We start from the raw sequence: 72,089 nt of genomic DNA on the forward strand, positions 1-72,089 counted from the left end.
TGGATTACTTTTGATTAAAATATTGAATGGCATGCAAGACTACTTTTCACTTTTTCCACAATCTAGACAACTCACTTCACTCTCCCAATTCATCCTCTTGGCCGAAATTTTTTGTTCCTTTTCTCTCAAAATTTTGTTCTTCAATTATTGGAGAAACAATTATCTTCTCAAAGAAAAATCCTCATATTTTTCTAGTGCAAAATTTGAGGGGATCTACCTAGTTGGTGGTGGGCCTAATTTTGAAGGTAGGAGGAAGCTTGTAGATTTTTTCTTGCCATACAAGAGCTAAGGTGTTTACACCTTAGTTGGAGCCATCATCAACCTCAAGAGGTTGATAGGTAAAACTTCTAAACACCCTATGAATGTCATAGTTTAGTGTTTTTGTATATGTTGCACACTAGTACTAAGGTGCTCGATTTTTCTCATGTAAAAACCGAAAATTTTAAGCTTCCGTTGCGATTTCGAGCACCTAAAATCGATCCCTTTCAGAACGTAATGGAATTCATTCTAATATACATATCAGTATTAAACAAGGTACAAGTCCTGTACAGCATACATTCATTCATCTAAGGTTTAACAGCTAAATATCAAGTGTCTAAACCCTATCTCTAATCAAGGTCCGTAGTCTCCACTCTAATCACGATCTCTCTTCATCTCCTTGACCCTGAACCTGTCCCACCTGTTGCCATGCACACATACAAACACGACAACATCCGGATAACTCCAGTGAGAAATATATCCAGTATAAATCAACGAACATGCAATCATATAATCGATATAAAGCATGAAGCAGATATCAGTAATACGTATAAAAATCTGAAAACATAATCAATATAAAACTGTCAATCAGAATCGTGACTCCACGTCTCAGACTAGACTCAATCCTATTCTAGGGATCTCGGTTTCCAGATGTTGGCAATCCATATCGACCAACACTAATAGAAGAAACTCCGATTCTATCCACGTCGATATAACCAAGCATCCAGTGTCTTGACCTATCCGACACAGACTTTGGCAATATCGCCAATTCACTATCCTGTAACATCATGCAATGTGTCAGTGATGATTCCACCACTATGAGGCACTTCTGTCACAAGATCACTCGTCTAATACTCGTCTAATACATGCTTTCTATAAATCAATAGAACAAGGCATATCAAATCAAATCAAATCAAGGCATATAATAATAATAAGTATGTGATTTAGGGAAACTCAAGTATATCATACTCGAGTCGTTCTTCCGGTACCACATTGACTTATACCTTTCTTTTATTGCAGTTCTGACGACGTTCCCGTCTGGAATTCAAAGTCTGTCAATACACAATCTGGAAATGACAATATCACGTAATCCCATATCAATATACTGCTCAAATTGACACCAATCTGATCAATCTGGATTTAACTCAAAATCAACGACATAACGGAACAATCTCAATATCCCCGTCAATACAATCTCAACTGATATCAATTACAAATCATAACCCATATCTGATACAATCCATAATCAATCAATAATCCAAATCTGTCCAATATCAATCAATATATTCTGAAAAATCATAACAATTCCATAATCGATATGTTTCTTAATCTGACTTCAATTATACGATGTCTAATATATCAAGAACATCATATATGAATCCTATCCGATTCTAGCAATATCATATTTCCAAGACATATCAAAACGTAGTAAAACTTACGTCCAGTTGTAGCCTGCGTCGATAGGAATACAATACTGAAGTCGAATTCAAAATTGAACGGACAGATCTTATGAAATCAGAATTCTACGATCAAGAATTTAAAACTCTCGCTCTGGCCTCGATTCTTTCTTCTGAGGAAATGAATTGCCTGTATATATATACATATACATATATATATATATAAATATATATATATATATATATATATATATATATATATATATATATATATATATATATATATATATATATATATATATACATCTCGTGCATGCCCAAGCCAAGTGGCTTACTTTTCAAACTGCACGTCTCGCGCTCGGACGGACATAAAGTTCCGCCCGGGCGCGGAACTCTCGGCCCTTGCATTATATACAATCGCGCTCGGACGGACAAAGGCTTCCGCCCGGGCGCGAGATGCTCGGGTTTCTTGCATTATTCAATGGCGCTCGGGCAGTCAAAAACTTCCGCTCGGGCGCCAAGCCTTCGGTCCCAAAATTATACCATTCAAATATTTTGTCCAAATCTGATCTCGGAATGGCCCTGCTATAATTACATCAATTCATAGTCAATAATTAATATCAGATTACAATAATCGAATTCTCGGGCATTACAATGTTTGTTAAATACATATTACCAAAGTTTTGATAATACACAATTTGACATAACAATTACACAACACAAAAATCTATTCTAGATATTTTCTATCCCTTCTCTCCCTCACAAATCACTAGGCCACTTCATTCGAGAAAGAATCATGTTGTCAACCACCTCCACAGCTCCACCGTTCGTCGTCGTTGCCCCACCACCGCGGTCGCTGCTCCGATGCTGAAATTTCAAGATTTCGACGATTGAATCGCAAAGATAAATTTCTCCTAGTTTTCTAGTGCAATCTAGGAGCGAAACAAAGTCTCTGATTGTAGACCTGATTCAAAAATTTAAGAAAGAAGAAAGACCAGTGGATCCGTTTTTTGGAATTTACAAGAAGGGCTAACTCCGCTAATCCTAAACTAACTTGGTGACTAGCGACAAATACAAAATGGTAAATCAAATCTAAACATCATATGGATAAAATAAAATATACGACACCCAAAAACGTTTTGAACATCAAAACAGAAATTTTAAACTTTCGCTGCATCTTGGATGAGAAAAACGATACTTTAACAGCGATATCAAAGATAAGTTTCTCAATCATATGATTTATATTGTTTGTTGTTTCAATTATGTTCAGTAATTTTTTTTCTAACTGCTTCAGAAAATCTTTCAAAAAATCGCAGCACCACGAAATTGAAATTTCAAAAAAAAATTTTGCGAGCTGCCTGAAACTAAAAATTTATGCATGCTGCTTGGAATAGTTCCAGCGCACGTGTACAGCGGCTGCCCAATGCACATCTAGATAACGGAGACTGCCCATAAGTTTTTAAAATAATTTTTTCTACGCAGGACATCATATTTCTCTGCCAATAGTTGCTCGAATGATCAGGGCAGCTTCCTACCAACAGTTGCTCGAATGATCAGGTAGTTGTTCCTTACAGGCTCGAGTTGAATTGGGCTCGGGGCGATTTTTGAATTTTTTCAATGTTTTTGGCTAAATTGATATTTCATGAAATAATTGTCAAATTTATCCTTAGAATAACTTTTTGATAAAATAATTGGTTTTTTTTAAAATAAAATAGATAATAAATAATTAGATTTTAATTATTATGGTAAAAAAATGTTTACAAAAAAATTTAATTATTAATGAATAAAATGAAGTAAAATAAAGCTGTTTATTTAATTTGTTAATTTATTTCTAATTATGGAGATTAGTGATAACTTTACAAGATACATAATTTGTTGATAAGATATGACATTGTGTTTTTAATATGACACAAGATACATATGGAAAAAAAATGATCGAGAGCCACGATCAACTTTCTTGGTGTATGTTATGATATTTTACATTGTTGTATTTTTAATTTTATAATAATTATTAAAGTGGGTCTATCTGTAGCCCGTAATCGCCTCTTAAATTTGTATTTCAATGTGTCATGAAAATTTAATGTAATTATTAGATTTAGTGGTATATCAAAATTTGAAAATAGTAAGCCTAGATTCTCAAGTACTTTGTAGATCGAAGACATGTAAAATATTTAAAGATAATAGTTTAGGGTTTAGGTTTTTTTTTTGGGTTGAGGGTTTTAGGGTATCGGGTCTTTGGTTTAGAGTTTAGTTTTTTTTTTTTTTTTGAAGAAACACTGCCAGTGTGGCGGGGGGTTTTGGCAGACCCCTATCTTAAAATAAATAAAGCAAAAACAAATGTCAACCATACAATAAAAATAAAACCTAAGTGATGAGCGGACTAGACTAAGACTCTTCATAAGGCTAAATATAAATGAATGCAAATATAAAGAAATCAAAGTAAACAGATAATAATAGGATCTCTCTATGCAAATAACACCAAGGCCCTCATAGCGGAACGAAGCATATGACCATAATGTGAGCATCTTCAGAAGCCAGTGAAAGCATTGGACTACCCAGAGTCTTGGAGGAAGAAGTGTTCAAAGTCAAAGTAGATTAATACAAGGAGGACGTCTGTGCTTGCCAGGGCTCCCAGAAAAATTGATGGTGAAAGTGGCTAGGCAAAAGGACCGATAGCCAGCGCCCGACGCTCCAATACTCATGAGTACAAGTAACTGACTCACCTATACCCTAAAGATGTGATCTTGGACATTTGATTCCGCATAGGTGGCATATCTAGTTCCTCACAGGATGCGTCAGGCGTCTGAGGCTCGCCAGAATGAGACACACAATATAAGTAGCGGAAGAGTGTCTCAGGCATCTAAATTCCACCCAAAGTCAACGACTGAGAAACATAAACCGAGATGGCAAACGTCAAACTCTGCCCAAGGAGGAGTCACATAGGAGAATAATCATGACACCGAGAAGACAAACACACATGCTCACACTCACACACTCAAAGGCACACAAACGCACACCCACACACACCCATATAGGGACCCAAGCCCCCCTAAACACACACACAAACGCCCACATCCACAATCACAAAAACTCACACACACCACAACACTTACTCACACAGCCTCAAATGAAAGAAAATGACTAAATTTTTTTTGGCCATTCTTTTGGCCGAATTATTATTATTATTATTAATTTTTTTTCAAGAATTCTCGATGCAAAGGTACGGGAGCTCGGAAATTTCTGAACAAGCAAGGATCGTGAGACGTCTACTCGTTTAAAAGTGCGTAATTTTTTTAAAAGCTCGCAATTACCAAATAAAATTTGAAATCATCGTATTTATTTGGCAATAAAAATAGCGCAGTTTAAACTAACCAACGTCCAAAAAAATCGTAAACGTGTCAAAATCGAAATACCCTCAACGTATATAAAATGTTTAACCCCTCTCAAATCTCATAAATAACTATGCGAAAAAATCATGCGGTCCTCGGGCCGTGTCACCGCACCAGTGCTGCCAACTCAGAGTCCAGCACCTGCCGTCTCCTCAGAATCTAGCTCACCTGCATCACATATGCCTAGTCAGTCTATAGACTTAACACACATGTACCAGAAATAAAAAGTACATATACAGGCACAAAACAATGAAAAATATCATACTCAACATAACGTTCATGAACTTAAAAGCGTACATAAACGTGTTGTGTAAAATCATGTCGTGTCAAATCATGTCATCTCGTATCATCATATTCATGTCAAAACAGCTCATCGTGTCATCATAAACTTAACATTTTATTTTTAATTGAATTTAGTTCATTAGTTGTGACTTTCGTATCAGCTCTATCGATGGATCCATCTATAAAAAGTGGTACCCGGCGGCGGGGACATCAACGACAGTATTACCCATCCACTGAGACTTGGCCTCAGCTCATCATCTCATATCATCGTATACATATACTTCGTCAGTCACAACCAATTTCCATCCTTCATAATTTTCAATCACTTTCACCACTTAGTAAAAACATGCAAAAATGCAAATTTTTCTTTAAACCAAGCATGCAGCGTATTAATCGTAATTGCATAAAAATCATGAATATGGTGCATAAACTTTTAAAATATCATAAATTTGTGACATTTTCTTGACATATTAATCCAAAATTAATGTTTGGCCCCTAGACGTAAAAGTCCACGTTTTTGACATTTTCTTAATTCCATTAAGTCTAACATGTCCCAAATTATTATTTAAGCCTACAAGAATTTTTCCATATTTCTATTTGGCTTAAATCGATGAATTTAAATTAATCTTTAAATATAACTTATTAATGTGTTTTAATCCCGAATTAAACAAACCTTAGCATAAAATTCCCAAATTAAAACTTAGACTTCTAATAATTATTTGAGCTTAAATAAAATTTTCTATAATTTTATTAATTTTAAATCTAGGCGTTCCAACTAATTCTTTAATTAACATTTCGTGCGTCGATTAAATTCCGGATAAATCCAAACTCATTATTTTGATCCGAAACTTACCAAACTCTTAAAAACATCCCAAAACATATTTAGAAATATTCTTAGAGGTAAACTTGAGTCCATTTCATGTGAGAACCTGATATTCCAGCAGCAACTCATATTTCAGAAGCTGGTATTTTTCCAGCAGATATGTATTTTCAAGCAAACAGAATCCAGCAGCAGAAGAGCGAGAAAGCAGCAGACAGTTACTCATTCAGCTTAAACTTGTAACTGAAGCATTAACATAGAATAAATGTTGTTAATGTCAGATTATGGTCATTAATTGGGAGGTTAACAGTCAGAATTTTGCCTATAAATAACACTCTCAAACCTCTGAATTGGGTTACACAAATCTTGAGACTATCACTTGAATTTTCGAGCTAAAGGAGTACTTATTTTCGATCAGTAGAATCCAGTAGGAAGAGCAACCAGAATTCCAGTAGACTTCAACCGAAATTATAGCAAATTACGGTAAGTGGGCTTATGTATAAATATCTTGAAATCCGTTTGATAATTCTGTTTTAAAGTTCATTTTCTGTATGTTTGATTTCTGATATATGATTTTGAAGCACTGAAACTCCCTAGTGAACTAATGGTAGGAATATATATTCTGAACATTTCTGAATTCTGATTCTGATTCTGGCCTCACCCCTTAGAGGAGAGAACATATAGGAGACTGATATCAGTTTAGCTATGAAATTCACTAACGTGTTCAGTGCTTACTAGTTCTGATTTCTGTTCTGAAACATGTGATCTCTGAATTCTGATTACTGTTCTGAAAATAAGAATTTTTATGTACATCATTGTATTACTGTTTCTGTAAAAATGTTTTTGATCACTGGGAGTTATTCCCGCCCCTGCTTACTGAGTGACAACCATATCACTCACCCACTAAACCCATCTCAGATAAAAGCGAGGAGGAAAAGTTAGAGGAAGAAGAGCAGATTCAATTCTGGGACTGGTGAAAAAGACAGTTGTTTATTAGTTCTAGTTTATATTTACTCCGCTGTATCTGTTAAGATACTATAATATTTGGTTTTACATTTCTGCTGTAAAACATTAGTGATTCGAGTTGTATCAGACAATGAATTATTTCGTATTATGAATAAACGACTGGTTTCTGAATTTTGTACTTCTGAGGCTTGTTGTTTTCGAATGTAAATTTGAGAGCAACGTTCGTGTCAACCAACCCCCGTCTCGGGGCGTGACATTGAAGTGGTATCAGAGCGAAACCGGGTTTCATAATCTGGGGAGAAGGAACTAGAAATAATAAGTTCTAATAGACTTCCGAAAATAATTTTTGAAAGTTACTGAAATAGACTACTGAAAATAAACTACTGTAATTGACTATTGAAAATAAGCTACTGTAATGAACTACTGAAACGAGAAAAAAAATAAGTTCTAATTGACTAGCACCACCGATGAAACCCAAAATCCTTCGTTAAGATAGGGATATCATCATTTCCGTAAAGTTTTCCAAAATTTTGAAACTTTGAGGAATTTTCATTTTCAAACGGCTTAATATTTTTGCACCAAACTTGGTACACCATCCATGTTCTTGATGTGAAGTATTTTTAGAAAAAATTTCACGCTATTCTGAGACCGAAAATTTTGAGCCATTTTCTTCTACTAAGTGTTATAGGCATACTGATTCTATTCATTCCAGTAATTGTCTATAGTTCGACTTGTATTCTTGATATCGTTTTTGAACCTTCACTTTCATGATTTGGATGTAGGATATGGCTGACCAGAGTAGCTACATTAAGAGCTTAGAGAAGAAGCTAGAGAAACTTAAGGAGCGTAACTATTGTCTAGAGCTGGACAAAGACGAGTTAGAGCGTCGAGCAGAACACTTGAGGTGTGATGTTAAACGATATGCTCACTATCTGCATGAAGCAGAAGAGAGGAATAAGAAGACTCAAAAAGAGTTTGAGGCCTCTCAAGAGACTGTTGCCGAGTTCATCGAGTTACGTGATACATTAGTTGAGAAGATCCAAATACTTAAAGATCAAAATCACCAACTCGTACACCAGCATAATCAGTATAGTGAACAGATTGATGCTCAGATTCAAGAGATGCAGGACACTGTTGAAGTTCTTAGCGATCCAGAATGCGGTTCTGCATGGTCATATTGAACATCTGGAAGCAGTAGTAGCCAATCATGAAGAAGAACCCGAGGAGGATCCCGAAGAAGAAGAAGAAGTTGAAGAGGATCCTATGGATTTGGGATTAGGAGAAGTGTAGATTAGACATTCAGTAGTAGTCCTTTGTAATACCACGTGTTCCATTTGCATTTATGTTCTCATTTTCGATATTTCGTTGTAATTGCACTTTCTTGAGGAATCAATAAAAATTTATTTCTATCCATTGGTTCATATTTAATTTTTGGAGCAATTACTCAATCATTGTGATTCCTTTGTTTAGTCTCTATTCTATCATCAACCTTAGAACTTTCATAATTGTAGGAAATGGACAGAAGACCAGTGAGAAACAACCGCAACCCTCGTTACAACAATCGTAACAACAACCGTAATGACGAAGATGCACAACAACCCCAACAGCAACCACCAACAGTTGGCCTCAGTCAAGTGGATTTGATGGCTATAGCCACGATTGTGGCAACCACGCTACAAGGGTTGGTGAACCCTAATGCTAATCAGCCACCACCACCACCTCCAGCTCAAAATGGGACGAAACAGCACTATGAGTCTCTCCGAAGAGCAAGAGTCCCAAACTTTGATGGAAGTTCCGATCCCGAGGTCGGACAAAATTGGATGAAAGAGGTGGAGAATCATCTTCGATTACTTGAGGTTCCACAAGGGATCAGAGTATATGTGATTACACCTTTTCTTGTGGATAAAGCTGCCAAATGGTGGGAAGGAGTCTCACCAGCTATATTAGAGGCGGGACCTATCATTTGGCAAAGGTTCCGATAGGCATTCCTGAGGCAGTACTTTCCAACAGCTGTTCGAGTGCAGAAGCTGTCAGAATTCAAAAGCTTGGTTCAAGAACCAAACATGACAGTGGTGGAGTATTCATCCAAGTTCCACTCATTGGTAACTTACTCTCCAACCATCATGGGAGACGAAGCCTTGAAGATGCATCGCTTCAAGAAGGGATTGAACAGCCGTATTCAATCTGCCCTTGCCGTTATCGAGCCCAATAGTTTTGATGAATTGATGGGAGCCGCCATCAGGGCTGAGAATGACATCAAGAGGCGTGAAGGCGAAAACAAACTCAAACGTCCTCAGCCAAGCCAGTACCAATCGGGCCAGCAATTCAAGAGGCCTAGGTTTTCAAGCAACCAATTTACCAGTGCTCCATCCAAAGGAACCACTTCTTCTCAATCAAACAAAGAAGGAGTCAAGTGCCAAACTTGCGGATTCACACACACTGGTGAATGTCGTAGGAATTCTGGAGCTTGTTCCCGTTGTGGAAAGATGGACCATCGCATTGCTCAACGTCCTCTTCCAGATCCAAGGAACGGACCAGCAGGTGGAACAACTCCAAACAAGCCTAAGGAGAACAAGCCAAATGCTCGAGTTTATGCTATCACCCAAGAGGAGGCAACAAGCCTAAGGAGAACAAGCCAAATGCTCGAGTTTATGCTATCACCCAAGAGGAGGCTGACAACTTGAATGATGTCGTAGCTGGTACCATTCTAATCAATAATATACCTGCTTATGTGTTATTTGATTGTGGTGCTACGCATTCATTCATGTCTAAGAGATTTTCCAAGAAGTTAGGAGCTAAGCCTGATAACTTAGAAGAACCATATAGAGTAGCAACTCCTGCTAATCAAATTTTAGAAACTCGCACTCTATATCGGAATATGGGTGTTCTCATAGAAGATCATAATTTCAAGGCAAACCTGATTCAACTAAACATGGTGGAATTCGACGTAATTCTTTGAATGGATTGGTTAGCCAAGAATCATGCATTAATAGACTGTTATGGAAAGACGGTAACCATCCAAACTCCACACCAAGAGAAACTTTTATTTCATGGCAAGACCAAAGAACGAAAGACTCTTCTTTCTGCTTCTCAAACTTGGAAAGCCATGAAAAGTGGAGAAGAAGTTTACCTAGCTATGTTAAGCGAGGTAAAGAAAGAAACCACACTTACGCTATAAGAGATTCCGGTAGTACAAGATTTCACGGATGTCTTTCCTGAAGAACTCCCTGGCGAACTTCCCGACCGCGAGGTGGAATTTGAGATTAATTTAGTGTCCAATGCTGCACCAATCTCAAAAGCACCATACCGAAAGGCTCCGGCAGAGTTGAAAGAACTCAAAGAGCAACTTCAAGAATTGTTGGATAAGAAGCAAATCCGACCAAGCACATCTCCGTGGGGAGCTCCTGTCCTATTTGTAAAGAAAAATGACGGAAGCATGAGGATGTGTAATGATTACAGAGAGCTGAATAAGATTACAATAAAAAAAAAGTATCCGCTTCCAAGGATAGATGACTTGTTTGACCAACTCAAAGGAGCTTCAGTCTTTTCAAAGCTCGACTTAAGGTCAGGCTACAACAAATTGAAGGTCAAGACAGATGATATTCCGAAGACAGCTTTCAGAACAAGATATGGACACTATGAGTTTATGGTAATGCCATTCGGATTAACCAACACTCCAGCAGTATTCATGTATCTCATGAACAGGGTGTTCAAGCCATTTCTTGACAAGTTTGTTGTGGTATTTATCGACGATATTCTGGTATATTCGTCAAGTGAGGAAGACCACAAAGAACATTTTCGTCTCACCCTCCAGAAGCTGAGAGAAAAGAACTATACGCCAAGTTCAAGAAATGCGAATTCTGGCTAGAGAGCGTCACATTCTTGGGACACATAATATCAGCAGCAGGAGTATCTGTGGACCCTAAGAAAGTCGAAGCAATCTCAGATTGGCCTAGACCAAAGACTGTGACAGAAATTAGAAGTTTCTTGGGATTAGTAGGCTATTATCGAAAATTTGTTGAAGGATTCTCTTCAATAGCAATACCTCCACCAAACTCACACAGAAGAACTCTAAATTTCAATGGAGTGAAGATTGTGAGAAAAGCTTCGAGACTTTGAAGAAGAAGCTTACATCCACGCCAGTGTTGGTATTGCCAACTAAAGGCAAAAACTTCACCATCTACACTGATGCATCTAAAGGAGGTTTAGGATGTGTACTCATGCAAGAGAGAAGGGTGATTGCATACGCGTCAAGACAGTTGAAGCCGTATGAACAGAATTACCCAACGCATGACCTCGAATTAGCTGCAGTAGTGTTCGCACTAAAGATTTGGAGACACTATTTATATGGTGCTAAGTGTGAGATTTTCAATGATCACCAAAGCTTCAAGTACTTGTTCACTTAGAAAGAGTTAAACATGAGGCAGAGACGATGGATTGAACTCTTGAAAGACTACGACTTGACGATAAGCTACCACCCAGGCAAAGCAAACAAGGTAGCCGATGCTTTGAGTCGGAAGGATATGAACAAAGTAATCCTGACATCACTTTCAGCACAACCATGTCTTCGAGAGACAATCAAGATAAGTCAAGATAGAGATTCCGCTTTGGTGAAACTAAAAGAGCAAGTTAAAGAAGGGAAATCACCAGATTTTGAGATCGATAACAAATGAATCTTGTGGATGAAAGGACGATTGTGTGTACCAGACATCGATAACCTTCGACAAGAAGTAATGTCTGAAGCACATAAGTCAAAATTTTCAGTTCATCCTGGCAGTACCAAGATGTATAGAGATTTGAAGAAAAATTTTTGGTGGAGTGGAATGAAGAAAGACGTAGCAATGTATGTTTCTAAGTGTCACGTGTGCCAGCAAGTCAAGGCAGAGCACCAAAGACTTGGAGGACTTCTGCAACCTCTAGAAATTCTAGAATGGAAATGAGAACATATCTCCATGACTTTGTTGTCGGGTTACCAAAGTCTAGACAAATTCATGACGACATCTGGGTAATCGTAGATAGACTTACAAAATCTGCACATTTCTTACCTGTCCGCATGAACTATAATTTGGACAAGCTAGCCACATTGTACATGAATGAGATCGTACGATTGCATGGAGTTCCAGCTAGCATACTATCAGACAGAGATCCGAGGTTTACATCCCGCTTTTGGAAGAGCTTACAACAAGCTATGGGGACTAAGGTTACTCTTAGTACGGCATATCACCCTCAGACCGATGGCCAAACAGAGAGGATAATTCATACTCTAGAAGATATGCTGAGAGCATGTGCTCTAGACTTCAGTGGTAATTGAACCGAACATCTGCCCTTAATCGAATTCGCGTACAATAATAGTTACCACAATAGTATTGGAATGACACCATACGAAGCTCTGTATGGACGAAAGTGTCGATCACCACTTTATTGGGATGAGGTAGGGGAAAAGCCATTGTTGGACCCGAAATGATCCAAAAAACAGTGGATAAAGTCACTTTGATCAAAGATAGATTAAAAGCTGCACAAGATCGACAGAAAAGCTGGGCTGACCTGAAAAAAAGACCTGTGGAATTCGAAGTTGGAAAGAAGGCATATGTGAAAGTGTCACCCAGGAAAGGTGTAATCCGATTCAATAAGGCTGAGAAACTGAATCCCAGATACGTCGGACCATTTGAGATTCTTGATAAAGTGGGAAGCACTTGCTTACAGATTAGCACTTCCACCTGATATGTCAAGAATCCATAATGTGTTCCACGTCTCACAACTTAGAAGATATATTTCCGATCCTAATCATATTCATGAAGCTGGACCACTATTGGTTGAGGAAAATTTAAGTGAAGGGCTAAAATATGAAGAGATTCCAATTCGAATTGTGGATAACAAAGACCAAGTACTGAGGAGATGAACTATTCCATATGTCAAAGTACAATGGTTCAACCACACTGAAAGAGAAGCTACTTGGGAGTTGGAAGAAAAGATGCGAGATCAATACCCTTCTCTTTGAGGAGCATGTTCAACCAAGTTTCGAGGACGAAACTTCTCATAAGGAGGGAGGGATGTGAGAACCTGAAATTCCAGCAGCAACTCATATTTCAGAAGCTGGTATTTTTCCAACAGACATGTATTTTCCAGCAGACAGAATCCAGCAGCAGAAGAGCGAGAAAGCAGCAGACAATTACTGATTCAGCTTAGACTTGTAACTGAAGCATTAACATGGAATAAAGGTTGTTAATGTCAGATTATGGTCATTAATTGAGAGGCTAACAGTCAGAATTTGGCCTAAAAATAACATTCTCAAACTTCTGAATTAGGTTACACAAATCTTGAGACTATCACTTGAATTTTCGAGCTAAAGGAGTACTTATTTTCGAGCAGTAGAATCCAGTAGGAAGAGCAACCATAATTCCAGTAGACTTCAACCGAAATTCTAGCACATTACGGTAAGTGAGCTTATGTATAAATATCTTGAAATCCGTTTGATAATTCTGTTTTAAAGTTCAGTTTCTATATGTTTGATTTCTGATATATGATTTTGAAGCACTGAAACTTCCTAGTGAACTAATAGGTAGGAATATATATTCCGAACATTTCTGAATTCTGATTCTGATTCTGGCCTCACCCCTTAGAGGAGAGAACATATAGGGGACTGATATCAGTTTAGCTATGAAATTCACTAACGTGTTCAGTGCTTACTAATTCTGATTTCTGTTCTGAAACCTGTGATATCTGAATTCTGATTACTGTTCTGAAAATAAGAATTTTTCTGTACATCATTGTATTACTGTTTCTGTAAAAGTTTTTGATCACTGGGAGTTATTCCCGCCCCTGCTTACTGAGTGACAACCATATCACTCACCCACGAAACCCATCTCAGATAAAAGCGAGGAGGAAAAGTTAGAGGAAGAAGAGCAGATTCAATTCTGGGGCTGGTGAAAAAGACAATTGTTTATTAGTTCTAGTTTATGTTTATTCCGCTGCATCTGTTAAGATACTATAATATTTGGTTTTACATTTCCGCTGTAAAACATTAGTGATTCGAGTTGTATCAGACAATGAATTATTTCGTATTATGAATAAAAGACTGTTTCTGAATTTTGTACTTCTGAGGCTTGTTGTTTTCGAATGTAAATTTGAGAGCAACGTCGGTGTCAACAACCCCCGTTTCGGGGAGTGACATTTCAGAACTTAACCAATTCGTTTTAAAACATGGATCGAGGTCCCGGTTTTAACCCGAATCGATCCGAAACTTAACCAAATTCTTCCCAACTTTTACCCATAACTTATGAACAATTAAAAGTCCTAAAACCCAACAATTCCAGCCCCGAAACTCACGAGACCAGACTCTTACAGCTGCTGGAAAATGTAGTCGCTAACTCGGCTGTCACACATGGTATGGCCATGAAGAGGGCAATGTCGTGATATTACTCTATGAATAGGCATTTAAGAAGTTAAACTAGTTAAAATGATGCAACATATTATTTTCTTTATCAGCAGACAACTTAAATACATAAAATATCTCTATTTGAGCGTGTTGAGAAAATGAATCCAGAAGTCCCTGAATAGTTAAGATGCAACTATATTTGCACAGGATAGATTAAATCAGATTGAACTAATAACCAGTACTACCTGCTGCTGCAAATACTTCGCAACCAACATGCTTAGCATATTGAAGAGCCATTATGCCAATATCCCCTCCAGCCCCATGTATCTTCAATTGATCTCAAAATTAACATTTTTAGAGTTTCAATATTTTATAGAGCATCAAAATTAGTTCAAAAATTGACAATACCATGATTATTTTTCCCGGGATGATCTTCGTCAATATTGAAAGAGTATAGAAAGTTAAGCATGATGCTTGTGGCAAAGCTACAGCGTAAGTAAGGGAAACTCTTGAAGGAATTCGCATAACATGAGCTTGGGGAACCACTACAAACTCCGCATACCCACCCCCACCATCAAGAATCGCACAAACCTTGTATAAACCAAAAACGCAAAAGAAAATGCGTGGACATAACAAACGTAATTATTTAAATGTGAGGGGAAAAAACATATAAACTACTCAATCAGTAATAAATTAATACTGACCTCATCACCCTCGTTGAAATCAGATACAGCTGAGCCAACATCGACAACTTTCCCTGAACATACATATCCAAGAAATGGACTACGATCATAAAAATAAATGGGGATACCCTGTCGGCGCCAAGTGTCATAAATATTTAGTCCAATCGCTGCAACTTTTATCATTATTTTCCCACTGCCGACAGTGGGTTTTGGAACCTCTTTTACTTGTGGGTGCTGATGAATAAAATTTATCGATAAGGACAGCCAGATTGAACTGAAAATCTTTAGGTGGAGCGATCTGTAAATAGTTATCTTGCCTTTGTGGTTGTCATGTCAATTTAGAAGTTCAAGAGTAAAGGCATTGCCATAGTTATTATGTATGAACCTACAATGCGATAGATGATTGACAAAAATTTCTAGGTTGCTGGTGGACCTGTGAAAATGATGCACAGACTATATTTATCTAATATTGTGTCGATTGGAGCATATCTATGCGGTCACATCACAATTCATGATATGATAATATGCAGATATGAGCAGCAGGTTTTCCCTATGAGAAATAAAAAGTAATGGGAAGAAATATGCGTACATTTTTATAAGTTTGTAAAGAGAAGTGTGAATTCCAAGAACATGTACCTTTTGAGTATATGGTGTTATAACTTGCAGTATTATTGCACGTGCACTTTTGTTGAAATATTATGTATCCGTGTATTATGATATGCATATTTCTGTAAACGGGACGAATTTTGGTAGATTCATTGTATTGTATTTTACTAACTCGTATTTTTGGTAAATATGCCTGATGTGATATTTCATCTTAATTTGTCACCTATCCTGTGAGACCATTGATTCATTTTTAAATCTAACTAATTAATCTTTTTTAGAGGTAAACATTATACTATATGCAATGGAAGAGATCATTTTCAAAAGAACTTGGATTGTCTGACTATTGGCAGTTCTCTTGTCGTTGTCGGATTCAAGATTGGAAGTCTGGTGGATATTGACCTTTCGGTCCTCATGAAGAAGGATATTAATATCATAGGTAGAATTACTACCCAGTAGTATTATTACTTTTCATTGAGATGATTTTTTCCCTTGATATATTTCTTCTCCCGATGATATCACTATTATTTTTTATGGTGTTCCGTTGGATTAATGATGTTTAATATATATAGGGGCGGATTTGGAGAATCTATGCTATAAAGGAATAGAGTCAATTCTTTTTGAAGTTCCAGAAAAATTTTGGCCACTAATAGAAGCTGAACATATAAAGCCAATAACTGGTAAAGTTTTTAGCTCCTCTGAAGCCGCGGAGGCACATAGAGCTTTGGAGCAGTGTCGTATTGCAGGAAAAATATTATTAGTTCCACAATGACGGTGAGATTTATTCATAAATAATCCTGAGACAAATAAAGCATTTTAGGGCAGTGCAAACTGCAAAGAAAAGAATAAAAACTGCTACATACATTTCACCTAGAAAATTTCATCAAATCGTGGTCTGGATAAAGTGGAATTGCACACCACTTCTTTAAAGGTTTTTTGTGAAAAAAAAAAAAAGAATTGCGTTACAAGTTAGTGACGATAAGATTATCAATTATATATACAATGTATAAATACTTTAGATGCTAAATTTTATGCGACGATAAGACAATCAATTATGAATACGATGTATAAATACTTGAGTAACAACTACATTTTTAGGGGTGTCAATTCGGGTAGGTCGGATTGGTGTATAGTGCTATTTAGAAATTGCTCAACCCGAACCGTGACACAATATGAACATGAACCCGATTAATCCGATCAACTTGCTCAACCCGATTAATCCGATTTTTTTTATTTTTTTAAAATTAAATAAAATTCAAAATAATAATAATAATATTTTATTTAAACACATAATAAAAAAATATCTCTTATATATATGATTTAAATTTAAAAGTCTAATGGTAGGAAAATAAAGTATATTTATTAAATTAAATAAATAATTGTTTAAAAAAATGTACAAAATAAATATTAAATTATGAAAATTTATGATATGAATATTCAATAAATATTTATTCAGACATACAATATATAAAAATAGACAATATGTATTAATTATATTTTAAAAAAAAAAATTAAAATTTTCGAGTCAACCTGGGTTGACCCAAACCCGATCAATTTTTTCGGGTCAGCTATCGGGTCCAACCCGATCTGACCCGAACCCGAAAACCTCAACCCAAACATTATTTTTTCGGGTTGAACCGTGTCGGATTGATGGGTCGGGTATGATTTTTGCACAGTATTTTAGGGTGTATAATTGTTACAAATTGACTAAAATAAGTTTTTATTATATTTTTATTAAATAAAGAGCAATATTTAGTAATTTGAGAGGAGGGGGTATCAAATGATTATTTTAATGGCTTTTATTCAATTTATTTTTTTAAAAAAGAAATATTTTAATTGTAAAATTTTCCTATTAATTAGAGATGGCAATCGCGTCGGTTGGGTCGGGTTTCGGGTCAGTCCGTGAATTTTTTTTTCAACCCGAACCCAATCCCGAACTCGAAGCAACCCGAAGACCCCTAACCCAAACACGAACCCGACTCAACCCGCTAACTCGCCTAACCCGAATGTTATTTATTTATTTTTAATTTTTTTAAAAAAAATTAATGAAAAAAGTTGAAAAAATAAAAAAATAATATTAATATTTTAATTTAAACACACAATAACAAAATTTCTGATTTAAATTTGAAAGTTTAATTGTAGAAAATTAAAAATTTATTTACTAAATCAAATAAACAATTGTTAAAAAAATAAAAAATAGACAAAATAAATATTAAATGATGAAAATTTATCATATAAATATACAATAAATTTTGTTCAAACATACAATATATAAAAATATGAGTAATATTTTCAAAAAAAAAGTTTTCGGATCAACCTGCGACCCAATCCGACCCTACCCGAAACCCGTCTAACCTAGCACTAACCCGAACACACCCAACCCGAACCCGAAAAACACCAACCCGAACCTGATTTTTTTCGTGTTGGGTCGTGTCGGATTGACGGGTCGTGTCGCACTTTTATCACCCCTACTATTAATGATTCTTAGAAATTTAAATGTATATTCTTTTATTTTATTTGAATCAAATTTAGTTGTTGCATCTATATAAATAAAAATAAATATTTTTTATTCATAGAAAATATCTTTCGTGTTCTTTTTTTGCTCCCTTAAAAGTTGAGATAATTACCCTTTTTTTTCTAGTGTATAGGTTAAATGAATATGTTGATTTCCAAAAAATTTCATATCATTTTGTTAAAAATATACAGAGATTGTTGTCGAATTTTAAAGTAGTATCAAAGGACGACATCATATAATTTCTTTCAAATCGAGATTGTGATTAATTTGAAAGTAGTATCAAATATACATAAATAATTATTGAGGACAATGATATAAAAAATGAAGATCTTGCATTAAGTAACCCTGTTTCATGTAATAAACTAGTCTAAAATTAAAGTGATATGACATATGCTCATAATGGGCAAAAACTCGTGACTGATAGAGATAAAGTTGTGATGGTGATATAAAAACCAAGAAACATTTGTTTACAATAAAGTCAAAAATCTACATCAAAAAGATCGAGTCAGTTGATATGTGCTTCTTAATCTTCAACATTGTGTCCGTACATATGTCCGCAAATCATCCAAATAGAGGATTGTCTTGGTGTCATCCAGGTGTTGTCCCAACGTATCTATAAGTCTTTCACACTTGCGCCTATGATACCACCTCAACCATTATTTGGAAAGAAATATAGACAATCTACACAAATAGCAAATACATGCATCAATGTAAATATCATTTCCAAATACAGATAAGATTGACAGAAAGATGGATTCAACCGCGTCACGCAAACTAAAGTCGTCAAACTCCAACCAAGCATAAGATAGAAGCAAGACTGACTACATTAGGATTGCACATGACGCGACTTTATTTTTCTTTGGAATTTTGCCATACAGTGCAACAGAAGCAACATGCACGAGTGTTGCTGTCACCATGTAGAGGACTTCAACTGCCAGCCTATGGAAGAAAGTTTTTAAACTTTGACCTTGTGTATCACTTCTTCTGGCACTTTCCTTCAGCCAACGTCTCACTAGATATAAAAGTCTAAGAATCACAACATAGACTATCCAAGAACCCACGACACATCTGCCTACCTTATATAGTAAAAATGAGAAGTTGAATTTTAAAAATGGACAATTGAAATTTCAATAAATTTTGTTAAAATGCATACCTGCAAAATGGCTGTTTCTAAGATAGCAAATCCATCACTCAAACGACCCTGGACAAATAAGAAAAGAGCTCAGTTAATCTAATCACCAAGATTTGAGATCAAAAATTCATTCCTGTGTGACTAGAAATGCATACTTGCAAATAAAGAACCACATTCAATATATACTTAAAACTAAAGCAAGATTCATATGCTATGATGTAGAAGAACTGCTCACTTTTCAAATATTTCTTCTTCAAGACAACTCCATCTGGTTATATGCAAAATCAACGAATTAAACACAAGAAATCATGAACAACACACAAGAAATTAAATACAGAAACGAACAGCGCTAAAACCTCATGCGAAAAAACAAGCATTCGGGCACCATCGGCCCCCAAAACAGGAGCGATAGGCTGAAACTCAACTCCGATTTTTTGGGCGACAAATGTGTAAAAAGAAGTTTATGAAATGGCCAAACAAAGCACTTACTCAATTTCGAAATCTGGTCGCGGACGGCGGCAGTTCGCTGGGGGGTGATTTTGGGAGAGGAATTAGGTTTCTGCGCGATAAGATGACAAAAACCAATTATATTTTTATTTATGTGCTACATTTCTAAAAAACTCTTATTTGATATAGCTTTGTATTGTTTAAAAATCCTAAACGCCTTTTTTTAATACCATTTTCAGGTCCCAATTAGTTATGATTAATTTTTAAAATTATTGAAAAAAACCTATTTTATAATGTAAAAAAATTGTTGAAATATATTTTTCATAATTTTCGTTTTAGGCGGATTTACACTATTTTCATAATTTTTTTTATGAAAATAGTTTAATAAAAAAATTATGAAAATAGTGTAAATCCGCATAAACCGAAAATTATGAAAAATATATTTCAACAATTTTTTATATTATGAAATAGGTTTTTTTCAATTATTTTAAAAAATTAATCATAATTAATTCGGACCTGAAAATGGTATTAAAAAAAAGACGTTTAAGATTTTTAAACAATACAAAGCTATATCAAATAAGATTTTTGTTAGAAATATAGCACATAAATAAAAATATAATTGGTTTTTGTCATCTTCTCGCGCAGTAACCTAATTCCTCTCTCAAAATCATCCTCCAGCGAACTGCCGCCGTCCGCGACCAGATTTCGAAATTGAGTAAGTGGTTTGTTTGGCCATTTCATAAGTTTCGTTTTTACACATTTGTCGCCCAAAAAATCGGAGTTGAGCTTCAGCCTATCGCTCCTGTTTTGGGGGCGGACGGTGCTCGAATGCTTCTTTCTTCGCATGAGGTTTTAGCGTTGTTCGTTTCTGTATTTAATTTCTTGTGTGTTGTTCATGATTTCTTGTGTTTAATTCGTTGATTTTGCATATAACCGGATGGAGTTGTCTTCAAGCATAAATATTTGAAAAGTGAGCAGTTCTTCTACATCATAGCATATGAATCTTGCTTTAGTTTTAAGTATATATTGAATGTGATTCTTTATTTGCAAGTATGCATTTCTAGTCATACACGAATGAATTTTTGAACTCAAATCTTGGTGATTAGATTAACTGAGCTCTATTCTTATTTATCCAGGGTCATTTGAGTGGTGGATTTGCTATCTTGGAAACGGCCATTTTGCAGGTATGCATTTTAACAAAATTTCATTATTACAGGTGTCCATTTTAAAAATTCACCTGCTCATTTTTACTATACAAGGTAGGAAGCTGTGTCGTGCGTGGGTTCTTGGATAGTCTACGTTGTGATTCTTCGACTTTTATATCTGGTGAGACGTTGGTTGACGGAAAGTGCCAGAAGAAGTGATACGCAAGGTCAAAGTTTAAAAGCTTTCTTCCATAGGCTGGTCGTTGAAGTCCTCTACATGGTGATAGCAACACTCGTGCTTGTTGCTTCTGTTGCACTGTATGGCAAAATTCCAAAGCAAAATAAAGTCGCGTCATGTGAAATCCTAATGTAGTCAGTCTTGCTTCTATCTTATGCTTGGTTGGAGTTTGACGACTTTGGTTTGCGTGACACGGTTGAATCCATCTTTCTGTCTACCTTATCTGTATTTGGAAAAGATATTTACATTGCTACAGGTATTTGATCTTTGTGGAGATTGTCTATATTTCTTTCCAAAGAATGGTTGAGGTGGTATCATAGGCGCAAGTGTGAAAGACTTATAGATACGTTGAGACAACACCTAGATGACCCCGAGACCATCCTCTATTTGGATGATTTGCGGACATATGTACGGACACAATGTTGAAGATTAAGAAGCACATATTAACTGACTCAATCTTTTTGATGTAGATGTTTGACTTTATAGTAAACAAATGTTTCTTGGTTTTTATATCACCATCACAACTTTATCTCTATCAGTCACGAGTTTTTGCCCATTATGAGCAGATGTCATATCACTTTAATTTTGGACTAGTTTAATACATGAAACAATGTTACTTAATGCAAGATCTTCATTTTTTATATTATTGTCCTCAATAATTATTTATGTATATTTGATATTACTTTCAAATTAATCACAATCTCGATTTGAAAGAAATTATATGACTGTCATCCTTTGATACTACTTTAAAATGCGACAACAATCTCAGTATATTTTTAACAAAATGATATGAATTTTTTTTGGAAATCAACTTATTCATTTGACTTATACACTAGCAATAAAAGAATAATTATCTCAACTTTTAAGGGGGCAAAAAAAGAACACGGGGTTTAGGGTTGGGGGTTTGGGGTTCGGGGTTTCGGGAACGATGATCAAGCGAGATCATTGGCTCCAAGACGGCCAGGATTTTGACACGGTGTTGTTTGACATAGGCATGGAGCTTTTGTTGGGATGTCGGGTTCCCAAGACCCTTAACATTCCAAATGAGGCAATTCATGGGGAACAGCCACGAGAGGAGTGCCGTTTCTTAGCTGCATTGTCAGAAACCCGGGGCAGCGGACGTTTTTGCTGGGGTCAGCCATGTCGGAGTCCCTATCAAGATCAACAGAGTCCCTACCATCACAAGATGCAGATCCGCGAGGTAAATTGATGGCATGATCCCACTCGGATTCATAAACCAAGAGATTTATCTCTAAGGAGACTAATCCCTGCTGGGCAATTTAATCCTCGAGAAGTTTGGAGGAGACATCATCCTGATCAGATGGACTATTAGGGATGGAATGGCTGCTATGATTTTCAACACAAAGCGGAATGCGATCTACACCCAAGGGAACGCCGACCTGCGGGGAGTCGAGGTCCTCCGCACAGTCAGCAAAGAGAACACCATCCTCCTCCTCCGCCTCCTTGGACCATGGCAGAGCTAGAGGGGCACGTTTAATCGAGAGGGATGACTGGGCGGGGCTATGAAGCGAATTCTCACTGACAGCAAGAGGAGGGATGACAATAGGAGTCGGAAGTGGCGTCGGGGTTGAAATCAGGAGACTCCTTAGCGACTTCCTGGGGAGCCTTTGCATGGGGATGATAATCTCGGGAGTTACCTTCGTCCAAGTTCCTAAGAACCTCGAAGGCATTTCCAGTTGGGGGGGTTTGGGTGTAAGGCATCTTGCAGTCAGTACAGTATGCAGGAATATTTTCATAAACAACATCTATGTCAATAGTATGTTCTCCCCAACCCACCCAGATCTGTTTGATTGGAGGATCCAAAACGTTTATTTCAACGCAGAGCAAAGGCACCTCGAGAGACATCAGCAGTGAAATCATCAATTTTAACTGGATTCCATAGAAGTTTTGCTAACGCAAAGAAACTAGTCTTATCAAATAGGTGAAGAGGGAGTTCAGGGAAGCGGACCCAGACTGGTGCAATGGGAGATTCCGCTTGGAACTGGAATTCAGGGGTCCATTTGGAGAATCGAACATTGAGAAGACCTATGTGCATGGATCCATGTGATCATATGCGCGCATAATCTTCCTCAGAAGATAGAATAATGACAAGGAAGCCACGAGGGATGAATTTTAAATCATAAGTTCTCGAAAATCCGATGGTCGCCAAGGACGCAGAGATAGAGGAGTTAGGGACAATCGACCAATTCCCATTGATTTTACCAACAAGGGCAAACTTGTAGGGAGCGGCCAGTGATTAAATAACTGAATCGGGAAACCGAATCCCTGGTTTCCCGTTGACGTAAATGGGTTCCGGCATATCAGACATACCATGTCGAACATCGTCAAAACTTTTTTTAATAGTGCGAGGCGAGGGAGGTGTTAAAGCATCCTTAAAAGAGACGGTAGGTATAAGAAAAGCACCTGTATTGCCGGCAGACGTCGCACGAGAAGTAGGGGGAATGTGCTGCCGGGTTGACTCGATAACTCGGCTTAGTTGACTCGACGACGACCGGTCGGAGCTGAGGCATAGGCCGGCGAAAGTGGTAGGATCACGAAACCGGTGGTGAAACGGAAAGAATCGGTCGGAAAAAGGCCGAAATCAACGGAAAAATCGCTCAAAATCGGTTGACTCACTTGAATTTGGGCGTTTTTGATTGGCAACGATTTTGGTGAAATTGAAGTTGTAGAAATGTTACCCATGACATGTAGACCACACTGTAAAGAGGAATTGAAATTTGAATCAACGAATCTGGCGTAATTTGAGATTAACTCCGACGCCGCTAGGGTTTGAGGGTGCCGATCCTTAGATCTGAAATTCTGGCTCCGTCCGAATACTTCTGATAACGGGATGTGGACCAATGGAAGCGCCTATCCATGGGCATTCCAGATCGGGTTTGGGATCGGAGAACAAACGTCGGAGCCGACCGGAATTGAAGAAATCGTGGACGGCGACTGCGTGAACAGTGCCGTCGGCACTTTGACCGTGAACCATCAGTTGTCACCTCATCAACCTTCACTGGATTACCTAAAATCTTGGCGATCCGGGTACAAACTTTTTTTATCATAAAGGTGAAGAGGCAAATCAGGAAATCTAACCCAAATCGGGGCAATAGAAGAGTCCTCCTCGTACTTGAACTCCGCGGTCCATTTAGAAAATCTAAATACCACAGACCTAATGGATACCTCAGGCCGCTACCAAAACTTCAAATAATCCTCCTCACAAGAAAGAGTAAGAACCATATACCCACGAGGAAGAAATCTAACAGTGTCGGACCCCAGTAAACCAGTGCAAGAAAGAGCAGATAAAATATCTTTATTTGGGGTCAGGCCCCGGTTCCCAGAAATGCGTCCTATCAAAAAAATCTAAAAGGAGCCGAGAGAGAAGAGATTACCTGATCCAGAAATAAAATACAGGGAATCCCATCACGATCGGCCAGAGTGGACACCTCATGCATCGAATCAACATCAGCAAAACTCTGAGCCTGGAAAAGTGGAGAGAAACAACGCAAAATATCCCGAAATAATACCGTAGGAGGTACAGAACGCGTAAGAACAACCGTAGGTAGAACCGAAGCAGCAGAACACGAAGGGCCAACACCCGAGTTAACAAGGCTGAGTTGACTCGGTAATCCGACCGAGTTCACCGCAGAGTTGCCGGGATGGACACCACCGAAAACCGGCGACGAGGAGCTGAGAGTGGAACCGGCCATGAAACCTATAGAACCGGCCGGAAAGCAATCGCTCTGAGACAAAACCGATGAAGAACTCGCCCTCAACCCATCAAATTGGGCGTTTCCGTTTGACGTGGAATTTCCAGAAATTGGTTGCACCATCTTTTGACCCATACCTTGATTAATGTTAGGTATAAAGGAATTAAAAATCGGAGCAGCGATGCCGGAGAAATTGGATAAAGAAGTCGGCGCAGCGAGGGTATGAGCCACCGAATTTGTAGATCTGAAATTCCGTCCAGAACCATCAGTTGTTTGGAACGGGCCTTGGTTCAATAGAATCGAATTCTCATGGGTATTCAGGATCTGGTCCCCGATCGGATTTTCATGGCCGGAATCCACCGGAATTGAAGAATCAATCGGCGGCGGCGCGTTGACCTAAACCGGCGAAACATTCGCCGTGAAATTTGACGGCAAATCAGATTCCGAATGACTTAATTTTGACAGTAGCATCGTCTGGAGGAGACGAATCCATTGGTATATTTTTTTACCCCGAACGGAGTTGAACTCGCCGGAGCTGTAGAAATGGCCGGAAATTTCGGATTTGCGATCGGGAAATCGGAGGAGCAAACGAAGTCCGATGAAGCTGATTTTTGGATATGTTGGTCGCCTTGACGAGGCGGTTCTGGTAGTCCGGCGCGTCGACCGGCAGGCGGCGGCAATCGGGCGGCAGTACTTGTGGCGATTTTGGGGAGAATTTTTTTCTTTTTTGGCACTATTCACTCTTGACAGAAAAAATATTGGGAAATTTAGGAAAAGGAAGTCACCCAGGACTTATTTAAAAAAAAGGATTGAGATGTCAATTTACGTAAATGTCCCTATTTTGTTAATTTTAAAATGGATTACTTTTTCTTCTTCATCCATTTACTTCAGCAGAAACCCTCCTCCTATTCCATTCCGAACCCTAAACCCTTCGTTCCCTGAAAAACGTCTCCGTCGAGTCTTCAAAATCCCCACGGAAAGAATGGCAGACGAAAATGTGGTAATTTTCGCGTTTATTTCGATTTGTTTCTTCTGAATTTTAGTCGTATTTTTAGTATGCTTGTTGCGTGTGTGTGCGCGTAATCGACACTGGTTTTCCACCATGGTCGACCATACAAATGGTACGTTGTTTGTGGTCGACCATAAAACAACGAGTTTATGGTCGACCATGTTTTATTTGGCCGATTACGTTTTATGGTCGACCATAAGACGAAGTCGACCATAAAACATGATTTGTATGGTCGACCATGTTTTATTTGGCCGATTACGTTTTATGGTCGACCATAAGACGAAGTCGGCCATAAACCTTATTTGTTTGTATGGTCGACCAAATGTGGTTTTATGGTCGACGACATGTGGTTTAATGGTCGACCACAAAATTTTTCCTAACCTTACTAATACTGTTTTTTTGTTACAGGTCTATTTACCGAGAAAATTAGGCAGGGATGCCATTTCCCGATGTAAGTTGACAATTCAATCGAGATATAACGAGATTTCTGAGAAGATTCATTTTTATTTGAACAACGAGGAGAGAACCCATTTTTTCGAGCATTCGCCTTTTGGTAATTTAGTTATGTAATATAGAGATTTTAAAATTTCCAGCCAAATTCTATGGTACTTAATGAGTAACCAGATACTTGATAGCAGTAGTGATGATCTGTGGATGGTGGTGCGCAAAAGGCCTGTTAGATTTTCTTTGTTAGAGTATTGTTTAATAACGGGTCTCGATTGCGCTATAGAGCCCGAAGATTTACCAGGTAGAGGTGTATTTGCCACCACACACTCTCCCGGTAAGGCTGATATTGTTTTGGGTGATTTGGAGAGAAAGATTATGGTCCAAGAGCATAACGAGACTGGTCTAGACATGGAGAAGATAAAGATGGCTAGTCTATACTTTTGTTGTGCCGTATTCGGTGAGGCGACGAGGAAAAAGACGACGAAGATCGATCATAAATACTTGAGCCTTGTAGATGATTTGGATAGGTTCAACCGTTATCCCTGGGGTAGAGTAGCCTATCGGGATGCGGTCCGATGTCTGAAGAAGGATCTTTTAGGACGATATAATTACCTCGCCGAGGCACAGGGCCGGACAGAAGTTGAGGGCAGCTTCCTTGTCGGTGGTTTTGTTCTCCCTCTGTAGGTATTTATTTTTTTGAATGATATAGTGAATTTGTTATCTCTATTTGTACCAGTAACACTGTTTGAAATTTTTTTTACAGATCTTCGCTTATGAGTGTTATCCGAGCGTGGCACAGAAGTTAGCAAGGAGAAGAGATGTGGACGGTTTGATGTTGCCCAGGATGTTTCAGTGGGTGACTAAGACGTGGGCGACAAACCGTGCCCCAACTGGTGTTGAAATCGCTGCAGCCTTCGGTGATTGTGCTATAGATGTAAGTAATATGAATTGATTTGGTAAAATAACCGTGGACATTATTTTTAATTAATTTGCTCTTTTATTAATTATATGCAACTGGGATTTTTGACTCCTACTCCTGAGGAGCTAGTTGCACCGTATTATACCACCGGGCATTTTGTTGATTCTGCGCCTGATGCGGTGATCATTCGGGTACTCGAGCTCTGGAGGCAGGGTCAGACAGTCATATGTAGCGAGCACCCTGTGGAGTCTCCCTCAGTCCAGCCCACGCATTCTGCACATTCACCTCCCTCTGACCAGCCCAGGCATTTTGGACATTCACCTCCCTCTGTCCAGCACACGCCTCCTGCACATGCATCTCCTGACGTTTCCGGCATCCGTCGTGGTGATCTCGATAGATCCAGCTCTAGGACCAGTTCTCCTATGCGTACGGGTCCTAGAGTCTACTTTGGACTCAATCCCCCCCCACCGCCCATCACCCTTGGAGCATCGTTTCGAGCGGCGATTGACTGAGTTGGAGGATTCCGTTAGGTCCTTGCATGTGAAGATTGCAGCAGAATTTATTGATACCAGAGTGTTTATGAGGAGTGTAAATCAAGCTCTAGCTGACATGAAATCTAGTTTGACTGAACAGATTAGAGCTGGTTTTGCTGAGATGAGGTCTAACATGCCAGTGCAGGAGGACAGAGATTATAGCATAGTCTATACCAGAGGGCGGAAGAGGAAAGCATCTGAGGCAGATTTTGGTGAGTTAATTTTATTTATTATATTTATGTTTATGTAGTATAATGATTTAGTACAATTCTCATAATTATTTTAATTTGTTTGATGTGCGCTTTTAGGTGTGGATGATAATCTGGCTAGGAAAATTGCGAGTACTAGCCAAACACTACATATGTTTGAGCCTAACCTTCCGGTGATTGTAGAGGAGTCCTCAGAAGGTGAGTTAATGCACTTTTTTGATTTGATATTTATGTATAGTATATTAAACAACAAAGTCTTTATTTTTAGATATTCAAGTGACTCCGGTTCCGCGTAAGTCAGGTGGTGAGGCGACCACGTCTAGAGGTTATTACAGTAAACCTCGTCTATTCATATTTGCATTAAAGTTGTTATTATTTTAATTTGTTGAATGTACGCTGTTAGGTGTGGCTGATAATTTGGGTTGGGAAATTGGCAGTGGTAGCCAAACCCAACAGATATTTGAGCCTAACCTTGAAGCCATTCCAGAGGAGTCCGCAGGAGGTGAGGTAATGCACATTTTTTATATTTATATTTATTTATAGTATATTAAACAATATATTTTATGTTTTCAGATATTCAAGTGACTCCAGATGCGCGTATATCAGGAGGCGAGGCGACCACGTCGAGAGGTTATTAAACTGTACATTGTTTATTGTTCATATTTACATTTAAGTTGTTACAATTGATCATTTTATAGATGCCGGTGTGAGGCCACTTGCGGAGACCGTGACACTGAAGGTAAAAAACTCACTTGCGCGAGTTAGGGCCTCGATGCTCGACCGTTCGCCCAGTAGGATTCGAGGTTTTTATGCCGAATATGAGAAGTCGTTCTACGGGCCCATGGCTATCGCAAACTCGCGTGTCACTTTCCTTGTAAGCTTTTAAATAAATCTTTTATAAAGTTTAAATTTGTAGAGAATTTCTTTTAAAACTTTGAAAACCTTTTGTTATGTTGAACTCAGCACATCGGCGAAGCTCTCCGTGGATTGCTTGAGATGCAGATCCGACATCCTGAAGTGATGTCGGCAGATGATTCGTTGATGGACAGAGATTTCTACTCTGCGATATCAGTTTTGGCCGAAGCTAAAGATATCGATTTCAACATAAATCTGGCACCGATTGTGAGCAAAGTCAAAGGTAGTGATCCAGAATGGCCTTGTCTCTCGTGGGAAAAGGCGCGAAGAATTCTCATCCCTGTCTACACAGATGGGCGCTGGTTTTTGCTAAAACTCGTGACAGGGGTGAATAAGTGCATTATATATGACTTGCAGCGAAGGCACGATCCCAAATTCAAAGATCTGAATGAAGACATAGAGCCTATACTTATAAACGCTGCTCGTCTGCTATCCATTGTTGGGAACAACCCACACCCCGAGAGGCCATGGAATATAAAACTACATGATGAATTCCGTGCCAAGATTATACAGTACGTTGTCAACTTTCTTTTTAAAATATAACTTCATTATTCTTTTTTTAATGTTAACAATAAATATTAACATCTCGTTTTTTTTTTGACAGCGAAGATTCAGGAGCTTTTGTATTAGCGGTTGCCGGATACTCTCTGTCCAGGAGTGCGCAAGTAGTACTAACTTTAGATGATAGATTAGTTTCTGAGTTTAGATACTTTTTAGCTTGTAATATGTTCCTTAACGATTGGTGATTATTGTGACTATCTGACAATTTTATGTCATTATTGGAACATCGTTTTCTTATGTAATTTTTTGTGTTATTTTGTTGGTCGACCACTCTCGATTTTGGTTGAACAAAAATTGTATGGTTCGACTAACAAATTCTGTTAGTCGACCATAAACGAGTTATTTTGGTCGACCATCGACCTTTACCTTTTTTGGTTTACCTTTTATGGTCGACCATTGTATTGTGTTGGTCGACCACCACTGTTATTGTGGTCGACCATCGACCTTTACCTTTTATGGTCGACCATAATATTGTGTTGGTCGACCACCACTGTTATTTTGGTCGACCATTGTTATCTAGTTTAGGGTTTAGGTTTAGGGTTTCAAGGGTTTAGGGTTTTTAGGGTTTTAGGGTTTCATCACAATCTCAGTGTTTTCTCACGATCTAAAAAACATGATTATGTTATACGTTTCAATTTAAATGTGAATCATGCTATTTTTTTATATTTTTCAAAAAAATAAATATCGTAAATTCAAAATTATGTTATATATTTTAATTTACATACGAATCAATTCATCACAATCTCAGTATTTTGTCACGGTCTAAAAAACAGGATTATGTTATACGTTTCAATTTAAATGTGAATCATGCTATTTTTTTTATATTTTTCAAAAAAATAAATATCGTAAATTCAAAATTATGTTATATATTTTAATTTACATACGAATCAATTCATCACAATCTCAGTATTTTGTCACGGTCTAAAAAACAGGATTATGTTATACGTTTCAATTTAAATGTGAATCATGCTATTTTTTTATATTTTTCAAAAAAATAAATATCGTAAATTAAAGATTATGTTATATATTTTAATTTACATACGAATCAATTGATCACAATCTCAGTATTTTGTCACGATCTAAAAAACAGGATTATGTTATACGTTTCAATTTAAATGTGAATCATGCTATTTTTTTATATTTTTCAAAAAAATAAATATCGTAAATTCAAGATTATGTTATATATTTTAATTTACATACGAATCAATTCATCACAATCTCAGTATTTTGTCACGATCTAAAAAACATGATTATGTTATACGTTTCAATTTAAATGTGAATCATGCTATTTTTTTATATTTTTCAAAAAAATAAATATCGTAAATTCAAGATTACGTTATATATTTTAATTTACATACGAATCAATTCATCACAATCTCAGTATTTTGTCACGATCTAAAAAACAGGATTATGTTATACGTTTCAATTTAAATGTGAATCATGCTATTTTTTTATATTTTTCAAAAAAATAAATATCGTAAATTCAAGATTATGTTATATATTTTAATTTACATACGAATCAATTCATCACAATCTCAGTATTTTGTCACGATCTAAAAAACATGATTATGTTATACGTTTCAATTTAAATGTGAATCATGCTATTTTTTTATATTTTTCAAAAAAATAAATATCGTAAATTCAAGATTATGTTATATATTTTAATTTACATACGAATCAATTCATCATAATCTCAGTATTTTGTCACGATTTAAAAAACAGGATTATGTTATACGTTTCAATTTAAATGTGAATCATGCTATTTTTTTTATATTTTTCAAAAAAATAAATATCGTAAATTCAAGATTATGTTATATATTTTAATTTACAAAAGAATCAACTCATCACAATCTCAGTATTTTGTCACGATCTAAAATGTGAATCATGCTATTTTTTTTATATTTTTCAAAAAAATAAATATCGTAAATTCAAAATTATGTTATATATTTTAATTTACATACGAATCAATTCATCACAATCTCAGTATTTTTGTCACGATCACAATAATGTTACATGTTTTGCACAATTATTAATATATATTGAAAAAAAACAAAACTCACCATCAAGCTAATGGTCGACCATGAGATTGATGGTCGACCATAAGAAAACTAATGGTCGACCATCAAGCTAATGGTCGACAATGCAATTGATGGTCGACCTAACAAAGCTAAGGGTCGACCATCACCCTACCGATAGCTTGATGGTAGACCAAATAAAATAATGGTCGACCAAAGAAAAATAATGGTCGACCCTCAAGCTATCTTTTGCTGAATTCACCAATTGAAGGAAATCTGTTTTGTTTTCTTCTGCCAACTCTCTTCTCTAGTAAAGGAGGCAACACCAATGGAAAATTAATGTTGCGTGGCCATTCATTTTCTTCCGGAACGGGATACACAGTCTCTGAGTAAGCCATGCACCATGACATTGTAAAATAGTACTGTGAACACATATCATATAAATCAATATTCGCTAACCAACTAGCTGCGATGGCATGAGCACATGGGATTCTATCAATATCAAAAACTCGACATGTGCATCTTTTTGATTCGAGGTCCACTATGGCCGAATGTCCACGACTCCTAACATCAAACTCCATACGTCCTAATTCAAAAACTTGCATTCCTTGGGCATCTGTGAACCTGCTACGAAGGATTCCCTCGATCGTAGGGGTCAAGTTAGTGTTACTTGCAATTGATGCGTGGCGATATCGGGCAAACCAAGATGATGCCAGTCTCTGCAAGGAATCTAACAGTGCAATGATTGGCAGCTTCCTTTCTTCAAGCAGTCTAGCATTGATTGACTCAACCCCGTTTGTCGTCATAATATTGTAACGGGTCTTCGGACAATACGCTCGAGTCCATCTATCAAGTGAGTCTCTCTCGTCCAAATATTACGCTGCCTCAGGATATCTATTCCTAAACTCATTGTATGCAATATCAAACTCGAAAGTTTTATAAATTTTTGCAATGTGCAAAAACATTTCGGTTGCACCCTTCTTTTTGCATCTTCTCTTCATGTTTTGGGATAAATGCCACGTACAATGCCCATGATGCGCATTTCTATAGACGGTAGAAACTGCATTAATGATCCCTTGATGCCTGTCAGAAATTATCACCAATTCATCCTCGTCTGGTACTACTTCTAACAACTTCGTTAAAAACCAACTCCACGAAGAAGTACACTCGACATCTACGACTCCCCACGCCAAAGGATATTGGTGATAATTTCCATGTTGTGCCGATGCCACCAATAAAACACCATTATACTTGCCCTTCAACCACGTATCATCAATTGATACAACTTTTCGCATACTTCGATATCCTCTAACGCATGCACCAAAAGCAAGAAACATATACTTGAATCGATTTTCCTCGTCGACAAATATGTCGGTTATGCTTCCTGGATTCATCTGCTCAACCATGTGCAAATAACAGCTCAATTTTGTAAAACTCTGCGTAGGATCACCTTTCAACATATTGTCTGCTAGTTCTTTCCCTTTCCAAGCCTTGTAGTATGATATATCAGCATTCATACTATTGCGCATCATCGTCATCACCGCTTTTGGTACAATAGGCACTGGATGACCTTGGAAATTATCCACCAACATATCACGAACAAGAGCAGAACTCGCTCCACGGATTCTCTTTCCTCTCCCAGTCAAACCACATGTGTGTGTATTGCAATATGTTCGAATGGAGAATGCACGTGAATCATTCTTAATCAAAGAGGTCCAGATTCTCCATTTACAATCAGACACTACACATTTTACGGCGTACACCTTTTTGCTACCTTTTACCGTCTCAAATTCAAAACAAGCTTCCAAACTTATTCTAATTAGCTCTTTTTTCACCGCTTCTCGGTTTGGAAACTCTTGACCCACAAACAAGTTCGAACCATCCGTGAATGAAAATGTGTCATTATCAAGAGCCACATCCACAACCAAATTTGCATCATTTCTTTGAACAAAATCTGCCTCGCCCTCAATTATGTCATCACGTGCTTCATCATGTAACTCGTCCGTGTTACTACGATCTACAAGCATGACATCCATATTATGCGCTTCGTCGAATGTGTTACTACGATCCACAGGCATGGCATCCACATTATGCGCTTCGTCGATAAAATCAATGCTATTATTACGATCCACAGACACAATATTCAAGTGAAAATAATCATCAAAATGACTCTGTTCGTTAATATTGCAATTGTTCTCATCAATAGCATTTCCGTGCAAATTATCACAATAATCAAAAGAAGCAACACATTCAATTTCAACTTGAAGTACTGGCCTACTTCTCGGACAACCAAGATACAAATATGCTTTCAAATCATGGTCGTTCTCTATATAAATTGGTTGAATGTTGCACGGCAAATCTAGTAGATAACTCAACCTCAAGTTGGAAGTGTCTTCTACTTTCCCAACTCTGTATAGTTCACTTTTTAAATCTTCAAAATAACAAATATCATCATCCACTGGAATAGCAACAAACTTTGCATTGGCCCCTGGATTCCATTTATAAACCAGCCCCTCTGTCACTTCCCATTTCCCATCAAAATGAACAACAATAACTGTTGGCATATATACAAAGTGCACAAACAATATGATAATTAGAATGGGAAAAATGTTGTAAAAACAAAAAAAAAACGCACATGGTCGACCAAAAAATAAGTTGGTCGACCATGAAGTTATGTAGGTCAACCTACTTGGTCGACCAACTTAATTTCTGAAAAAATAAGCTCACGGTCGACCAACTTAATTTCTGAAAAAACAAGAACTTGGTCGACCATTAAGATTGTGGTCGACCATGAATAATTTCTCTTTGGTCGACCACGAAGAATTCTTTTTTTGCTTCGACAAAAATCCATGAACGACACGGATTATTCATCTTATTTTTGGTCGATCGCTGCATGAAATGATGAAAATAATGAACTGGTCAAAGAAAATGGAGCAAACTTACTGTATTTTTCTTCAAATACAGACGTATTTACAGAAGAATGGGGGAACAATATGTAGGAGTAGATTTAGATCTGGATCTGAGGAATGAGCGCCACAATACTTGAGCAACCGTGGTCAATTTCGATTTATTGATACGCGGAAGAGGTAGATGCGGTAGATGAGTTCTTTAAATTTGGGAAGCTTTGGGAATTTTGTGGGGATTTTGTGCGTGGAATGGGAAGAAAGAGAGAGAACAACTAATAATTAATCAATTTAGGAAGTTAACTTTAATTAAGGTTTAATTAACTAATCAAGAGTCAACTCCTTCTTTTTTTAAAAAAAAGTCAGACTCCTTGTTTTTTAAATCTTTGCCCACGTAATCCCATTTTTTAAATTGTCCCAAAAATATTGGACGTAGGGTTTAGGGTTTTTTTTGTTTAGGATTTAAGGATTATCTTTTTTTTTAAAAAAAATAATATACCGTATAAAACTTAAAGAGAGAGATTAAATCAACACCTCTCAAAAGGCTAGTCATACAAAATAGAAAACAAAGACCTAGGGTGGCAAATATACAAGCCAAAAGCTAATCCCTAAGTAAAATGCATAATACAAATTGACACCTGTGAGCATCACTAGGTACATGAAAACAAAGCGAAACCTATCTAAACAGTAATGATCCAGCTCAGAAGTAGGTGCAAAAGACCACCGATGGTACCCATCTCTGAGCCGTCTAACAATGTAATGTCAAACTGAAAAGTACATCCTAGTCCGAGAACGGGCTGCTGTACAGGATCTCTCAGTCAAAATAGTAAGCAGCTGGAAAGTCATTGTGCAAAAACGGTCAAAGCACAAAAAAAAGACCGCAATCCAGCGCAAGTCATAGAAGCTCCAAATCCCAAGAGGAGAGAGAAAACTGACGGAGCTCATCAAGTCAAAAATACAATCATGAATCACGCGAATGAATGGAGCTCCAGGCTAGAGAGACCGCTGAGAGAAAACATCCAGAAGCACCATAGCATTCGGCAAAAACATAATGAAAGAAATCGGCGGGCAAGGAGAAGCTTACAGAGAACGCCTGCCAGAAAACATGTGTATTCCAAAGAAAAGCACCAACGTGAAAAGTGCTGGGACCCACCCAAACCCAAAGGAGCAAAACAAGGAGGGTGCAAGTGATTGAGCCCACTTGCACAGAACCAAGAGGAGTGGAAAACAACCTCCAAGAACTAAAGACCTGCAATAAAAATACATACATACATATATAACCTGATATAAAAGAAAGAGATCCAAAAGAAAGAAGGGGCTGCAAATGGCTAAGAATGTCTGCATCGGAGGTAAGGCAATCCTGAACGATCAGAGCGGGCAAGGATGGAGATGTGGCTGGGTAAGGAATGTCCTTACTCTAAGGTATACTGCCTAAGTTCATGGGCCCTCGCCGCCAACGCATCCGCCACCGAATTACCCTCCCGGAAAATAAACGAAATATGAACCATATGCCCCCTCAAGAGGACCAAAATCTGTGACACAATGTGATCCAAGTCCCAACAACACCTACGAGAGCGGAGAATCTGAATAGAAAGCTGGGAATCAACCTCAATCCAAAGAAGGAAAAGAGAAAGATCAGAACAAAGGCTAAGACCCCTCCAGATCGCCCAGAGTTCCGCTCGGATAGTAGACCCAGCTCCAATGAACTCAATGAATGATAACAAGACCCGCCCAGAATGATCACGAACGACGCCACCAATGCTTGGGTTTGACAGTACACGTAGAATGGGCGAGGCACAGGTAAGACAAGATCTGGAACTTCACTGTCTCCCCAGAAATGGAGAGCTGGCGGTGCTTCGCATCATTCCGAGCAGTCCAGAGAAACCACAAAATAATGAAAAGGAGAAACTCCCTCACATGGCCCCCTTGAGCCCAGACCAGATCCCTCTTCCACGCACGAAGTTTATCCTCAGTGTCAGGGATACGAACCCCAAAGACATCAGAAAAAAAATGCCAAACAGAGCGAGCTACCGGGCTGGGAATAAACACATGTGTGAATGTCTTTGACTTATCACAACACTGACAACGAGACGATAACGCAAAGCCACGGCACTGTAGCACCTCATCAACTGGGAGTCACTGATGCCAAAATCTCCAAAGAAAGAATGACATCGTAGGCCTCAACCAACTATCCCAATAGAGGCGATTAATATAAGAGATCATGGCGCGCAAACAGATCAACTCCCAAGCGGACTTGACCGAAAAAGCACCATCTGAGCTATGAATCCAACGAGCCGAATCCGGCTCTCCCGAAAAAATCGAGACCAACACAATCTGCTCCACAATAGAAGGGACAACTACGGAACAAAGAAGGTCAAAATCCCAAGTTCCCTCAAAAAGAAAATGGGAAACTCGGGCCCCACGATCCCCACGGACCTCAGTCTGACTGGACAGAGGAACATCCTTGAACCAACAATCATCCCAAAAAGAAACCTCTCCATGGCCGACACGCCAGCGAATACCACTCTCCGCACGAGGACTGATCTGGAGCAAACGCCACCAAGTGGGAGAGATAAAACCACGAGAAGAGACACAAGCTGGGTGCGCCAAGAGACAATACTTCCTCATAAAAAATTTGGCCCAGAGGGAAGAGCCCTGCCTGAACTAAAACCACAGTTTTATAGAAAAGCTATCCACAAGATCTTTCAATCTGCAGAAGCCAAGACCCCCCTTCTTCCACAGAGAGGCAAGCCCGAGACCAACGAGCCCAATTCCATTTCTTCTCCAAGGGCCTAGACCCCTAAAGAAAGGCGTTAAAGGCTCTCTCAAGTTTCTCCATGACAGCCAACGGAGGCTGAATAACCTGAAAAAAATATGTGGGCATCGAGAGGAGCACACTACGAATGAGGGTCATGCGGCTCCCTGGAGAAAGAGTACGAATCTCCCAACCCTCCAGCCGCCTCCTAACAGACTGTAATAGGGGCTCAAAAAGAGAGCACGTCCTATTGCCCCGAAATAAGGGAACTCCGAGGTATTTGAGAGGCAGCTGACCCTCCGCAAAACCAGTGATACACAGAAGTCTAGAGCGAAGGCGCTCAGAGCATCTCGGAGGCAAAATCAAGGAACTCTTGACAGCGTTCAACAGCTGTCCCAAAAAATTATCATAGTGATGCAGAAAATCTAAAAGACGCTGCATCCCACGAGACCCACCATTGGCAAAAAAAAATGATATCATCCGCATAGGCCAGATGGGAAATCAAAAGATCACAACTAGAACGGTACCTAATAGCAGGATGAAGCAGGTAGAGTCGGTCAAAGCCACGCGAAAGATACTCCGCCCCTAAAATGAAGAGAAGAGGGGACAATGGGTCACCCTGCCTGAGGCCCCTGGTAGAACCAAAGAGTTTGAAAGAGTTTGGTGTCCCGCTCACCATCCTCAAGCCAGTTGCATGCAGCTTTTTGTTTCCAGAAATCCGCCTCCATGGTGGTGACACGAGCCAGATCTGCATTTCGATTGGACAGGGCATTCCAATTCGAATCAGAAGGATCGGCCTCACAGGCAATCTCAGCAGAACGAACTGCACTCTCAGCCTCGGTGATTTTATCAAAGATGTTACCAAAAACATCCCGATTCCACCACTTGAGGTGATTCTTAAGACGCTTCAACTTGACAAAAAGACGCGACATGCCAATCAGACTGCAAGGCAAGTTCCAATTGAGCTTAACAGTCTACAAAAAACCATGATGCCGAAGCCACATACGCTGAAAGCGAAACAAACTCGGCCCACAGGCAAAAACTGGATCGGTAACCAAAAGCGAACAGTGGTCAGAAACTGTACGGGCGAGATGTTCAACTCGAATGGCGCTGAAATGATCACCTCAATCAACGGAAACCATCGGTTGGTCTTATTCGTCCAAGTGAACGAAGACTGCTCAAAACCAGCATCAACTAGACCATAATCCAAAATGAAAGTGTTGAACTCCTCCATGGGTGGCAGCCTACCACCACGGGTACCCAAATACTCTGAAGCATCTCTGACGACATTAAAATCGCCCCAACCAGCCATGGACCCAGAGCAGGCTTAACCTGAAGAAGGGAAGCCAAAAGATCTCTACGCTCAATGTAGTCGCATCTGGCATAAACAAAAGAGCAGAAAAGCTCAGTCGGTAAAAAAGATGCAGAGACCTTGATGTGCAGGAACTGAGCATGATCAAAAACACACTCAGCCCTCACATCAGCAGTAAAAAATGCCCAGATATGACCAGAGAGATTTGAAATGACTCTAGGAAAGCCCAAACGGCGAGTCATAAATCTCTGGTCCAACTCAATCATATGCTCCAAAATAGCCAGAACCTTAACCTGTTTCTCCTTCACAAAGGCATGAAGCCTCTGCTGGGACTCCGAGCTCCGAAGTCCCCGGATATTCTAGATCATGCAATTCATAAAGGGTAGACATCAGGATCACCTTGTCTCCTCTTGGACGAATCCTCAAGCTCGTTATTTTTCCTCTTCTTCACATCGGACATACCAATGTCCGGAACACCAGATGCAAAGTGTCTATCAAACCTCGCACCGGGGTCATCCTCAGAGACTTGTCTGGTAACCAATTAAGAAACAGGGGCCCCCTGTATAGCAAAAAATTCCTCCACCATGAAGGAAACCTCCGGAGAAGCAGGGAGGGAAGGAATCGAATGGCTACTGTGATTTTCCAAGCACAGAACAGAATCAAGAAACAACGTAGCCACCCCAACTTTCGGAGAGCCCAGCTCATCCATACACTCCTCAAAAGGAATAGACTCCTCCTCCTCAAGAACCTGAACATGAGACTGGGTAGGCACACCAACTGTGCCCGAAGGGAGCACTTCAATGATGGAAGTACCTGAATGATCAAGACCAGCACCCACATGATAATCCTGCTCCAAGGGCGCAGCTCCATGAAAACCAACACCCACATCCCCTAAGGTAAGAACATCAGCAGGACTGTCACCAACTACCTTAGAATCACTACCTCGCACTGCCTCCGCCTGCCAAGGTGACAAGACATCAAAAGCATTCGAGGTTCCCATCGGTACAACATGCTCAGCAGGAGGTGCCCTCATAGGAAGAACACGAGGTGCAACCCGCCTCCATCTCCTGCGCTTAGGAACAACGAACTGATCAGGATTCTGGTCCTGAGGACCCTCCTGATGCGGAGGAACAGGACCAGCAGGTCTGGTCCGGACTGGACGGGGGTTCTTCCCGTGCGAGTAACACACAAGTGGTCGCATGCCCCAGCATCTTGAAATCAGTACAATAAGCTGGAATCTTCTCATAAACGACCTCAATCTCCTATAGGTGATCACCTCAGGACACCCAGATAGACTTGACAGGGGGCTCCAAGACATTGATCTCTATACAAATGCGGGCAAAGGCCCCACGAGTACCATCTGCTGTTTGATCATCAATCTTAATGGGAGTGTACAAAAGCTTTGCAAGAGCGCTAAGGCTTTTCTTGTCATAAAGATGGAGTGGTAACTCCGGAAGTCTGACCCAAACCGAGGCAAGAGGAGACTCCGCCTGGAAGTTAAACTCCGGTGTCCACTTGGAGATCTGGATACCAAGTGGACCGATAAACAGACTGCCCCTGGTCCAGAGACGAGCATAGTCCTCCTCACAGGAAATGACAATCACAAGAAAACCCCTTGGCAAAAATTTCAGACTATACGGTCGCCCAAAACCGAAATTGGCAAAAGCCGCAGATATAGCATGGTTGTGCACAGTCGACCGATTAGCCAGAAATTTTACCGACCAAAGCAAACTTAAACGGAGCAGATAAATATGATATGATCTCATCCGAGAAGTGAATGCCCAGCTTACCGTCCTTAAATGATGGTGCGGGCATATCATCCATCATCACAAGAACGTCCTCGAAACTATTCTTAGCCGTACGAGAGGACGACAGGGCCAAAACATCTCGAAAAGACAGGGGAGGGGTAACAGATCCAGAAGGTCCAGAAAAACCCGAAGAAGAACCTGTAATAGCAAAGGAGACTTTCCGTGATCTCGGGTTTGACTGTGAAGTGTTGACCGTTGACTTTACGGTTGACTTTCCGGTCGAAGGACCACAGTTGAACGGCGCCGGCGAGATGAGCACAGAACCGGGACCAATCGGAGCAGAACCAGGCGGCAACAGGAGGAAATCAGAGGAAACAGTAACCGGAAAATGATGCGAAATCGAAATTTGGGCGTTTCCGGTGCCGATGAAATTTTCACAAATTGAGACTACAGGGCTCTTACCCATGAGTGGACGAAGCTGACTGGAAGTTTGATGGAAGAAATTCTCCGGAACGGCATCGGAATTTGGAAAAGAAACTGACGTGAACTGCGCGTCCGAGGCAGTCGGCGTAGATCTGAAATTGCAATGGAAGAGAACACCATTGGGGCTGATTCCGGTGGCGTTGGATTCGTCTTGGAGTGGGCATTCCAGATCGGGGGCCCATTTGCACAAAGGTGGCTTAAATTGGCTGAAATCAAGGACAAACTCCCCGCCTGCGCAGTGAACAGTACTGTCGTGGAAGCAACCGGCGAGTGCTCCTGAACTGCTGGACTAGAAGGTCGCGGAGGAGTAGCAAAAGTTTCACAAGGAAGATGCGAGTCTAGTGGAGTACCTCCGGTGCCGGAAGGAGCAGCGGCCGGCACCGGCGAAGAAGAAACAACAAAAGACGCGATTTCGGACGGTAAAATGGGGGGGGGGGGGGGGGGAGTTGCCGGACTCTGAATGGCCTGAGATTTTGTAGGGAAGTTCGCCGGGGGACGGCGATTCAAGTGGTGTTGGCGGCCGGCCGGGATCCGGCGGTGGTAGCATGGCTGGCAGTAGGTGATGAATAGTGTAAAAATAGTGTGTTTTTTCTCATGCTTTTAGTGTGTGTTTTTAGATAGACGCTGAGGCCCACTCCGCCTCGTCCTAAACGGCTTAACATTCCTAGAACAAAAATCAATCGAATGTCCAAGCATCTTATAGTTAATACAGAAATGAGGTACCTTCTCATAAATGACCTCAACAACCTGACAATGATCACCCCATCCTACCCAAATCTTCCACGGACGAGGTTGAAAAACATCCATCTCAATACAGACCCCTAGCAAAAGAACCTCTAGAACCATCAGCGGTAATCTCATCAACCTTAACTGGATTACCTAATATCTTTGCGATCGGATATAGACTCTTTTTATCATAAAGATGGAGGGGCAAATAAGGAAACCTAACCCAAACCGGAGCAACAGAAGAATCCTCCTCATATTTGAACTCTGGAGTCCATTTAGAAAACCGAATAACCACAGACCGAATAGAAATCTCAGGCCGCTCCCAAAACTTCAAATAATCCTCCTCGCAAGAAAGAGTAAGAACCATATACCCACGAGGAAGAAATCTAACAGTGTGGGAGCCCAGTAAACCAACGCAAGAAAGTGCAGATAAAATATCCTTATTCAAGGTCAGGCCCCGGTTCCAAGAAATACGCCCTACCAAAGGAAATCTAAAAAGAGCAGATAGGGAAGAGATTACATGATCCGGAAATAAAATACCGGGAATCCCATCACGATCAGTCGGAGCAGGTACCTCATCCATCGAGTCAACAATATCAGCAAAACTCTGAGCCTGCGAAGGTGGAGAGGAACGACGCAAAATATCCCGAAAAGTTACCGTAGGAGGAACATAGCGAACAGAAACAACCTCCGGAGCAACTTGAGCAGCTGGAGTACCTTTAAAAACAAAAGGAACTGCTGAGTTGACTCGGCTAAGTGGAGAAGGAGACTCAACTGAGTCAACTCGGACCTCCGGCACCGGAGAGTTACCGACGACCGGCGAAGATAAGAGAACCCCGGAATCGGCCTCAAAACGCACGAACTCGGAGGAACTCGTGCCCAAGAAGCACGAACTCAAGGATGAACTCACCTTCAACCCATGAAATTGGGCGTTTTTGATTGACAACGAATTACGAGCAATTGAGGGTAAGGAACGATTACCCATCACTTGTGGAGAAGATTGACCAAAGGAATTGATTTTTGGAGCAGCAACGGTGGTGCAATTGACGCTGGAAAGCTTCGCCGCTGGGGTTTCAGTGCCCAAATTCATAGATCTGAAATTACCATCGGAATCAGAGACTTCACGAGACGGGCCCTGAACCATTAGACTCGATGTTTCACAGGGATTCCGGATCTGGTCTTGGATTTTACAAACGACGTCGGAGCTGGCCGGAATCGACGAAGACGTGGACGGAATCGGCGTGAAAAGTAACGACGTAACTTCTCCGGCCGATTTGGGTGGGCAAACGGACTCTGAATGACCTGAAATTTGAACCATAGAAGCGTCGTGATGAGAGGAATCCAACGATGTAATTCCGGGGTCTGGTTGAGGGCTGAGGGTTTAGGGTTTAGGGTTTTTTTAAAGAAAACACCGTCGGAAGCGGGGTGGATAGGCAGACCCCTACTTGTATATATCATCAAAACAACAATACAAGATAACACCTTAAGAGAGGAGGATGAAACCAAACCTCTCTAAAGGCTAGTCATACAAAACATAAAAACAAAGACCTAGGGTGGCAAAAGCACGAGCCAAAAGCTAATCCCTAAGTGAAATGCATAATACAAAAGAACACCTAAGAACATCATTAGATACATGAAAACAAATCGAAACCTATGTAAACAGTAATGATCCAGCTCAGAAGTAGGTGCAAAAGACCACCGATGGTACCCATCTCTGAGCTGTCTGTCAATGTAAGGCGAAACTGAAAAGAACATCCTAATCCGAGATCGATCAGCTGTACAGGATCCCACAGTCAAAATAGTAATCAAACCAGAGAAGCTCCAAGACCCAAGAAGAGAGTGACAACAGCCTGAGCTCATAATGCCAGAAGTGAAAGCATGAATCACATGACTGTGACTCGGATAAAAGAGACAACCAAGAGAGAACATCCGGAGCCACCAATGCACGCAGCAAAATATATAACAGAGAAGTCCCAACATGAATGGATCCCCAGGCCAGAGAAACCAATGAGAGAGATCATCCAGAGCCACCACAACACTCGGCAAGTCAAAGAGAAAAGTCAGCGAGCAAGGAGAAGCCTGCAGATAACGCCCGCCAGAGAACAGGAGTGAACCAAAGAGTAGCACTAACTGATAAGGCACTCGAGTCCACCCAAATCCAAAGAATGAAAGCATAAAGGGTGCAAGTGTCTGGACCCACTCGCACACACCAGTCAAAATGGGAGAAGAGCAACCCCCCAAAAAGCAGTACCTGCAAAGAAAATAATGCATATGTAGAAAAACAAGAAATGGATCCAAAAAAAAGAAGGGGCTGCAAAAAGCTAAGAACATCTGTATCGAAGGTAGGGAAGCCCAGAGATATCCGAGCGGGTCAGGATGGAAATATTTCTGGGAAGGGAAAGACCTAACTCTAAGGTATAAACCCTAAGGGTATGAGCCCTTGCCGCCAACGCATCCGCCACCGAATTTCCCTCCCGGAAAATATGTGAGAAATGAACATCACACCCCCTCAAAAGAACCAGAATCCGGGTGAGTGTATGATGAAGATCCCAATGGCACCGACGAGATCGAAGGATGAGAAGAGATATCTGAGAATCGGTCTCAACCCAAAGGGGAAAAAGACCAAGATAGGAACAGATAAGAAGGCCCCTCCAAACCGCCCAAAGCTCCGCCCGAACATTGGTCCCAACTCCGATAAACTCGCTGAAGGAAAGCAACACTATGCCATATGAGTCACGAACAATACCACCAACAGATGAATCCCCCGGATTGCCTCTTGAACTCCCATCAATATTTAGCTTAAAGCACCCAGGAGGTGGACAGAGCCACCGGAAAATCGTTAGCATATGGGTGTGCTGAAAACCAACAAAAAAACCCAGCGATCTCGCTGCCTCAAAGACACCAAGCCAGTGCTTGGACTTAGCAATGAAAGCAGCCTGAGCGAGAAGCAGGTAGTACAAAATCTGAGACTTCACAGTCTCTCCTGAGATGCGTGACTGACGGTGCTTCACATCATTACGAGCCGTCGAGAGAAACCACAAAACAATGAATGGCAGAAACTCCTTGACGTGGCCCCCATGTGCCCAATGAAGATTTTGCTTCCAAGCACTGAGAAACAACCTAAGATCCCTAATGCAGGGGATCTGGACACGAAAGATGGCCCCAAAGAAATGCCAAACAGTACGAGCAATCGGGACATCAATAAATACGTGTGTGAAAGTCTCCGACATATCACAACACTGACGTTGGAGTATATCATCCATTGGGAGCCACTGATGCCAAAGCCTCCAAAGGAAGAAAGACATAGTCGGCCTCAACCAATGTCCCCAGCAAGGAGTCAAAATATTCCGAGTCTCTCAATCGGACAAGCTCCCAAGCAGATCAGTTCAGGGTTTAGGGTTTGGGGTTTAGGGTTAAGGTTTTTTTTAAATAAACACCGCCATTGTGGCGGGGGGTTTGGTGGACCCCTATCTGTAAATAAATAAAGCATAAAAGTATCATCCGTACAAAAGAAATAACACCTAAATGGGGAGGGGGCTAGACCGAGACCTCCTTAGAAGGCTAAGTGCAGGTGTAAATAAATGTAACGAAAATAAAGTGCGCAGATAATTCTAGGATCGCTCCATGTAGAAAAACCCGAGTCCGCGGAGTAACAATGTATGGGATGGGCCGAGAAAACCAATCTCCTGATAGCAGTGTAGGCAACAGGACTGCATAGAGTCGCAATGTTAGGGTTTTTGTTTATTGAAACACCGCCTGAGTGGGGGGGGGGGGGGGGGTTTGGGGGACCCCTACCTGTAAATAAATAAAGCATAAAAGTATCATCCGTACAAAGAAATAAAACCTAATTGGGGACGGGGAGTAGACCGAGACCTCCTCAGAAGGCTAAGTTCAGGTGTAAACAAATACACGAAAATAAAGAACGCATATAACATTAGGATCGCTCCATGCAGAAAAACCAGAGTCCGTGGAGTGAAAATGTATGGGATGGGCCTAGTAAACCGATCTCCTGAAAGCAGTGTAGGCAGAGGACTGCCTAAAGTCGCAATGATAACCATGACCAGTGATCAATATATGAATCTGGGGAAGACGTTTGAACCCGCAAAAAAACTCTCGGAAAAGTAGATAACTACAGGGGCCAAACTCTGTGCGGGAAACAATCGCCCAAAGCTCCAGCACCCATGAGTCCAAGTGAGTGGCCCCACCTGAGCCCCCGAGACGATGGTCGGGGCGTTTGGGGCCGACCCGGTGGTAAAGATGACCTCTTCACAGGGTGCGTCAGGCGTCTGAGGCCCGCCATAGAGAGACGCACGAGACATGCAGTAGAAGGCCTGAATGGCAGGTAGCTAAAACCGCCTTCGCCCAAAAGTGGGCAACAAGAGAGCAAGTCCTTACCAAGGACGACGCACACAGAAATGCACACACCCAAACACACGCACACAAATGTCTACTCACCCACGCACGCACACACACAGACGCACGCACGCACACAAACGTCTACTCACCCACGCACGCACACACACAGACGCATGCACGCACACCCAAACACACATACACACAGATGCACGCACGCGGAAGTAACCACACACGCGCCCCCGGGCGAAAACAAAAGGTAATGAGAGAAAAAAGTAAATACAAATGAAACAGAATGTATTTTTTTGGCCGATTTTTTTTTTATTTTGGCCGATATTTTTTTTTGGCCGATTTTTTTTAAGAGAGCCTGGAACGTAGGTACGACAACCCTGAATGGTCTGAGCGAGCGAGAATCGAGATATGTCTGGGGAGAACCGGCCCTGACGTGAAAGTGTATTGCCGACTAGTATGGGCCTCAGTCGCTAAAGCATCCGCCACTGAGTTACCCTCCTGGTAAATATGAGAAATATGAACAGCACGCCCCCTCATAAGACAGCGAATCCTAGAGACAATAAGGTCATGAGCCCACTGACACCTACGAGAACGGAGGATCTGGATGGAAATCTGAGAATCGGTCTCAATCCAAAGAGGAAAAAGGCTAAGATCAGAACTATGAAGGATTCCTCTTCAAACAGTCCACATCTCCACCCTGATGTTAGTCCCGACGCCGATGAACTCGCTGAACGAAAAAAGTATCTGCCTAGAGGCATAACGAGCAACCTCTCCAACAGTAGACTCCCCAGGGTTACCTCTCGAACTCCCATCTATGTTGAGCTTGAAGACCCCATGAGGAGGTCTAAGCCACCTAACAATGGTCATCTTCTGCAGGCGCCGAAGACTGACCGAGATACCTATCTGTCTCGCCACTTGAAGAGAACCCAGCCAGTGCTCGGGCTTAACAGTGGAGGCCGAGTGGGCAAGACGAAGATAGGATAAAACCTGATGCTTGACCGTCTCCCCGGAGATGGGTAAGTGACGGTGCTTTGCATCGTTACGAGCTGTCCAGAGGAACCAAAGGACGATGAAGGGCAGGAATTCCGTCACGTGGCCCCTCGGAGTCCAATCGAGAGTCCTCTTCCAAGAGCAGAGGAACAACTTGAGATCCCCAGTCAGGGGAATTTGAATGCGGAAAACGGCACCATAAAAACGCCAAACATGACAGGCAAGGGGCTATCAAGGAAGATGTGCGTGAATGTCTCCGAAAAATCACAGCACTGACACTTGGAAGCAAGAGTCACCCCGTGCCGCTGAAGAACCTCATCGATCGGGAGCCACCGATGCCAGATTCTCCAGAAGAAGAAAGACATGGTGGGTTGCATCCAGCTTCCCTAGCAGGTGATAAAGATAACAGACGGAGGGCCACGTTGACGAACCAGCTCCCAGGATGATTTCGTTGAGAAAACCCCGTCCGAGCTGTGAATCCAACAGGCAGAATCAGGCTCACCCACCAGAATGGGGACCAAAGTGATAGCCTCCACAACCGGGGGTGGGGGGGGGGCAACAACAGAGCTCTCAACAAAAAAACTAGAGATGCGGGCCTCACGGTTCCCTCTAACCTCCCTCTGAACGGACAGAGGGGTATCACCAGTCCAGATATCATCCCAGAATGAGATGTTTCCGTGACCAATTCTCCAGCGAATGCCAGGCTCAGCGCGGGGCCGATTCTGTAAGAAGTGCTGCCATGAAGGGGAAAAGATCCCACAACAGGGGGCAGGGCTGGGTGCAGAGTCTTGCAGTACTTTTACAGCAGGAACTTCGCCCAAGAGGTAAGATCACTGTTTGAATCTGTACCACACCTTAATAGAGAAGCTGTCCACAAGGTCTTTCAACCTGCGGAAGCCCAGGCCCCCCTCTAAGGCCGGGAGGCACGCACGGGACCATCGGGCCCAGTGCCATTTCTTTTCCTGCAGGCGAGAGCCCCATAGGAGGCATTGAAGATCAGTTCAATCCTCTCCATAATAGCCAGAGGTGGTTAGATCACCTGAAACAGATAAATTGGGATCGAGAGAAGGACACTTCTAACTAGAGTCATGCGACTCCCAGGCGAAAGTGTACGAGTTTCCCATCCCTCGAGTTTTTTCCTGATCTGAAGCAGGAGGGGCTCGAAAAGCACGCATTTTCTGTGTCCCCGGAATAAAGGCGCGCACAGGTACTTCATAGGGAGGTGCCCCTCAGCAAACCTGGTGATGCGCAGGATGCGGGAGCAGAGTCGCTCCGGGCATCTCGAGGGGAGAATGTCGACACTCTTAACCACATTGACTAGGTGGCCAGAGCAGTTCTCGAAAGTGCCACAAGAAATCTTTAATTCGCTTCATCCCGCGAGTTCCACCATTTGCAAAAATGATGATATCGTCAGCATATGCGAGGTGGGAGATCATGATGTCACATCCCGATCGGAAGCGGAGCTCGGGGTGCTGAGAAAACATGCGATTCAGACCCCGCGAGAGATATTCGGCCCCAAGAACAAAGAGGAGATGGGACAGGGGGTCGCCCTGGCGAAGCCCCCTGGTCGAGCTAAAGAAACCAGCAGGGGTCCCATTGATGTTGATGGAGAACTTGCAAAGGGATATGCAAGTCGACACCATCGCCACCACCTGCTCAGAAAAACCAAACTTCCGGAGTACATCCAGGAGGAACGGCCACTGGACCCTAACGTAGGCCTTGGCCATGTCCAGTTTCAGGATAACATTACCACCCCGGGTGGGGAGGTTCAGACTATGAATAAGCTCCTGCGCCAAGAGAATGTTATCCGAGATCAGTCTACCCAGAACAAAACCACTCTGATTATGAGAGTTGAGGTTTCCGACAACGGTCTTCAACCTCGAATACAAGAGCTTTGAGATGATTTTGTTCGAGACATTGCAAAAGCTAATGGGGCGGAAGTCCATCCACGCGTGTGCACCCGCCACTTTGGGAATCAGGATGATTGTGGTGGCGGTGAAACTCTGGGGGATCAGGGAGCCATGGAAAAAATCAAGGACTGCATCAAAAATGTCCTGATGGATTATATCCCAGCAGTGCTGATAGAAAAGCGAGGAGTACCCGTCGGGGCCAGCCACACTGTCCCTAGAGGTGGAGAAGACCACAGCGCGCACCTCCTCCAAGGTGGGGGTGGCGACCAGGCTGTTGTTTTCAGATTGCGATATGATCGATGGGAAGTCAGAGAAGTCTGGGCGGTCCAGCACAAAGGGGTCCCCCGTGAGGATATTTTCAAAGAAAGCAGTCCCGGATCGCTGGATAAGCTCTGGAGATGTGAGACAAGTCCCGTTGTCCCAGATCCTGAAGATTTTGTTGGCCACGTGCTTTTTCTTAACCATATTGTAGAAGAGCTTAGTTTTCTTCTCCCCATCTTCCAGCAAGTTGAACGTGGATTTTTGCTTCCAGAAATCGGCCTCCATAGCCGTGATATTAGCCAAATCCGCGATACACTTGGATAGGCTTTGCCAAGAGAGCTCGCTGGAGTCATTCTCGCAGGCCGTCTCTGCGAGTCGCACCAACTTCTCCGCCTCATTGATTTTATCAAAGATGTTGCCAAAAACATCTCGATTTCACCATTTTAGGTGGTTTTTAAGTCTTTTCAGCTTGGCAAAGAGGTGAAGCATACCAGTCAGGTGGCACGATAAGTGCCAATTAAGCCTGAAGGTTTGGAGAAAGTCATGGTGCCGAATCCACATGCTTTGGAACCTAAAAGAGCTAGGTCCACGAGCAAAAATGAGAGCAGAGGTAAGGTGAGGACAATGATCAGAGACTGTGCAAGGTAGGTGCTGGACTCGAATGAAATTGAAGTGATCTCCCCAGTCTACCGATACGAAGACTTTGTCCAGTCTTTTCCAAATGGTTTTATTGGTCCAAGTGAGTGAGGACCCTTCAAACCCGGAATTGACTAAACCTGACTGGAGGATGAATTCGTTGAACTCCTCCATGGGGAGGGATCAGCCTCCGGAGGGGCCAAGGCACTCGGAAGCATCCCTCACAACATTGAAATCGCCACCCACAAGCCAGGGGCCACTGGCGGGCTTAACTTGTATGAGGGAGTCCCAAAGGTGACGGCGCTCTATGTAGTCGCACCTAGCATAGACAAATGAGTAAAAGACATCTGTCGGGAGAAAGGCAGCGGAGACGCGGAGGAACTGATCGTGATCAAGCAGACGCTCGACCTTGACGTCCTCCGACGAGAAGACCCAGATCTTATTATTCGAATTGGAAAAGTCCTGATGCAACCCTAACTGTCCGGTCATGAAGCGATGATCCAAGACAGTCATGGGTTCGAAGATGGCCAAGAGGTTGACACGGTGGCGATCCACTAAGGTGTGGAGCCTCTAGAGGAATTTAGTGTTACCTAGTCCCTTGATATTCAAAAGGAGGCAATTCATGAGGAACGGGCGACTGGCGACCGTGTCCGCCGCCTAGACCTCTTTGGTTGGAGATTAACCGAAGAGGTTAGGAGTTTCAGAGCCTGGTTGGACATATCTGTGTCCTGAATATCATGACCAGTATCACGCCCATCGCATGATTCAGGTCCTCGGAGGGGAACGGGGCTCTCTTGGCCAGGGAGGTCAGGAATAACAAAATGGATGTCAGAGTGAGTGGGGCCCTGGTGCGAGACAAGGTCCTCAAGAAGCTGGGAAGAGATTTCTGGAGAGGAGTTAGGATTGAAGGGAACTCCAGCCAGGGATAAAGAGACAGAAAATATAGAGCCGGCGCTGTGATTTTCAAGACACTGTTGAATGGGGTCTGGGTGAGTAGGAGATAAGACCTCCTCACAATCTTCGAAATGGTGAACTTCCTCCTTTTCCGTTTGCACAGCCTAATAGCGGGCAATGGGCTCGACAGTCGAGGGAGTGATAGTCTGAACAGTGGGTAGAATCTCAGAGGGGGTGCGCTTGCCCAGTGGGGGGCTACCCAAAGGTGAAACTAGATGAGGGGCGGTTTTTGGAGTATCAGAGCTATCTAGGCGGTTGCTGGTCCCTTCCTCTTCATGCAGATTTTGGAGGCATTCAAAGGCATTCGTGGTGCGAGGGTCCTTGGTCGGGGCGGGCCTAGCAAGGCGCGCAGGGCGTCTGCGTCTGCGCTTAGGACCAGAATTGTGAGGCTGTGGTCGGGGGCCTGGGTAGGCGGGATGTTGGGATCTTGCGGAGGGGTCTGGACTTTCGAAGGGTCTGCCGACTGGTGAGGTGTATTGCCCTTGGGCTGAGGGCGAGCGGGCCAGGGATTTTTACCATGAGAGTAGCACACACTCGTAGATTGTCCCAACATCTTGCAGTCAGTGCTGTATGCTGGAATTCTTTCGCATATAATATCGATTTCCTGGGTGTGATCACCCAGCCCACCCAGATTTGCTTGACTTGTGGGGCGACGACTTTAATCTCCACACAGACCCTAGCGAATGCTCCACGGGTCATATCAGCTGTATGATCATCCATTTCGACCGGATTCTCCACAAGTTTGGCCAAAGCGAAGAGGCTGGCTTTATCGAAAAGATGCAGGGGGAGTTCCGGAAACCGAATCTAGACGGGAGCCAAGGGGGATTCTGCTTGAAATTTAAACTCAGGCGTCCACTTGGAGAAACGAATACCAAGTGGGCCCACAAACATATTTCCACGGGTCCAAATACGAGCATAATCATCTTCACAGGAAAGCGTAATAATAGAAAACCTCTGGGCAAAAATTTAAGGTCAAAGGGGCAAGAGAGTCCCACTTTGGAAAAAGCAGCAGCTATGTCGACATTTGGGACCAATGTCCTATTACCCGAGATCTTGCCAACAAAAGCAAATTTAAATGAGGCTGCAACGGATGAAATTACCACGTCCGAGAAACGAATACCCGGCTTCCCATCGATGAATGTTGCTTCGGGGACATCTGTGATCGAGCTGCGAACTTCGTCAAAGATCTTTTAAGTAGTCCGGGGTGACGGAGGCGCCAGAACGTCACGGAAAGAGACGGAGTGGGCTGATGGATTGATAGGTGGGTCAACCGGCCGAGTTGACACGCCTGACTCGACCAAGTTGACTCGTCGGCTACAAGTCGGAGTGGCGGCGAAGACCGGCGACGGTGTCAGGGGCACAGAACCGGTGATGTTAGGAGGAGACTCAGACGGGAAATGGTTTGATTTGACCGGAATTTTGAGTAAACTCGGTGACCCAAATCGAAATTGCGCGTTTTCGATTGGTGGCTGGAAACTAGAAATTGATGGCATGGAACTCTTACCCATGGAGTGGGTAGTGTTTTGTAAAAAAGGGTTGAAAAATGGAGTAGCAACGCCGGAGTAATTTCCGATTGAGTGGCTCGGTTCTAGGGTTTCGGGTGAGGCGGCGGTAGATCTGAAATTGCTGGCGCTAGGTGAGGTTGTTGGAAACGGGGCCTGGACCATTGGAACCGTCTCAGGACCAGGGTTCCAGATCGGGCTGGGCTACAATATTGGAGGTGGGAAACGGCCGGAATTGACCCAAACGTGGCTGGAACTCGCAAGGAATGGGGCGGCGAGACTTTGGCGGCGAAATCGGAGGGGCAAATCAACTCTGATTGGATTGAAATTTTGACAGTAGACTCGAGTCGAGGAAATGAGTCCAACGGTGCATCACTTATGAGCATCGGATTCGGATTCGACAGGGACGAGAGATTGGCCGGAATTATGGGGTTTTTTAACGGCGATTTGGGTGGGCAATTGATCTCCGATTGGTCTGTTTTTTTGGTATGTTTCTCGCCATTGGGTGGCGAATCATCAGGACTGACGAATCGGTGGTGAATCGACGGCGACAGCGTTGGCGGCGGCGGCGGGGAGGGTTTAGGGTTTTAGGATTTAGAGTTTTTTTAGGCAGACCTCTACCTCTATATATCATCAAAACAGAGGTACATCATAAAACCTAACGAGAGGGTGACTAGACCAAGATCTCTCGAAAAGCTACCACAACACACATAAAACAAAAAACTAGGGTGGCAAATATATGAGCCAAAAAATAATCCCTAGGTAAAGCGCATAATGAACATCAAGGAGCAACGCTAAATACATGAAAATAAATCGAAATCTATCTAAGCAGTATAGATGCGGCTCAGAAGTAGGTGCAAAAGACCACCGGTGGTACCCATCTCAGAGCCATCTGCCAGTGTAATGCCAAACTGAAAAATACATCCTAATCCGAGATCGGTCTGCTGTACACGATCTGGCAGTCAAAAAAGTATGCATCTGGAAAGTCACTGTGAAAAAACGGTCGAAACACAAAAGAAGGACCGTAATCCAGCTCAAGTCAGAAAAGCTCCGAGACCCAAGGAGAGGGTGAAAACTGATGGAGCTCATAAAATCAGAAATGCAAGCATGACTGTAACTCTGAAATAAGAGGCAACCAATAGAGAACATCCAGAGCCACCAATGCACGCAACAAAAGTAGAAACCATATAAATCTTGACAAGAATGAAGCTCCGGGCTAGACAAACCACAAAAAGAGATCATCCAGAGCCACCTTAACAATCGGCAAGAAAGCAGCGGGTAAGGAGAAGCTTGCAGTGAGCGCCTGTCGGAAAACAGGAATGGTCCAAAGAAAAGCACTGACGGAGAAAGTGCTGAGACCCACCCAAATCCAAAGGAACAAAACACGGAGAGTGCAAGTGTCTGGGCCAACTTGCACATCGCAAATGTGAGATAAAAAAACAACCTCCAAGGACAAAATACCTGCAAGAAAAATAGATACATATATATAGATAAAGAAAGAGATCCAAAAGGAAGAAGGCTGCAAATGGCTAAGAATATTTGTATCTGAGGTATGGAAGCCCTGAACGATCAGAGCGGGCAAGGATGGAGATGTGGCTGCGTAAGGAAGGACCTAACTCTAAGGTAAACTGCCTAAGGTCATGGGCCCTAGCCGCCAAAGCATAAATCCTAGACACAATGTGATCCAAACCCTAACAACACTGACGAGAGCGGAGGATGTGAATAGAAATCTGGGAATCAACCTCGATCCAAAGAAGGAAAGGTGAAAGATCAGAACAAAGAAGGAGACCCCTCCAGACTGCCCAAAGTTCTGCTCGGATAGTTGACCCAGTTCCAATGAACTCACTGAATGAAATCAAAACCCGCCCAGAGTCATCACGAACGACGCCACCAACCGTAGAAGCCCTAGGGTTACCTCTCGAACTCCCATCCACATTAAGCTTAAAACACCCCGATGGCGGCCGAAGCCAACAAACAATCGCCGTCTGATGATATCTATGTAAACCAACCGAAATCCCCAGCGATCTCGCAACGTGAAAGAAGCTCACCCAATGTTTGGGATTGACAGTACGCGCATAATGGGCAAGGCGAAGGTAAGACAGGATCTGGAACTTCACCGTCTCCCCAGAAATGGAGAGCTGGCGGTGCTACGCATCATTCCGAGCAATCTAGATAAATCACAAAACAATGAAAGGGAGAAATTCCCTCACATGGCCCCTGGAGCCCAGACCAGATCCCTCTTCCACACACTAAGTAACAACCTGAAATCCTCAGTGTCAGGGATACGAATCCTAAAGATAGCACCGAAAAAATGCCAAACATAGCGAGCCATCGGGCTGCGAATAAAATATGAATGAATGTCTCTGACATATCACAACACTGACAACGAGAAGCCAAAGCAAAGCCATGGCGCTGGAGAACCTCATCCACTGGAAGCCACTGATGCCAAAATCTCCAAAGAAAGAATGACATCGTAGGCCTCAACCAACTACCCCAGCAGGGGCGAAGAATATCAGAAGTCAGTGCGCGCAAACGAATCAACTCCCAAGCGGACTTGACAGAAAAAGCACCATCAGATCTATGAATCCATCGTGCCAAATCAGGCTCTCCCAAAAGAATCGGGACCAAAACCAGGCCGAGACCAACGCCACAACCCGCTCTGAGAAACCAAAATGCCTCAAAACATCGAAGAGGAAAGGCCATTGGACCCTGTTATAGGCCTTGGCCATATCCAACTTCAAAATGATATTACCACCACGAGTGGGGAGAGTGAGTCTGTGAGTGAGCTCCTGGGCAAGGAGAATATTATCGGAGATCAACCGGCTCGGAACAAAGCCACTCTGATGCAATGAAATAAGTCTCTCCACCACAACCTTAAAACGAGAGTACAACAGCTTTGAGATGATCTTGTTCGTGACATTACACAAGCTGATCGGACGGAATTCTGACCAAGAATGTGCATCCTCGACTTTGGGGATAAGAGTGATCGTGGTGGCCGTAAAACCCTGGGGCATGGGAGAACCCCAAAAAAATCCAAAATCGCCTCCATAACATCCTGATGCACAATCTCCCAGCAATGCTGAAAAAACGCCGAGGAGAAGCCATCAGGACCTGCCACACTATCAGGATGAATGGATAAAACGGTCGCAAGAACCTCCTCCAAAGAAGGGGTAGTAGCAATACCATTATTCTCCATATCTGATATCACCGAAGAGAAGCCCGAAAAATCAGGACGATCAAGCAAAAAGGGGTCTCCGGTGAGCAGGTTCTGAAAAAACGAGAGGCCCCAGACTGCTGAATCATCTTAGGAGAAGTGAGACAGACCCCATTCTCCCAAATGCAAAAAATATTATTCCGCACCTGCTTCTTCTTAACCATGTTATGGAAGAGTTTGGCGTTCCGCTCACCGTCCTCTAACCAATGACATGCAGCTTTTTGCCTCCAAAAGTCCGCCTCCATGGCAGTAACACGAGCCAGATCCTCCGTGTTTTTGGACAGGGAAACCCGATTGACCTCAGAAGGATCGACTTCACAAGCAGCCTCAGCAGATCTAACATCCGACTCAGCCTCAGTAATCTTATCGAAAATGTTACCAAAAACATCCCGATTCCACCACTTGAGGTGACTCTTAAGACGCTTCAACTTAACGAAAAGACGAATCATGCCCGATAGATGACAAGGCAGATCCCAATTAATCCTAACGGTTTGCATAAAACCATGATGATGGAGCCACATGCTCTGAAAACGGAAGGAGCTCGGCCCACGAGTAAAAACCGGAGCGGACACAAAAAGAGGGCAGTGATCTGAGACTGTACGACTGAGGTGTTCCACCCGGATAGAATGGAAATGATCACCCCAGTCCACAGAGACAAAGACCCTATCCAACGCTTCCAAATGGCTAGACCAGGTATATGAAGAGCCCTCATAACCTGCATCAACCAAACCCGAATCCAGAATGAAGTCATTAAACTCCTCCATGGGAAGCAACCTCCCACCCTGAGTGCCAAGGCACTCAGAGGAATCACGGACGACATTAAAATCCCCACCAACGAGCCAAGGACCAGAACGAGGCTTTGCCTGAAGAAGAAAAGCCCAAAGATCCCTACGCTCAATGTAATTACACTTAGCATAGACAAAAGAGTAAAAACTGTCAACCGGAAGGGACGGGGAAGAGACACTGACATGAAGGAACTGAGTGTTGTCAACGACACACTCCATCCTAACACCATCAGCAAAAAAAGCCCAAATCTGACCCTAGCAATTCGAAATGACTTTAGAAAAGCCAAAACGACGAGTCATGAATTTCTGATCAAGGTCAATCATGGGCTCCAAAATGGCCAAAATCTGAATCTTATGCTGCTTCACACAGGCGTGAAGCCTCTGTTGGGACTCTGGACTCCGAAGTCCCCTGATATTCCAGATAAGACAATTCATGAGGATCGAGACGCAGAGGCGCTCGATTTTTTCTTCGGTGACCCAGAGTGAGTCAGCAGACGAAGATCATCTAATTGCCTCTTAAATCTCAAGTCAGACATATCGGTATCCCGATCGTATTCCTCAGACACACGCCCATCACAAGATCGGGTACCACTGAGAAAGCTCTGGGCATCCTCCGTATCAGGAATGTGGAGTGCCACCTGAGTAGCAGATAAAGGAGATCCCTGCTGTGCAACAAGCTCCTCGAGGGAACTGGAGGAAGCATCTGCAGGGGAAGGAGGGACCGACGGGATGGAATGACTGCTATGATTCTCCAGGAAGATCACCGGAACAACAGACGACAGATCAATGCCAGCATGTGGAGATCCAAGATCATCCACACAATCAACAAAAAGAACAACATCCTCCTCCTCCAACTGGGTCTGAACACCGAGTAGCCCCAAAGGGGAAATGCCGGCTGTATCAGAGGTTGAACAGACCAAAACCTCCACCACAGAAGTATCCTGCCCCAGAGGGGCAGCAAAAAGAATACCATCACCCGAACCAACACCCAAGTGTGATCCAGGATCGAAATTGGGCCCAACTAATTCGTTAGAGTCAAAATTCTGGGCCTCCTCATGCCAGGGGGACAAGACCTCAAAAGCATTTGAGGAAAGTACTCGCTGCGGAGCAACAGTGCCAGAAGGGGTAACTCCAGCGGGAGGACCCTGGCGCACTGGCCGCCTTCTCCTCCTTCGTCTGGGACCTTGGCCAATTTCATGAAGCTGGGGCTGTGGTCTCGGATGAAAGACAGGAGGAACACCCTCTTGGGATGTCTGGACTATAGGAGCATTCGGCTGAAGAGGATTAGGGGCAGCCTGCTTAGGCCTAGGAGGCCTCGGGTTCTCCCCATGGGAATAACACACACTAGTGGAATGTCCCAACATCTTGCAATTCGTGCAATACGCAGGGATCTTCTCATAAACAACATCAAGAACCTGTGTATGATCTCCCCATCCTACCCAAACCTGCTTAGTGATAGGCTCTAAGACATCAATATCCACACAAACTCTGGCGAAGGCGCCACAAGAAGCATTGGCGGTGTGGTCATCCATTGGTCATCCATTTTCACAGGTTTACCCAAAAGATTTGCCAGAGCAAAGAGAACACGTTTGTCAAACAAGTGAAGGGGTAAACCTGGAAAACGGATCCAAACAGGAGCAATAGGAGATTCCTCTTGTAACTGAAATTCAGGGGTCCACTTAGAGAAACGTATCCCCAGTGGTCCCACCATCATGTTCCCCCGTGACCAGATGCGCGCATAATCCTCTTCACAGGAGAGGGGGAGAACAAGAAAACCTCGGGGCAAGAATTTTAAATCAAAAGATCGCACTAGTCCCATTTTGGCAAAAGCCGCAGAAATCTGAGAATTAGGGACTAGCGACCGGTTGCCCGAGATTTTACCAACCAAAGCATATTTGAAGGGTTCAGACAAGGAAGAAATTACCTCAACCGGGAATCGAATACCCGGCTTACCATCCAACAAAGACGGCTCTGGCATCTCTTCCATAGAATTGTGCACGTAGGGTTTAGGGTTTAGGGTTTTTTTTTTTATGATAAACACCGCCGAAAGCGGGGGGGGGGGGGGGGGGGGGGGGGGGGGGTTAGGCAGACCCCTACCTGTATATATCATCAAGCACAAAATTCAAGATAACACCTAAAGAGAGGAGGATGAAATCGACACCTCTCAAAAGGCTAGTCATAAAAATAGAAAAACAGAAACCTAGGGTGGCAAATACACAAGCCAAAAACTAATCCCGAAGTAAAATGCATAATACAAATAAACACAAATGATCAGCGCTAAGTACAATGAAACAAAGCGAAACATATCTAAACAATAGTGATCCAGCTCAGAAGTAGGTGCAAAAGACCATCGATGGTACCCATCCCCGAGTCGTCTGTCGATGTAATGCCAATGTGAAAAGCACATCCTAATCCAAGAACGGGCAGCTGTATAGGATCCCACTGTCAAAAAAGTAAACAGCTGGAAAGTGACTGAGCAAAAAAGATTGGAACACAAAGAGAGGGCCAAATGCTAATAAGAGTGAGAAAACTGACGGAGCTCATCAAATAAACAGTACAGTCATGAGTCACGCTAATGAATGGAACTCTAGGCCAGATAAACCACAGAGAGAAAATATCCAGAAACTCCATATCAATCGGAAAAAAACATAACAAGAGAAGTCGGCAGACAAGGAGAACCCTGCAGAGAACACCTGCCAGATAACAGGGGTAGTCCATAGAGAAGCACCAACGAGGCAAGTGCTGAGACCCACCCCAACCCAATGGAGCAAAACAAGGAGGGTGCAAGTGTCTGAACCCACTTGCACAGGACAAATAGGGTGCGAGTGTCTGATCCCACTCACACAAGACTAGAAAAACGACGAAATAAAGAAACCCCCGAAATAGCAGTACCTGCAAAGAAAAAATATACATATACATATAGAAAGTCAGAAGAAATGGATCCAAATGAAGGGAAGGGCTGCAAACAGCTAAGAACATCTATATCTCAGGTAGGGAAGGCCAGAGGTATTCGAGCTAGCAAGTATGGAAATGTGCCTAGGGAGGGAAGGACCTAACTCTAAGGTAAAGTGCCTAAGGGTATGGGCCCTCGCCGCCAACGCATCTGCCACCGAATTACCCTCCCGGAATATATGCGAAAAATGAACAGACCGCCCCCTCAAAAGGACCAGAATCCTGGATACAATGTGATCAAGACCCCAACAACATCGACGGGAACGAATGAGCTGAATAGAAGTCAGAGAATCAAGCTCGATCCAAAGAGGGAAAAAAGAATGATCGAAACAAAGGAGAAGACCCCTCCAAACCGCCCAAAGCTCAGCCCGGAGAGAATACCCAGCTCCAATGAACTCGCTGAATGAGAGCACCACCCTCCCGGAATCATCCCGAACAACGCCACCAGCAGCAGAGTCCTCAGATATACCACGTGAGCTCCCATCCACATTAAGCTTGAAGCACCCGGATGGCGGTCGCAGCCAGCGAACAATCGCCGTCCTATGTAATCTGTGGAGAGCAACCGAAATACCCAGCGATCTCGCCACATGAAACACACCCAGTCAATGTCTGGGCTTGACAGTACGCGCAGAGTGGGCGAGACACAGATAATACAAAATCTGATACTTCACCGTCTCCCCAGAAACAGGGAGATGACGGTGCTTAGCATCGTTCCGCGCAGTCCAGAGGAACCACGGAACGATGCAAGGGAGAAACTCCCGCACATGGCCCCCCCGGGACCAGACCAAATCCCTCTTCCACGCACTGAGGAACAAACTGAAATCCTCAGTGTCGGGAATACGAACCCGAAACACAGCGCCAAAGAAGTGCCAGACAGACCGAGCAACCGGGCTGCGAATGAATATGTGTGTGAATGTCTCTGACATATCACAATACTGACATCTCGAGGCTAATGCAAAACCCCTGCGCTGGAGCACCTCATCAACAGGGAGCCACTGATGCCAGAATCTCCAGAGGAAGAACGACATGGTAGGCCTCAACCAACTCCCCCAACACGGGCGGAATATATCAGAAGACGGAGCACGCTGACGGATCAGCTCCCAAGCAGATCTCACAGAGAAAGCACCATCGGAGCTATGGATCCATCGTGCCAGATCAGGGTCTCCCGAAAGAACAGGAATCAAAACAATCTCCTCGGCAACCGAAGGAGCAACAACCGCACAAAGGCGATCTAAATCCCAGGACCCCTCAGACAGAAAATGAGAGACCCGAACATCACGGCCCCCGCGGACCACACACCGGGAGGATAAAGGAACGTCCCCAAACCAAGTGTCATCCCAAAAGGAAACACTCCAAGTCCAACTCGCCAGCGAATGCCAGGCTCCGCGCGAGGGCGGATCCTGAGGAGACGACGCCAAATGGGGGATATAGAACCACGGGCGGGGACACAGGCAGGAGCATCCATCCGACAATACTTCCGAAAAAGAAATATCGCCCAGAGATAGGAGCCCTGCCGAAATCTGAACCACAGTTTTATAGAAAAGCATTCCACTAGATCTTTCAATCTGCGGAAGCCGAGGCCCCCCTCAAGCACGGGGAGACAAGCCCGGGACCACCGGGCCCAATGCCACTTCTTCTCCAAGGGTCTCGACCCCCAGAGGAAGGCATTGAATGTCAGCTCAAGCTTCTCCATGACAGCCAGAGGCGGCTGAACCACCTGAAACAGATAAATCGGCATGAAGAGGAGCACACTGCGTATCAGGGTCATATGGCTACCCGGTGAGAGGGTCCGAATCTCCCAACCCTCTAGCTTCCTACGAACAGACTGTAGGAGGGGCTCGAAAAGAGAGCATGTGTGATTACCCCTATGAAGGGGAACTCCGAGGTACTTGAGGGGCAGATCACCCTCAGCAAAACCGGTGATGCGCAAAAGCCGGGAGCGGAGGCTCCCAGAGCACCTCGGAGGCAAAATCAAAGAACTCTTGGCAGCATTCACGCGCTGCCCCGAACAGTTCTCGTAGTGATGCAGAAAATCGACAAGGCGCTGCATACCACGAGACCCACCACTGGCAAAAATAATGACATCATCAGCGTAAGCCAGATGGGAAATCAAAATATCACAATGAGAACGGTACCTGAGCGTAGGATGGTGCAGATAGAGGCGATCAAGGCCACGAGAAATATACTCCGCCCCCAAAACGAAGAGAAGGGGAGACAATGGATCGCCCTGCCGGAGGCCTCTGGTGGAACCAAAAACCCCCGATAGAGAGCCATTGATGTTCACGGAGAAATGACAATGGGAAATACAGGCCGAGACCAAAGCCACAACACTCTCTGAAAAACCAAAATGTCTCAAAACGTCAAATAGGAAATGCCACTGGACCCTATCATAGGCCTTGGCCATATCCAACTTCAAGATGAGATTACCACCACGAGTAGGGAGAGTGAGACTGTGAGTGAGCTCCTGGGCAAGGAGAATATTACCAGAGATCATCCGGCCCGGAACGAAGCCACTCTGGTTCGGGGAAACAAGTCTATCCACCACATCCCTCAATCGAGAGTACAACAGCTTCGAGATGATTTTGTTCGTGACATTGCACAGACTGATCGGACGGAAGTCCGACCAAGCGCGTGCACCCTCGACTTTGGGAATCAGAGTGATCGTGGTGGCGGTGAAGTCCTGAGGCATAGGAGAGCCCTGGAAAAAATCAAGAACAACACCAAGAACATCCTGATGGACAATCTCCCAGCAATGCTGAAAGAATGCCGAAGAAAAGCCATCAGGGCCAGCAACGCTATCAGGGTGAATGGAGAAGACAGTCGCGCGGACCTCCTCCAAAGAGGGAATCGCAGCAATACCATCATTCTCCACCTGAGAGATAACCGAGGGAAAGCCCGAAAAATCAGGGCAATCGAGCGCAGAGGGCTCCCCGGTAAGAAGATCCTGGAAAAACAAGGCTCCCGACTGCTGAATCAAATTCTGAGACGTCAGGCAGACCCCATTCTCCCAAATGCGGAAAATTTTGTTCGCCACGCGCTTTTTCCTCACCATATTATGAAAGAGTCTGGTGTTCCGCTCACCATCCTCAAGCCAATGGCAAGCCGCTTTCTGTTTCCGAAAATCCGCCTCCATGGCGGTGATACAAGCCAGATCCTCATTGCGATCGGACAACAAAGTCCAATTCTCATCAGAAGGGTCGGCCTCACAGACAGTCTCGGCTGAACGAATAGCCCTCTCAGCCTCAGTGATTCTATCAAAGATGTTACCAAAAACATCCCGATTCCACCACCGGAGGTGATGCTTGAGACGCTTCATCTTGGAAAAAAGCCGAGGCATGCCGCTCAGACGGCAAGGCAGATTCCAATTAAGCCTCACAGTCTGCAAAAAACCATGGTGCCTAACCCACATACGCTGGAAGCGAAATGAGCTCGGCCCACGGGCAAAAACAGGAGCGGTAACCAAAAGCAGACAGTGATCCGAGACGATACGAGCGAGATGTTCAACCCGAATCGAGCTGAAATGATCTCCCCAACCAACAGAAACCAAGACCCTGTCCAACCGCTTCCAAATGGTCTTGTTCGTCCAAGTGAACGAAGACCCCTCAAAACCAGCATCAATCAGACCAGAATCAAGAATAAAAGTATTGAACTCCTCCATGGGTAGCAACCTACCACCACGGGAGCCCAAGCACTCAGACGCATCCCTGACGACATTAAAGTCACCCCCAACCAACCAGGGACCCAAAACAGGCTTAACCAAAAGCAAAGAAGCCCAAAGATCCCTACGCTGAATATAATCACATCTAGCATAGACAAAAGAACAAAATATCTCTGTCGGCAAGAAAGAGGCAGAGACTCTAAAGTGAAGGAACTGAGCATGATAAAAAACACACTCCGCCCTCACATCAGCAGCAAAAAATACCAAGATATGACCGGAGAGATTAGAGATGACTCCAGAAAACCCGAAACGGCGAGTCATGAATCTCGGATCCAGATCAATCATGGGCTCCAAAACAGCCAAAACCTTAATCTGTTTCTCCTTCACAAAGGCATGAAGCCTCTGCTGGGACTCCGAACCTCGAAGTCCCCGAATATTCCAGACTAAGAAATTCATGGGGAACGGGTGGAAGAAGGATCCGATCACTTTTTACGCGATCGCCGACCATCATCCTGAGGTCTTTTTCTGGGATTTGACATGTCAGTGTCCAGAATACTACACTCAGACCCACAGCTAAATCCAGACACAGAGTGTCGATCGAAATCCTGATCCTGGGGAACAAACACAGTCACCACATCCGGGCGTGGAGATCCAAGGCCATCCACGCAATCCACAAAAGGAACACTCTCATCGTCCTCAGCCACCGTGACCTCAGGGCGGTCAAAAATAGGGGCATCCTGATGAGGACTCAAACCGACAGAGGGGTCAGGAACACCTAATCCAATCTCCTCAGAGCCTACCTCTGTCTCCTGCAAATGGGAAAGAACTCCAAAAGACTTCGAAGCAAGAGGATCATCCCTCGGAAGAGCCTGACGAACAGGCCTCTGTCTCTGTCTACGTCGGGGACCATGGCCATTTTCATGAAGCTGGGGCTGTGGTCCCGGAACAACGACAGGGGCACCACCCTCAGGAGGTGCTGGAGCAGGCGGGGGAACAGAACTAGCAGGTCTGGGCCGAACTGGACGGGGATTCTTCCCGTGCGAATAACATACACTGGTGGCATGCCCCAGCATCTTGCAATCAGTACAATAATCTGGGATCTTCTCATAAACTACCTCGATCTCCTGTAAGTGATCACCCCAGGACACCCAGATGGACTTGACAGGGGGCTCCAAGACATTGATCTCAACAAAAATGCGAGCAAAGGCTCCCCGAGTACCATCGGCTGTGTGATCATCAATCTTAATGGGAGTGCCAAAAAGCTTCGCAAGAGCATAAAGGCTCTTCTTGTCATAAAGATGGAGTGGTAACTCCGAAAGTCGGACCCAAACCGGGGCAAGTGGGGACTCCGCCTGGAAATTGAAATCCGGGGTCCACTTGGAGAGTCTGATACCTAGAGAACCGATAAACAGACTGCCCCTGGTCCAAAAACGTGCATAGTCCTCCTCACAGGAGAGGACAATCACAAGAAAACCCCATGGCAAGAATTTCAAATTATACGGTCGCCCAAAATCGAAAGTGGCAAAAGCCGCAGAAATAGCATGATTGGGCACAATCGATCGATTGCCAGAAATTTTACCGACCAAAGCAAACTTGAACGGAGCAGATAAAGATGAAATAGTCTCATCCGAGAAGTGAATGCCCGGCTTACCGTCCTTAAAGGACGGTGCAGGCATCTCATCCATCGACCCAAGAACATCTTCAAAACTGTTCTTTGTCGTCTGAGAGGACGACGGGGCCAAAACATCACGAAAAGACAGGGGAGGGGTAACAGTAGCAGTAGGGCCAGTAAAACCCGAAGAAGTACCTGGATTAACCGAAGAAACGTTCTGCGATCTCGGGTTTGACCATTGACTGTTGACCGTTGACCGTTGACTGTTGACCGTTGACTTTCCGGTCGAAGTACCAGCATGGAACGGCGCCGGCGAGACGAGCACAGAACCGGTACCAATTCGGGAAGAGCCGGCCATTGGAGGGTCTAATTGAAGCAAAGATTGAGACAAAAATTGATTTTGCCCTAGAATCTGGGGGTTTCCGACCGGTGGTCGAAACTTGAAATTGATTGAGGCAACTTCCTACCCATGACTAGACGATCCATCTGTAAAGAGGAATTGAAGAAATACGTTGAATCGGGGCCGGAAATCGGAGAAGGAAGGGATGGAAATTCACGTCCTGCGCCGGCAGCTTAGATGTGAAATCGCCGGCGACTGAGAACGTCTTTGGAGGTGAAACCGGTGCCAATGTGATCGTCTGGGGGTGGGAATCACAGATCGGGGATGGGATTGAACCAAGGTTGACAAAATCGGCCGGAATCAAAGAAATCAATCCCGGCGATTTCGTGAATAGTCTAGGCGGGACTTTAACTGTAAAATCGGGAGGGCAAATCAACTCCGAATGGCTTGAAATTTTTACAGTAGATTCGCCTTGAGGAGACGAATCCAACGGTACCTCATTTGTAAAAAACGGAGTTGAATTCGTCGGAAACGAATTTTTGGCCGGAATTAGCGTATTATCGGGCATGAAATTGACGGGGCAAACGTTTTCCGATGAAGTTGATATTTGAATATGTTGGTCGGCAGGTGAACGCGGTTCAGATGTGGGTGGTGGCCGGCCGGGATCCGGCGGCGGAAGCATGGAGGCAGATAGGCGTGAATAGTGACGAATTTAGTGTGTGTTTTCGCACTTTTTAGTGTGTGTTTTTTCAGAGAAAATTTTTTGGGGGCAAAAAGGTTCTGGTTTAGGGTTTAGGGTTGAGGGTTTAGAGGGTTTTAGGGTTTAGAGGGTTAAGAGGGTTTAGAGGGTTAAGAGGGTTTAGGGTTTAGGGTTTTTTTTTTTTTTTTGCAAAACACCGCCGGAAGCGGGGGGGTTAGGCAGACCCCTACCAGTATATATCAACAACCACAGAAATACAAGAGAAAACCTAAAGAGAGGGTGACAATATCGAGACCTCTCAAAAGGCTAGTCATACTAAACATACAAACAAAACCTAGGGTGGCAAATACATAAGCCAGAAACTAATCCCTAGGGAAAGCGAATAATACAAATGAACGCCTATGAGCAGCGCTAAATACATGAAAATAAATCCAAACCGATATAACCAATAAAAATCCAGCTCAGAAGTAGGTGCAAAATACCACCGATGTTACCCATCTCTTAGCCGTCTGTCAATGTAAGGCCAAACTGAAAAATACATCATATTCCAAGATCTGACTGCTGTACAGGATCGCACAGTCAAAATAGTAAGCAGCTGGGAAGTGACTGTGAAAAAACGGTCGAAGCATGGAAGGAGGACCGCAATGCAGCTCAAGTCATAAAAGCTCCAAATCCCAAGAGGAGAGAGAAAACTGTCGGAGCTCATCACGTCAGAAATGCAATCATGTATCACACGACTGTAACTATAAATGGAGCTCCAGGCCAGAGAAATAACTGAGATAAAACATCCATATGCACCATAGCAGTCGGCAAAACATAAAGTAAGAAATCGGCAGGCAAGTAGAAGCCTGCAGTGAACGCCTGCCAGATAACAATGTAATCCGAAGAGAAGCACCAACGGAGAAAGTGTTGTGACCCATCCAAACCCAAATAAGCAAAACAAGGAGGGTGCAAGTGTCTGGACCCACTTGCACAACACAAATATGAGTAGAGAACAACCTCCAAGAACTAAAGACTTGCAATAAAAAATACATACATACATATATAACATGAGATAAAAAGAAAGAGATCCAAAAGAAAGGAGGGGCTGCAAATGGCTAAGAATATCTGTATCGGAGGTATGGCAGCCCTGAACGATCCGAACGGGCAAGGATGGAGATGTGGCTGGGTAAAGAAGGACCTAACTCTAAGGTAAACTGCCGAAGGTCATGAGCCCTAGCCGCCAAAGCATCCGCCACCGAATTACCCTCTCGGTATATATGCGAGATATGAACCATACGTCCCCTCAAGAGAACCAAAATCCTAGACACAATGTGATCCAACCCCCAACGACACTGACGAGAGCGGAGGATCTGAATAGAAATCTGTGAATCAACCTCGATCCAAAGAGGAAAAAGAGAAAGATCAGAACAATGGATAAGACCCCTCCAGACCGCCCAGAGTTCCGCCCGTATAGTAGACCCAGCTCCAATGAACTCACTGAACGATAGCAGGACCCGCCCAGAATGATCACGAACGACGCCACCAACCGAAGAATCCCCAGGATTCCCTCTCGAACTCCCATCCACATTAAGCTTAAAACAACCAGATGGCGGCCGAAGCCAACGAACAATCGCCGTCCTATGATATTTGTGTTAGCAAACCGAAATCCCCAGAGATCGCGCCACCTGGAAAAAACCCACCCAATGCTTGGGTTTGACAGTACGCGCAGAGTGAGCTAGGCGCAGATAAGACAAGATCTGGAACTTCATCGTCTCTCCCGAAATGGAGAGCTGGCGGTGCTTCGCATCATTCCGAGCAGTCCAGAGAAACCACAAAATAATGAAAGGCAGAAACTCCCTCACATTGCCCCCTGGAGCCCAGACCAGATCCCTCTTCCACGTACTAAGGAATAACCTGAAATCCTCAGTATCAGGGATACGAACCCCAAAGACAGCTCCAAAAAATGCCAAACAGGGCGAGCCACCGGGCTGCGAATAAACACATGCGTGAAAGTCTCAGACATATCACAACACTGACAACGAGACGCTAACGCAAAGCCACGGCGCTGAAGCACCTCATCAACTGGGAGACATTGATGCCAAAATCTCCAAAGAAAGAATGACATCGTAGGCCTCAACAAACTACCCCAACAGGGGCGATTAATATCAGAGATCTGTGCGCGAAAACGAATCAACTCCCAGGCGGACTTGACAGAAAAATCACCATCGGAGCTATGGATCCAACGAGCCGAGTCTGGCTCTCCCGAAAGAATCGGGACCAACATAATCTGCTCCGCAATAGAAGGAGAAACTGCTAAGCAAAGAAGGTCAAAATCCCAAGTTCCCTCAAAAAGAAAATGGGAAACCAGAGCTCCACGATCCCCACAGACCGCAGTTTGACTGGACAGGGGCACCTCCCTGAACCAGCAATCATCCCAAAATGAAACCTCTCCATGGCCGACACGCCAGCGAATACCACTCTCCGCACGAGGTCTGATCTGGAGCAAACGCCGCCAAGTGGGAGAGATAAAGCCACTGGAAGAGACTCAAGCCGGGTGCGCCAAGAGACAATACTTCCTCATCAAAAATTTGGCTCAGAGGGAAGAGCCCTGCCTGAACCTAAACCACAATTTTATAGAAAAGCTATCCACAAGATCTTTCAATCTGCGGAAGCCAAGACCCCGCTCAACCACAGGGAGACAAGTCCGAGACCAACGAGCCCAATGCCATTTCTTCTCCAAGGGCCTAGACCCCCAAAGAAAGGCATTAAAGAGTCTCTCAAGTTTTTCCATGTCAGCCAACGGAGGTTGAACAACCTGAAACAAATATATGGGCATCGAGAGGAGCACGCTACGAATGAGGGTCATGCGGCTCCCCGGAGAAAGATTACGAATCTCCCAACCCTCCAGCCGCCTCCTAACAGCAAGGTCATGAAACGATGATCCAAGACAGTCATGGGTTCGAAGATGGCCAAAATATTGATACGGTGGCGATCCACTAAGGTGTGGAGCCTCTGGAGGGACTTAGTGTTACCTAGTCCCCTGATATTCCATATGAGGCAATTCATGAGGAACGAGCAGTAGGGGATCTCGATCTGTGTCGAGGGGACCTAGCTCTGCGCCTATTCTTCTTTTGTTGAAAGTCTCTCGATTCAGTTAGGCGTTTATTGACTTGGTTGGACATATCAGTGTCATGGATGTCCCTATCAAAATCTCGTCCATCACAGGACTCAGCACGATGCCCGTGCAAGTCAGGGTCTTCCCCAACAGAGGAGGAGGAGACAAGAGTGAAATCAGAGTGTGGGGGACCTTGATGGTGGACGATCTCCTCGAGAGAGTAGGAGGAGATTTCGGGCGGAGAATTAGGATTAAAGAGAGCTCGAGATGACGGGAGAGAGACAGTCGGGATCGAGTGGCTACTGTGGTTAACCAGAGTGGGCATTCCAGATCGGGGTCCCATTATCACCAAGGTTGCCGGAATCGGCCGGAATCTGTGAAACACTCCCCGTCTGCGCAGTGAATAGTACCGCCGAGGAAGAAACCGGTGAATGCGCCTGAACGGGGGAACTAGATGGTCGCGGAGTAGTATGACTAGCTTGACAAGGAAGAGGCGAGTCTAATGGAGTACCTCCGGTGCCGGAACGAACGGTTGTCGTCGCCGGCGAAGAGGAAGCCAAAATGGTCGCGATTTCAGGCGAAGAAATGACGGGTTGCCGGAGTCGAAATGTTCTGAAATTTGGAGGATAGGGTCACCGGAGGACGGCGAGTCAAATGGTGGTGGTGGCCGGCCGGGAAGCGGCGGCGTTAGCATGGCGGCAGGTGGTGATTAATAGTGACAAAGGTAGTGTGTTTTTTCTCACGCTTTTACTGTGTGTTTTTTCAGAGAAAATTTTTTGGGGGCAAATGGTTGGTTTGGGTTTAGGGTTTGGGGTTTGGGCTTTTGGGTTTAGGGTTTAGGGTTTAGGGTTTGGGGTTGGGGTTTAGGGTTTGGGTTTGGGTTTGGGGTCTCGGGTTTGGGTCTAGGGTCTGGGGTCTAGGGTCTGGGGTCTGGGGTGTAGGGTCTGGGGTTCGGGTCTGGGTATGGGGTTTGGGGTGCGGAGTTTGGGGTTTGGGGTTTGGGGTTTAGGGTTTTAGGGTTTAGGGTTTTGGGTTTCGGGGTTAGGGTTTAGGGTTTAGGGTTTAGGGTTTTTTTTTTTTAATAAAACACCGCTGGAAGCGGGGGGTTAGGCAGACCCCTACCTGTATATATCCACAGAATAAAACAGTACAAAAATAAAATCCTAATTGAAGAGTGGGACTAGACCAATACCTCTCCAAAAGGCTACTAAACAAATAACAACAATAAAACCTAAGGTAGCAAATACAGCAGCAAAAGCTAAACCCTAGGAAAAGCACATAGCAACTAAACAACATAAAAACAGTAAATCGTAAATAAATGTAGCTCGGGGCCAGAGATACCACTGATATAAATCATCCGGAGCTACCATAACACTCATCAAGAGAACATGAAAGGAAAAAGCCGGCGAGCAAGGAGAAGCCTGCAGAGAACGCCCGCCAGATAGCAGATGTGGTGTAGAGAGAATAACCAACGAAGAAGCTGCTGGAGCCCTCCCATACCAATAAAACAATGCATTGAGATTGAAGGTATCAGAACCCAATCTCACAGAACATACAATCAGAACTTTCTCAACATCCTAAGTGACTCTCGCTAAGCTGGTAATATAGAACCTCTAAAGAACCTCTGAGAAATCCAGGAGATGATAGAGCTAACAGATGGAGCAAGTAGACAACACCCCAAGAATGAAATCGATAGTAACTCCAAGTCCAATAAAGTACTCAGCAGCTGGGTGAAGAAGATCGACCCAGACATCGGAGATAAAGTAGGTGTATAAGATCAACCAATGAAGCAGCACACCTGAAAAAATCTAAGCACGCAAAACACACACGAAAACGCACACACCCAGAAAATAAAATACGCAGATGAAACACACGAAACCTCGCACACAGTCACACCCACACACTCACGCACTCAAACAATAATATTTTTTTTTCTTTCTTTTTTTTTTCTTCTTTTTTTTTTCTTTCTTTTTTTTTTCTTTTTTTTTTCCTTTGTTTTTTTTTTTTCTTTTTCCAAAACCGCAAACAAAGGCTAGTAGCATCTGGCTCTGAGGTAAGGGAGCCCAGAGAGATCAGATCGGGCAAGGGCGGAAACATGGGCAGGGAGGGATGGTCCGAGAACTAGGGAAAACCGCCTGAACGTGTAAGCCTCCAATGCTAACGCATCCACCACCGAGTTCCCCTCACGGAATATATGGGAAAAATGAACCTGTCGCCCACTCAAAAGACAAACAATCCTGGTAACAATGTGATCTACAATCCAACTACACCTCCTAGATCTGAGAGTATGAATAGAAATCAAGGAATCAGTCTCAATCCAAAGAGGGAAAAGGCTGAAATCAGTACAGATAAGGAGACCCCTCCACACGGCCCACAACTCTGCTCTGACATTGGTCCCGACACCAATGAACTCGCTGAAGGAAAGGATGGTCCTGCCTGAAGAATCTCGAACAATGCCACCTGCAGAAGAATCACCGGGGTTGCCTCGAGAGCTACCATCCACATTCAATTTGAAACAACCCGTAGGGGGACGAAGCCATCTGACAATCGTCATTTTGCGGGTTCTCAGATGACGAACCGAGATTCCCATGTGACTGGCAGCATGGGAGAAGCCCAGCCAATGGCTAGACGTGATGGTATGGGCAGAAAAAGCCAGTCTGAGGTAAGACGTGATCTGGGAAATGACAGTCGCAGCAGAGATATGCAACTGTCTATGCTTGGCATCATTTCTAGCAATCCAAAGGAACCACAGAACGATGAAGGGGAGGAACTCTTTCACATGACCACCAGGTGACCAGTTTAGGTTCTTCTTCCAAGCACTGAGAAACAAACTGAAGTCAAGGGTTCGAGGAATACTGAACCCTGAAGATGGCCCCAAAGAAATGCCACACAGAACGGGCAATCGGGCCGTCAAGGAATAAATGGGAAAACGTCTCTGACATGTCACAACAATGACATCGAGACACAAGAGTAATCCCACGATGTTGAAGCATCTCATCAACAGGAAGCCACTTATGCCAAAATCTCCATAGGAAAAAGGACATAGTGAGTCTCAGCCAGCTACCCCAGCAGGGGGTGAAAATATCCTGAATAGGAGCTCTCGCACGCACGAACTCCCATGCAGAACGGAAAGAAAAAGCGCCATCCGGGCTCAGAATCCAGCGAGCAACATCTGGCTCACCACGAGCAATGGGGATCAGAGTAATATCCTCGGCAAGAGCTGGACCAACAACAAGTGAGAGCCTATCAAAGTCCCACCCGTCGTCCAAAAAGAAGCAAGAGATACGAACGCCACGGGCACCACAGACCTGACGCAGAGTGGATAGGGGTGCATCGCCGAACCAGGTATCATCCCAGAAGGATAAGTCCCTGGTGCCGACCCGCCAACGGATGCCAGACTCTGCCCTAGAACGAATATGGATCATCCTGCGCCATGTAGGAGAAATGAGCCCCCGAATGGGGACATAAGACGGATGCGCAGTCCTACAATACTTATTCAGGAGGAATTTCGCCCAGAGGGAAATGCCCTGCCTGAATCTGAACCATAACTTGATCGAAAAACCATCGACCAAGTCCTTCAACTTTCGGAACCCGAGGCCCCCTTCAAGGACAGGG

At 43.2% G+C, this 72,089-nt stretch overlaps 3 protein-coding genes across 3 annotated transcripts; 1 reads left to right on the top strand and 2 right to left on the bottom strand.

Moving 5' to 3' along the window:
• Positions 1-5,015: 5,015 nt before the first annotated feature.
• LOC140820318 (uncharacterized) lies at positions 5,016-25,721 on the bottom strand. Its single transcript, XM_073180666.1, has 5 exons — positions 24,646-25,721; positions 15,192-15,404; positions 14,896-15,078; positions 14,733-14,814; positions 5,016-5,212 (listed from the first exon to the last, which is right to left on the bottom strand). Exons 1-5 carry the CDS (start codon positions 25,096-25,098, stop codon positions 5,172-5,174), a joined length of 972 nt encoding a protein of 323 aa, XP_073036767.1. The 5' UTR covers positions 25,099-25,721; the 3' UTR covers positions 5,016-5,171.
• A 1,723-nt stretch (positions 25,722-27,444) lies between these two features.
• LOC140820127 (uncharacterized) lies at positions 27,445-29,741 on the top strand. The gene is made up of 8 exons (XM_073180450.1): positions 27,445-28,083; positions 28,180-28,278; positions 28,349-28,405; positions 28,484-28,582; positions 28,654-28,710; positions 28,779-28,954; positions 29,044-29,507; positions 29,600-29,741. The coding sequence occupies exons 1-8, from the start codon at positions 27,690-27,692 to the stop codon at positions 29,739-29,741; spliced, it is 1,488 nt and encodes a 495-aa protein (XP_073036551.1). The 5' UTR covers positions 27,445-27,689.
• Positions 29,742-31,813: 2,072 nt separating this feature from the next.
• On the bottom strand, positions 31,814-32,377 carry LOC140820128 (uncharacterized). The gene has a single exon (XM_073180451.1). The coding sequence runs from the start codon at positions 32,375-32,377 to the stop codon at positions 31,814-31,816; it is 564 nt and encodes a 187-aa protein (XP_073036552.1).
• Between the last annotated feature and the right edge of the window lie 39,712 nt (positions 32,378-72,089).

The sequence above is a fragment of the Primulina eburnea genome, chromosome 18 (assembly GCF_022965805.1).
Source record: "Primulina eburnea isolate SZY01 chromosome 18, ASM2296580v1, whole genome shotgun sequence".
Classification (NCBI taxonomy): domain Eukaryota; kingdom Viridiplantae; phylum Streptophyta; class Magnoliopsida; order Lamiales; family Gesneriaceae; genus Primulina; species Primulina eburnea.

Excerpts from the sequence above, each read along its gene's own strand:
- LOC140820318 (XM_073180666.1), bottom strand. The coding sequence starts at position 25,098 with ATGGGTCAAAAGATGGTGCAACCAATTTCTGGAAATTCCACGTCAAAC. Across the intron at positions 15,405-24,645 it reads GTATTTTATTTCTGGATCAG|CACCCACAAGTAAAAGAGGT; the intron begins GTAATCTCTTCT and ends TTTATTCATCAG. Across the intron at positions 15,079-15,191 it reads ATTTCAACGAGGGTGATGAG|GTTTGTGCGATTCTTGATGG; the intron begins GTCAGTATTAAT and ends GGTTTATACAAG.
- LOC140820127 (XM_073180450.1), top strand. The coding sequence starts at position 27,690 with ATGCATCTCCTGACGTTTCCGGCATCCGTCGTGGTGATCTCGATAGAT. Across the intron at positions 28,279-28,348 it reads TGTAGAGGAGTCCTCAGAAG|ATATTCAAGTGACTCCGGTT; the intron begins GTGAGTTAATGC and ends CTTTATTTTTAG. Across the intron at positions 29,508-29,599 it reads TTCCGTGCCAAGATTATACA|CGAAGATTCAGGAGCTTTTG; the intron begins GTACGTTGTCAA and ends TTTTTTTGACAG.
- LOC140820128 (XM_073180451.1), bottom strand. The coding sequence starts at position 32,377 with ATGACGACAAACGGGGTTGAGTCAATCAATGCTAGACTGCTTGAAGAA.